This window comes from Petromyzon marinus, unplaced genomic scaffold, assembly GCF_048934315.1.
Source record: "Petromyzon marinus isolate PM22_M1 ecotype Great Lakes invasive population unplaced genomic scaffold, UKy_Petmar_22M1.pri1.0 PM_Scaffold_7, whole genome shotgun sequence".
In the NCBI taxonomy this organism is placed as follows: domain Eukaryota; kingdom Metazoa; phylum Chordata; class Hyperoartia; order Petromyzontiformes; family Petromyzontidae; genus Petromyzon; species Petromyzon marinus.
Window position 1 is genome coordinate 3,409,335 of NW_027423677.1, and position 65,342 is coordinate 3,474,676.

A 65,342-nucleotide genomic window follows, 5' to 3' on the forward strand; every position below is an offset into this window, starting at 1 on the left:
GCTGTGACCACGGCGTGCCTCCACGCGTGCCTGTCGACGGTCGTCCTCAAGACTGCCCGCATCGAACGCGAGCTCATCTCATTCATATGGCAATGCTTGCTTCCCGCAGAGCAGACTCTTGTCCACAACCTCTCTCGCATAGATGTAGCGTAATAAATGCACATCCTATACCGTCGGTATACTTACCTGCAGTTGCGGGCACAAGCCCATAGGGGGTGCCACCCTGAGCTGGGGAAGGACAGAGAGAGCCAGGCCCCAGGTGAGGGGTTGGGGGGTTCTTCCAGAGCCCCCTGGAAGGTTCTAGAGAGGGGGCGGCACCGGGGGCGGCACCGGGGGCGGAGAGCCCCCGAGAGGTGTATTAAAGGGGCACCTCTGGGACAGCTCGGGGCAGTGCTCCGAAGACGAAGAACAGAAGACCATCCTAGCTAGGACCCTGGGACCCGACATCCTTATAAGGGTCGGGGCCGAGCGCGGACCAGTGGTCAGGACCCGCACCTTGGCTGGGTCGGGTCAGAGTAGCCTCCCTAGCTAGGACCCTGGGACCTCGAGCCCAACGTCCTTGTAAGGGCCGCGCCGAGCTCGGACCAGTGGTCAGGACCCGTACCTTGGCTGGGTCGGGTCAGTTAGCCTCCCCTAGGGCACAGATAGCCAGAGGGCTGAGAGCCAGGTTTGATCAGTGCGAGGGCACGCTAGCCCGGAGGCTGTACCTCCCTAGATAGTGGGAGTTAAGGGGAGTTCTGTTCATAGTTACAAATAAACCGTGTTGCCTCTAAAGACGTCTCCAGTCTCCGTGGAACCCACTACATATGTGTATTTTTATATTTTTACCACTGTGATATACACGTTGCCTGCGTGCGGCGACGCTGGATGCTTTTCCCTCTTCCTTTTCCTCATCCCTTCACCACAGAATGAACACGGTAACGCGGTCATGCACCTCGGGGGGGGGGGGGGGGGGTCAGGGGTCAGACATTTGTGACGATGTGTGACGTGGGGGAGGGGGGGGGGTTGAGAAATGTGACGTCACATCAAAATGCGCAACTTTAAGTATAGAATTGTTATAACACTAATTGTTATAACACTCCTACATCAGTGCAGCGCCACGCACTACAATGGCAATAGTTGAAGCATGTTTTATTTTCAAAATGGAAATATGGTTTTGGGGGGGGGGGCAGAGCTTTGTGACGCCATATTTGAGGGGGGGGGTCTGCATTTTTGTGACGCCGAGTGACGAGGTCAAAAATTGCATGACGTCATTTATGGACGGCCCCTCAAGTGAATGGCAAAATTGGTTTCGATTTACGTTGTTTCACTTACTGTCGTGTTTTTCAATGTACTAAATCGAGAACTTCAGTGCTTGGTGGATTTTGGAGCTGGCTCACCGCCTGGGCTGCTGCTGCCTTCCCACTCGGCTGTGGTTGCTCGAACCTCCGAGTCGTTCATAGCTCGTGGCTTCTAATATCGGAAGGAAGCGGTGATCGTCTTTGTTCGATGGCCAAGAGCTGCTGCTGCGAGGATGACCGGAGTTTGCGTGATGACCGTTTATGCTCCTGGACACGAGATCAGCAAGGTGTGATGTTTCATTTGTGGGAGTTGCACCGCCTGTACGCGATCAACCGTCGACGCGCCCACCCGGGCCCCACGTTTGCCGTGAGGCACCATGAGGGCCTCCCCGACGGCCAGGGCCTCCGCTCGGTCGGAGTGGGCAGAGGCCGGCGTTCGACTGGTGGTTTGAAAAGAACACGGACAAACATTCGAGCTCACGCTTTTGCTTTGGCAACAATTTTCGTTAATTGGGCTCCGAGCGGCTCAACAAGCCTGGAAGCCGGCGCATTTAATCACCTCCGAGATCGAAATGTGGCAAATCGCATGCTAATCAGGAGCAAGTTGGCCCAGGGATTGTGAATCAAATTTGCATGTGAAACGGCGGTGCAGGACTCGATTCGAAGGCAAGTGAATACTTCGCGGTGGTGCATTGCAAGTGGACATTATTATCATCCAACAGTGACCAGCATGGTGAAGTATGGTCAAACTAAAGCTGGCATCCAACATCACGTGGCGAGATGTTCATCCAGCAGTGGAAAACGTAACTTAAAGTAACCAAAATAACAAGATGCATGGAAAATAAATCGGTTTAATTTTGTATATAAACGCGTATAACTCATGTGTACATGCTTGTAAATATACGATTCAGCTAAAAAATGTTAAACACATTTACACAAAGTCGCAAAGACATCAACTCGCTTAAATCTTTACCAGTACTCCAGGAGCTCAGAATTATTGCCCAAGTACTGTATATACGTGAGCAAAGTTATGACCATTTACGAAACAATTTGAAAACGTGTCAATATTTTGTCAGAAATTATCTTTGCACGTCTAAAGGACAAGAGAAGCTGTAACGAAATGCGCATTTGTAAACGATTAAACCTTAAAATTTTCTGACACCGACATTTTTTCCAAAAAACATTCCTTGTGTGATTGCACAGAGTCCGATGAGGGGTGGGGCAGCTGTGTAAAAAAAACCTGAGGTGAAATTCTCCGTTAAACCGACGATTTAAACAGCAACAGCTCGGGGAATTTTATACTATGTTCTATGCAGCTGACCGCTGCCCCTTCATACAGTAAATGGCATCCTCACAAGAATAAGTAACCTAACATCCCTTGCAGGGAATCCTCTCGCGATAAAAAATCTTCAATTTGCCATCCATCACGAGACCCCTGCGGGTATCACCGTGCACAATCATACTTCGAAGCTCTTGCTCGGATTCCCCAGAGCTTTGCCCTCCGAGTGGCCACCCTAATGGCCCACTCCGACAGGCCAAACCTGGCACAATTGTAGGTTTTCAACTATAATACACATTTTATGGGTTAGATCGTTTAAATATATACATGTGTTGTTAAACCCACCACCACCCGACAGCCAATTAGTAAGGTTTGTCACGTAAACAGAACATGTCAATTCGTTACTAGTACAGTCCACCAGTGTGTTGGAGAGCAAAGCCACACCATTTACAATCTAAGTACAACATTTCGCCAGCACTAACTAGCTTCATCAGGCGACAGCCATCACTTGTGAGCACTTCTTTCGCGAATTGGGAGGGGAATCAATGAATGCATATGACTATGGGTATCCATTGCCGATTGGGTTATTTATATGTTAATCAACACACATTATGCATGCGCATTAAGGGACGAGGATTCTCCACGAATCTGGCTGTCGCCTGATGAAGCTGGTTGTAATTACTGGTGAAACATTGTACTCAGATTGTAAATGTTGTGGCTTTGCTCTCCAAGACACCGGTGTGATGTTACTAGTACCGAATTGGCACGTTCTGTTAATGTGACAAACCTTTCGAATTGGCTGTGTCGGGTGGTGGCGGGTTTACCGACACATTTAAATATTTATTACGCGATCTAACCCAAAAAACCCGTGTTATGGATATTGGTCGCGAAAGCCTACATGTTAAACTGGTTTTCAACTGTTAGATCAGTGGTAGCCGATATGTGAATCGCGATCCATGGGTGGATGATCGCAAAAGATTTTGATTGTGGATCTCGGGACAAATAGGAATAAACACCTCTAATATAAAGCATTTATTGTTATAGCAGATGGCAAAAAAAATCCCCGACTAAGAATTAATGGATTAATAATATATATTTTAAACCAATAGATTGCACTAGCACTTGGCATGTCTACAGTGTTCTATTAGTCGGTTAAATCCATCCGGGTAACTGCTGGTCATATATTGCTGGTAGATCACGGAACATGTTGAGATATACCAGAATGGATCACAGTGCTTTGTGGGTTGGACGCTGTTGCGTTAGTCAATAAACACCACCGATTCAGTAACCAATATTTTTGTGAAATCACCTTCATCACAAGGGGGTCAGTGTCTTGGCTGGCAAAGAAGTTGGGCATAAGATATCCTAAACCTTTGATTTAAAGCTTTCGTGACTGCAGTAATTCATATTCTTAGTTCTTTCGGTAAAGTCACGTTGAAGGGAAACAATAAAGTAATAATGAAATATATATTTTATTATGTTATTGTTTCCCTTCAACGTAATAATAATAAAATATATATTATTTTATTGTTTCCCTTCAACGCGACTTTACCGAAAGAACTAAGAATATATCCTAAACCTTTCATACATCTTGATGCGTATACACCTTAATTGGTTGATTGTACTGGTTGGCAAGGTAAAAATTCTAAATAAAAAAAAATTGCGCTACCGTTTGAACCGCTGCGACAGGAGAACAAAGAACCGGTGACCTCTGGATTGCAAGTTCAGAGTGCAAACCGTCTGTTACTTCAGGGTAGCAATTCTCATAACCGCCACTGCTTTTTTCAATTGTTCACCTCTGCTTGCGAGCACAATGTACACTTAATTAACTCTGCAGATGTAAAACCCAGAGTGTGTGCCCACTCATGCACCTGCTCCGACATCTTGTTGACACCGCATCCACGATACACTAGTGCTGTCTGGGTTTCTTAGGCCGGGGAGAAGGCGAGCCCCATGGGGTAGACTCCGCAGGGTTGTAGCCTGGAATCTGTGACAGCGGACACACAAATGGCACAAACGTACAACGAAGATAGTCACCCAAATAAGCCTTTAACAGACTGTGCTGCTGTTAGACGGCATGGCCCACGAGGGGGTAAGTGGCCAACACCTCTCCCCAGTGCTGATGTTTACACACTGCACCAGGTACTCATTTAAGAAAGAGTTGACCTTGGGTAGGCAAAACAGCAGTTCAGATAATTCTCACTGGTGTTGGCGGTGAGTGGGAATTGGGTTGCCGGGTTCATAGCGCAGCGTGCTAACCACTACACCAATGCTCTCACACACACACATGCGGGTATTTCCAACACAAGTGATACGTTATTATTACACTTATTAACACTGAAAAACTTCGCCAAGTCTGAAGACTTTTTAGGAACAGGGGGAGAGAAGATGACAACTCCACACAGTAACACTCTAGTTGGGAATCAAACCCAGTTTTCTTGCTGCAAGACGCAAGGGTTTACCAATGTGCCACCCTGCCGCCCATGGCGATACGTAAACTACCTTAATACCAGTTTCAACGCATGCTTATTTTTAGATATGGGAGGAAACCAGAGAACCCGGAGGAAACCCATGCAGAACAGACTCATGGAGTTTTGTTAAGAAATCTGATATCTACCAAGGCTCCCACACCCTGACTTAGCTTGGTATCTTGAGAACTCGCATTCATCATTTAAATAGGTCACGTTTCAGATAATGGCCCTTCTTGTGCAATGAACTAGGGCCATAATAAAAATCTATTTTATACAGCACCTTGCATATCGAAACATCTCAAAAAAGCACTGGACATTAAAAAACTACTCAAGTATAGATACAAGCCAATACAAATAAAGTAAAAGCCGATAATAACAATGATAGTGATACTGACACTTTACACAGCATGCAAAATGCAATAAAAGCTAATTATAATGATTCCCCTCACAGTAATAACCAATCAGAATCCAGGAAAAGCCAATTAATAACGACGTTTTCAAGCTGGATTTAAACACACGGACAGTCACAACTGATATAGGTAGGGATAGTATCCCATAGTCTTTGGATATACAGTCTGTTCTATAATGCGGTAGTTGCGTACCTCAAGAACACCACGTTTTGGAAAAATCGTGTTATAATAAATAATATATTATATGGGGTAAAGCGCAGTCCGCAATAACGCGTGAGATGCGTAACACAGACTGAACAAAGACTAAGGAACGTGGGTAGCATCTAGAAGCATCCAGCAGCATCCCGCCTTGTGTGATGCTACGCCGAGGCAGCCGTTACGACCGCTTATTCCTACTCGCGCGACGTAGTTCCATTCATTCAACCGAGTTAAATCCAGTTCGGATCCGCGTTATACAAAAAATGCGTTCCTTCATACATTCATCATCGCGTTATATCCAATTTGCCAGTTACAGGAGGTATAGGACAACAGACTGCAGCTCAAAATGCTAGCTAAACATATATTTTTTCCATCCAAGACCGGAGTTTATATTTTATTCCTGTGTTATAAGGGTATTACGTTCAGGGGCTAAATGCCAATGTATGGGTCTGATAGCCACGGGAGAGCCTCAGGAGAGAGTTTGTGTCATCTTGCCACCCCCTCCATTGAAGGAGCGCAGACTACAGTGGTGTAAAATGTGGTCCATAGTTTGGGTTGCATGGCCACAATCGTACAGTAGCTTATTTTTAATGCACTGCTATGTATCTGTATGAGTCTCTATGAATCTCTAGGAATCATAATGGGTCTCTCTGTATCTCCTATGTATCTCTGTGTCTCTATGGGTTTACTATACGGTCCCACAGTTTGGGTTGCATGGCAACAAGCGCTATGCTGTGGCTTGTGTCATTAATTTTCGGCCCGCTGACGTTCCGATGCGGCGAGCGTTTGTTTTTTGTGCACTACTGCTGGCGCAGCAAGCAGCAACAGCAGCATGGTCACAATACAAATCGGTGGTATTCCGAGGTTGCGCGTCGCGCCGCACGGTGAGTACCTCCGGGCGGACGAGGTGCATGCGGATCCGCTGGTGCTGCAGGTTGGACGAATCCAGCGACACGCGCACGCACACGCGGTCGAACATGTTCAGCGCGATGCCCTCCACGCACAGCGTGGGGCCCTACACAAAACACAAAGACATATCTCCAATGTAGCCTTAACAGACTGTTGGGGCAAGTGCTGTTGGCGAGGAGGACAGATGAAGGCCGGCACGGCACACAAGGGGGTGGGTCGCCAGCACCATGCCCGGCCGCCTTTGTCTTCCCAGTGGCGATGTTTACACACCGCACCAGGCATTCAATTGAGTTCCGAGTCAACCTAGGGGAGGCCCAGGACCGGTTCAGATAATCATCACTGGTGTTGACCGTGCGAAGGAATTGAACCCAAGTCGCCGGGATCGTAGCGCAGAGCGCTAACCACTACACTACCGCTGACTGCTCTCTGCCAAGTGCCCTGCACACAAGCACGGATTGACGTAAACCCAACGTTATTATTCATACTATTACATGGGTCACTCAGAAAAGCCTCACTGATTCTCAAAACGTTTGCATTCAAGGTCACTGCTACGTCTTTGTAAAAGGAGGCGAACGATTGATATGTGCTCCCCAAATAAGTAATTTGCATGTAATTTGCCAACCTTGGACCATGATGCTGGCACACGAATAACGTTACAGGATCTTTTAACGTACACTGTTAAAGCTGATAGCCTGTAAATATTTTACGCTTAATACACACCACAGTATTAACCGGAGTGGCCACCGAGTTTGAAACGCAAACCTCCACAACACACAGCGAATGCAATACCGCTTGGGCCACCTCAGCGCGAGCTGAAAACCAGGCATGAGAAGCCCTTTTGAGCTTCTGGTCCAAATTAGGCTGTGTGCATTATCCGCGCAGAGTGACAATGTAATGCGGCATGCAAGGCATGCTGGAAAGGACCGGATCCACTGGTCACACATGTGCTTTTTGCCATCTAGAGATCACTTTTTGCATCAACTACTATTTCCCTCATTTGTTTTTATTCTACAAGTACTTTTCTGCCCTTTGAGTTTCTCATTGTTTACAGAAAGCATTAGATTTTCTCTATAATTCTTCCGGATCTGAGGGATTTTACTGTATTTTTAATCTGATGTCCTCTCCGTGACAATACGGGCTCCGTCATGGCAGTTATTTCCAAAGCATATTTAATTGTGACCGTTTTATAATTGAAACGCATTTACATCATTAAATTCAGTTTCAGTTTATTTTGGTATAGCCCTGTGAGCCATCCGGCTCTAATGTATCCACCGGTGTAACTTCCTCTGTAATAGTCCACACTGCCAAATGGCAAAAAAACGGAGCTTCGTATCTCACTGTGTTCTTCCACCTTAAACCAAGTGTCTGTGTGTCTGATAGAAACCTAATCGTAGAGAGATGGTCAGGGGGCTTGGGTCCCAGTGCATTAAGCCAGTCCTGGGTTTAAATGCAGAATTCAGCCGTTCGGGAAATGCCAATGCCTCCCGGTTAAGTGAACACATGCCCTACCTCCTCGTCGAAGGTAACGTTGAGCTTGAGATCTTTGGAGTCAAAGAAAACCGTCCCCTCCAAGCCGTACTTGGGAATGAGCACCACCACGGCGTTCTTGCGCACAAACAGCACGAAGCCCTCTTCGCTCACCACTCCCTTGCTCTTGAAGAACAACTAAGACCACAACAACAGCAGCCGTTAATCACCGCTACGTTGCCAAGAGCAGACACACGCGCATCACTTACCAGGCCCACAATTATTTAACAAAATTTAAGGTATTTTTCTGCATCCCCCCGCTAATTAATTCCAGTTGTGCTATTGGCATCATGTCATGGGGATTATTTTGAGTTCAATCGTGAAGGTACAATGTCAATTGTATTGACTATAATCCTCCATCACCTGACAGAGCCAATCAAATAAAGTTGTCACATCATGGGCAAATGTGCCAAGTAACCAGGTTTTTCAGCAAACACAGAAGAATGCTGAAAAGCAATGTCAAGTGTAGCCAACCAGTACAGCCACGGCACCACCACACGTAAGCGTGCGAATAGAAAACACTTGATTCTTACTACACGCACAATACGATGCCTGCTTTCGTGACCTTAAAAATGGTTTTCAAGAGACGAATGGACGCATTATCAGGTGCCTAAGCACACGCCGTGCAAGCTCCACGTGGCCCACACTTCCGCCTCCCACCTGCATGTGGAAAGCTACAGACGAGCGTTGGGCGTACTGCGCCATCTTGTGGCGGTAGTTGAGGTTGTTGCAGAGCTGCTGCTGCTTCTGCTTGTCGGTGAGCGCCGGGTACGTGGGGTCGGCGCCCACGCACACGGCCAGCAGCCGGTGCACAATCACATCCGAGTATCTGTAACGGTACAGGGAGACAACAACAACAACAATATTCACATTTGTTGTAGCCTCTATTTAATATGAAGATTAAATTTACAGTAGATACAGGCTGCGGTATGGCCACGAGATGCCAACGGAGCAGCGGTATTAATCCACCAAGCACCGCGATTCATTCTGGTGGATCTCAGCGGGTTTGACGATCCACCAGAAAGCTACGCAAACAATGACTCAGATGGATTTAACGCTGTGATAGAATACTGTACTCTGGCCATACCACGTTCTAGCACCATCTGCTGGTGGAAATTATCTTTGTTAATGTATGAATTAAATTCTTTGTTGAGGATTTTTTATTTGTCAACAGATGTAGCGCAAATTGCTGCCTGCTCATATCTGTGTTCTTATTTAAGATCCACAACAAAATCGTTAGCGATCCATGGCAGAATTGCAATTCACTTTTGGCCGCCGCTGCAACACGGCAATGGATTCTTGATTCTGCACGTGGAACACTGTCACCCTCCTTGTAGGCGTTGGTGTTCTCCGGATCCTATAGTTTTTCCCCAACACAAGCCAAACAACCATTTAAGGAATTGGCCAAACTTCCCGTTTATAGGACCTTTTAGAAAAATAACTCAAAATCTGAATCTTTATCCTGGAGAAATCCGATTCGCGATAAAAGCTCGTTTTGACAGATGTCCAGTAGGTATATGATAGGAGTGCTAAGAAGAGGAAAGGTAAACAAATCAGTAAAAGTAAATAATAGAAAAAAGATATACAAGTTGTATGTTAAACTTAATTCGCACCGTACGTAGCCAACCGTGCTAATTGGAGGTGTCCGTAATCACAAGTTAACATTGCATAAGTACATCAATTAATAAATAAATTCCTAAACTTGGGAAAGGCAGCACAGTTCCAGACCACACCAAGACAACAACATAGTCCCCTCAATAATCGCGAAGGTCGATTTCACGCGTGTGCCTGACGCCAGAGCACGTCACCGTCGAATGGGCAACGTGAAGTGGGTGTAGATGGCGGTGGCGAGCCCGTAGTGGTGGGTGTCGGGATCCATGCCGGAGCAGAAGTAGATGGCCTGCATCATGCAGCGCGTGGCCAGGATGCGCAGCAGAGTGTTGAGGTATGGTGGCGCTCCCGGCACCGCCGCCCGGTCCAGGGACTCGGCCAACGCCTTAGCCGAGTCCACCTGGATCTCGATGTTCTGCGCAAAAAAATCGGGCACACCGGCGTTTGTGAGGTGACTATCCCGCACGTGGCTTGTAGTTCAGTGCTGGGGAAGCAGCAAGGGTTGTGGTGTATTGGAAAGAAAACGTTATTCAGCGCACTTCCTGTGGGCATTCAGGTTTCCATAACCTGGCTTGCCAGGAGAAGGCAGTACAGCAAGTGGATTAATCTACATCTGGCACAGTGCCTGGCTGCCTTCCAGCGTTGTCTGTGGTTCGTCACACCTTTTGAGTTGTTCTGCCTCTAAGGGCGAGTGGAAACTATACGGCTACATCTCAAGATAAAGGTAAAAGGTGCAGCCCTGCAATTGCTCGCTCAGGCCAATACTGACATCGTTTCAAGACACCTCTGCTTCACAGTAGGGGGTAGCACATTCCCACCCATTTTGAGCATAATGTTCATCACAATAAGTCGACCTGATATTTCAACATTTCAGTGCTGGAATTTATCTAAAATTAAATACAGTACTACATTTATCGTGATGGTTTTTTGTTGCTTATTTCTGTGGAGTAGCTGGGAAACGAGCCGAGTCCTTCAACTCCCTACACTTGATAACACAGTATGTTCAATGTGGCTGCTGGATTTTGAAGCCAGGGTCCCAGCTGTAATCTCTGGGTCATAGGGTGACCCAGGTGACCCTTGCAAATGAGACTATTATGTTCTCTTGAGTTCTCACCCGGTTAAACCAAAAGACCTCAAACAAAAATTTGAGCCACCCGACGACCTCTGAATTCCTTGCGAGGAGGATGATATTGAAGGAAGGTTAACAGCAATCTAGAGACAGTAGAACCCCTCTTAAAGACGGTAATTGGTTCCACGAACACGAGCATTAAAGGATTTGGTCATTAAGCGAGTATAGGAAATACGTGTTAAAAGCTTAATTCGTTCCGATAGCATCGAAAGTTTCCCTTGTTCACCCAAAAAATGTACTTTATAATATTTAAACAATGGATATTAATACATAAAGATACTAACATTATAAACACATCATATTAAAATAAACACTGTTAATAAATGCATGAATTCATTTTGATTTAAAACTTTCGTGACTGCAGGGATTCATATTCTTGGTTCTTTCGGTAAATTCACGTAGAAGGGAAACAATAAAATAATAAAAATATACAACAATAAAATTCTCACGACGTTTCGACTGCAACACAAGCAATCATCATCAGGTGTGAAAACCACAACAAGAAAATTTGAAAAAAGTGGCGGTTATTTTAACGTTAGCACCACGGAGAGAGATTTGATAAGCCATTTCGGGTCTTAATTGATTGATCACGCTTAAGGTGGCTGTCAGAACGCATCCATTATTTTTTGTCTCCCCCCTCCTCTTTTCCGAACATAGATGGACTCGTCCATCTGAACAAACTGTCAAATCTCTCTCCGTGGTGCTAACGTTAATATATATGTAGCAACCATTGTTCGACTGCAAAAGCTTTGCAGTACCCTCCCGAAGTTATGAGATTCAGTGAGGCTTTCCATGGTTAAGGATCATAGTAGTAATAACACGTTTATGTTAGCGATGAGAGGAAACCTGATAACCTGGAGTCAACCCATGCTAAATAGGGGGAGAACATACAAAATCTACATGGAAAGGCAACCAAGTCGGGCATCAATCTTAGGCCATTCTTGCTGTGAGACATGTGTTACCATTGTGCCATCCTGGTTTGGCTGCTTATGTATGTACACATGCTTGTGTGGATCTGTACAATGACACTTAAACAGTGCCACGCATCATGGGATTACATGTGCACCTGGCAACAACGCACGTTAGCTGCTGAGTATGGGTTGCAATGTGCACACTCGCGAGTTCACAGTTGTTGGTGCATCTCACCGGTCGACGTTGGATCTCAAGGAACACAGGTTTGAGCTCAATAACTCTGGCACCATATCAATCCTCTGCAGGCGCACAAACACATAAACGCAACAACTTCTCTGTCAATAAACACAATCTGGCAAATACATATGCACCAACTCAACGAGTGTTTTGCAAGCAAACCCACACATGATTAAGTCACCTGCAGGTAACTGTTCAGCAAGGGGATGTTTTCGCGAATGCCAGTTAAGATTGTATGGGTTTTATTTAGAGGAAATCTGATGAATCCAGAGGAAACCCATTCACTAACAGGGGGGAGAACAAACAAAGCTGCAAGCAAAAAGGCACAAGAGTTGAGTAATCAAACCCAGCGTCTCCTTGCTGCAAGGCACGAGTGTTACCACTGCGCCGATAGCCTGCCGCTCATGATGTCACGGTACATCATATTATAAGAAATCCACAAAAATCACCTCGTTTAAAACATCATGAGAGATATTTAGCATTGTTGTTGCACATTTTTTAAATTCTAATTCATTTTTAAGTTATCGTTATTCATACGGGAAGTACTGAAAAGCACGCAAAAAAATGTGGTGAAAATGTCAAATACAATTACAAAGTTGTGGGGAAACTGGTACCGCGATGATCGTTACATCGTAATATTTTACATCATGTCGTAAAGTTAAGAATGAAAGGATGAAATCGGCGGGTCGTAAAACACTTGATATTGTGGCAAGAAGAAATCCACATCTCACCTTCTCACACAGGTAAACTGTGGTACCACGCAGAGATGCCTCCTCATCCAAGGCATTCCCCGGCCGGATAAAATAGCTCACATCGGCGATGTGTACCCCAACCTAGAACACACATTAACACACCGTCACCACCCTCACATGCATGGATGTGTAATGACAGGGTGATACCTGCCGGCCTGTAAGGGTAATTAAGGTTATAGCTGCATTACATAATGCCTTATTATGAAGGGGCGTATCTGGGGTAAAGGTCAACGGCGGAGTCAGTCGAGAAGCTCCGGGAACCATCCCGAAGGGCCTAGAAGGTTCTAGAAAGGGGGCGTGGCCAGAGGTGGAGCTTGGCCACTCCAGGCAGATATAAAGAGCACCGAATCAGAACTTCGGGGCTGTTAGCGTGGGGTCTGGGTCCTGGTTGCGTCGCTACGGTCGTCATCTCTTCGTCTCCGACCACGTGGCTGGTTCTTCTGCAAGAGCAGCTCTGTCTCCGCCGCTACGCTCGTCAACCAGCCAGCGTAGCTACGCAGGACGCAAATGGGCTGCGTGTTTGTACAGCCTAGGTGTAGCCGCGTTACGAAGTGTATCGCCCTGTGTGCTTTTAATAAATAAGACGCCTTCTACTAGACGTCTGGCGGAAGTCGCTCACTCCACATGCATGCATAACCTCCACCATAGCCACTCCAACCAAAGCACAATAATGTGAAATGAAATGCACACCCATTACTACCTGGTGCATTCATTGTGAACCAGGCATTCGGCCAGTGACGTGGACACTTAGGCCAGTGGGGTCTTAGCCATGGCTTGGCTCAGGCTTGGCTCTCGCGCAACATGCATTGAGATTATTTCTATTATTTTGGCTGCTATAAATGTCCAAATGATGGGCCACTTTGTTGAGCTATTCAGTTGTGGCCAGGTCACTAATCAAAAATAAATCAATACCTCAGTGGGCTTTTCCTGGTAAGATGGGGATGGTTTAGTTGTATTTGTTTGTGTTTGGGTTATTTGTTGATCTTTCTTGTACTTTGCACTACTATTATGTTTTTGTACTGTTTGCTGTTGTAACGTTCTTACCCGCCTCTACTGGACATGTGAAAAATAGCTTTATAGCTCATTGGATTCCTCCAGTATAAATATTCTGATTCTAATTCTCAATAAGCCACATCAAAGCAACGCTTAAACCCCAAGCTGCCTCTAAGCATGGTTCCAGCCCTGAGCCTCCGTGTCCCTTGTGCCTCCACGTATATCTCTGCATGCTCCCAGCCACGCTCAGAATTTCCGTGAGCTGAGCCTGAGCCAAGGCACAGCTGACCCACTCATACTTCTTTGGAGGCAACGGAGCAGATCAAGCCAGAACCAAGCCATGTTGAAGTCAGTCCTGAGCCGAGCAGAGACCAAGAATACGGGCACTAAGGCAACAATGTTTGGAAACTTAATAACAGGAATATTGTCCACCCCTTTGTCAATCCACTGCAGGATGAGGGCTTCTCCATGCCGTAATGGGTTGCGATTGTCATTTGACCTTGCTTTGTTACGATGGTCAATGCAGGTGGTGAAGGGGAGAACTTGGGCAGTTTTTTTTAGATATCACTCTGTACCGGTGTTAGCCATGACTGGAACTAAACCAGCTTGACAGGATGAATGTGCAGTGCACTTATCATTGTGCCACTTAAACTCCCCTTGTAACCTCCGCTAGCATTGACAAAACCATGAAAGGAATAGGCACGAATTACCGCGACCGTGACCACGATTACCACCACCAAATGAATACCTCGGTGTTCCCATTGTCGAGCGGTTTGCAGTGTAGGGCATCGTCGATGTCTGTGCAGCCTGGAGGATCCACACTGCAGATGGACAACGCACGAAGGTCCTCCCTGCCAGCCTGGTCCTTGTACGGGACACACACAGCACCAGGTTCAACAAAACGCTGACTTACAACAAACAAAACACAGGGTGAGCCATACATGGGTAAACCAACTTCATTCTAATGGCGTTCTATCTTCTCAATAGGCGACTGAATATTCTGAAAGTACAGTCCGTTCTCCTATAACTCTGCGTGTTTTCACATCGTGAATTAGATATAATGCGATGAATGCATTAGGGAACACATTTTTTCATAACATGGATGCGAATTGGATAAAAGGCGATCGAGTGAACAGAACTGCGTTGTGCGAGGCAGAATAAGCGGTTGTACGGTTGCCTCGGTGTAGCATCACACAAGGCGGGATGTTTCTGGATGCTTCTAGATGCTACTCACGTACCCGAAGTCTTTGTTAAGCCTGCGTACGCATCTCACGTGTTATCGCGGACTGTGCTTTACCCTATATTATTTATTATGCGATTTTTCCACAATTCGGTGTTCTTCAGGAACGCAAGTACAGCGTTATAGGAAAAAAGTCTGTAGTCCCCTTGCTCCATTCATTTATGTACTGGACCATCTCCACGGCTACTGCAAAGTCCTCCATATCCTGGCTCACCACTTTGATCCGCATCTCTCGAGGCCTGCCTCTCGGGTCTCCGCCCTGGTGCTTCCATAAGTCCATCGCCTTCATTCCTCCGATGTGAATTTCCTCTCTTCTTACGATGATGTGTCCGAGCCATCGACTTTCTTTCAGGTCGACGGCTTTTCTATATACGGTCTGCGGTAAAGGCGTAGAGCCCCGTGGCTTCTCGTTCATGACAGTGCAGCGGAAGGACCTCGACTGGAGGGAGAGCTCCAGAGAAGTCCTCTAGAAGGTATTCTACGCAGGCCAAACATCTTGAAACTATTGCGGTTTGACAGCACGATGATGATGATGGGGGGTGTTTTCGCATTTGTCTATTGTCGGGGGCCTATACGTCGGGGGCCACACGTCATGGGCCACACCAAAGGCCACCCAGGGGCCACCAGTGGCCCGTGGGCCTTGTAATAAAGAACATTGAAGTAAAGGATTCTCACATGCACGACCGAACACACCAACACACCGCAGGCGTAAGAATTGAACTCAATCGATGAATTGACATATCGTCACACGTCTCATGCGTACCTCCGCTGTGATGCTGAACGTGGGAGGGGGCAGGCATGCAAGTACGGCCTGGCTGAAGGGCTGGTGTGGCACGTCGTGCTCCAGCAGCAGCACCTCCGTCTCCGTCTCCTTATCCCCACATTTGCCCAGAGAGCGCACAAAATGGCCCTGCACAAGCACACGGACGATTAGCACGGTTGTCTACGTATGGTACGGAAGAAGTTCAACATGCATATGCACATACGTGGCCAATCGTCACCGGTATCCCTTTTCCACTGGTACATTGGAACCCAGACAGTGCAGATCTCTCGAAGTGTCTGTGGTCACCCACTGGCTTTTTGCCGTGTCGAACCAGAACCAAACCGTAGTATGCTGGCCCCACAAGGCATCCAAATATATCCGGGGGCCGAGCAGGGCCAGGGGCGGGGCTAGCGACACGTTAATTGTGTGACGGCAGTCAGTACACCGCGGGGACGTGGCACCACAGCGTCATCTGCACGTGCCTAGCCTTGTTCAAAGCATTGACCGTCCATGACATGGATCCGCTTTTGCAGTGGATAAACAACCTGCAGCCTACTAAACCGTGCCAGCCATGGTGTCGCTCGGTTGTGCAGTGGCAAATAGGTATGAAAAGCACAACCACAATGCCAACCTTGTACCTAACGTACATTATGTAGAATATTAACCGACATCTGTTTAAACAAAGATACAACCCAAAGAATACATCTTAACAATATATTTAACTTTTCACCAATTTTGTTTCTCATTGTGTTAATGGTATCGCACAAGACAAGCAATCTATACAAACCCTTCGTGGTCAAGGACGACCCACAGGAGCAGACATAACAGAGCTACTTCTAAGATCCATTGAAGTGAAATGCAGTCCAAATTGTAGGGGGGCAGTGCTTTTCCAACCACTCTGCCAATCAAAGTAATGTTCATCACATGGCAGTCAAACGCAGTAGTTTTCTCAGAGATGGAAATCAAACAATCGAAGTGCACGACCAAATTTAATATCGTTTTTGGTGCAGTTATTGGTGACTGGGCTGAGACTATCAACTTACAACACCTTAATAACCTAGGTTGAATCACAGGTGAGTTTGCCATGCTTTCAAACAAAAAAATATCACAGTGGTGCCACTTCAACCACCCTGACTTCCAATTCACCGTGTCACCGTTCGTGTTTTGGGTTCGACGGCTGTATTGCATACAGAGCCGCGTGGCCGCGCGTCAAGTGACAGAAGGATGAGCCCGACGATGCCGACCACGGGACAGACGGGTGAGGTGTCACGGCGTCCGGGGCGTCACGGTGCAGTCGTACGTTCGGGTAGCGGGAGTGTCGCAGCCAGCCATCGATGGCCACCACGATGCGGTGGGCCTGCAGGGACGCTGCTTGTCTTGTCTCCACCCGCACTCGTGGCATGCGGCGGTCCGCGGGCGTGAACAGGTGGCGGGTGGCCTGCAACACGCACAAAGAGCCCCCAGTAAGGCATTCAACAAACTGTTTGGGCAAGTGCCGTCAACACACACCTATTCAAGCTGGTACGGCAAACGACGGGGTGGGTACGGCCAGCACCATGCCCGACCGCCTTTGTCTCCACAGCGCTGATGTTTACATGCCACATCAGAGACTCATTTATGGCCGAGTCGACCTAGGGAAGGGCCCAAGACAGGTTCAGACATTTGGCGCTGTTTATTGGTTATGAGCGATAAATATAATCCAACTCGGGTCCCAGGATTCGTAGCGCAGCGCGCTAACCGCTACATTACCGCTCCCCACACGTACACACACACATGCAGATCAGCCCACCTCCTTGATTGGGCTGGGCATGAGCATGCCCATGCACAGCGGCCTCGAGTTCCGCTTGATGATGCCGACCACTTTGCCAGTGGGCCGACGCATCTTCCCACTTTCGGCTTTCAGCTGGAGACCAAAACAAAGGACAAACATCGTGTTGCGTAATCTAAGCAAGAGCGACGACAGCAGCAGCAGCTGGGATAGCACCGGGAGATGACAACGCAAACTCGAATGAGCACTCACCACAGTAGCGTCTCTCTCACACACTGAAATAATGAAATAACTATTTTTTTTACCAACTCACTGCATAACACAATACAATTTGGCTTGAAGGGGAAGGAGCAATCCAAAACAATAGCGCTTAACCTGTGGATGTGGTTTCATGCTGTGTCTCATCAATGTCAATAATGAGACTGACGCTTTGTTAAAATGACAAAAGATCACAGTGAGGAGTCCTCCGTAAATATTGATAAGTTAAAACAGTTCTGGCGATTGATAGAATCAACCGGAACACGCCCATCAGATACCACACGTTTAAAAAAAAACGCGTAAGCTTTTGCGACCAATATTATCTACAACAAAGGTTACCCTCCCATCTAATTCACAATTTGATGCTTAATCTCTCGATTCTTTATGATTTCACTGATTGACATTTTCTCTTACCTGCTTAGCACATCAGTCACCCTATATGTGTTTAATGTTTACGTAACGTTTTAATAAGTATAACTGTGCAATGATCAGCCTATAAATAATCTGCCCAAGCCAACTTGCACTACATGCGATTTAATATCTAACACTTGTTTATGTTTGTGCAATATTGTCGACTTTTCATAAACCACAGTTGTTTTCGTGCCAATTTCAATTAACTTCATTGCTGTACTTTATTATGTTTTGCATTTTGTCACTGTGGTATGTATGCATGTAGAACTTATTTCGCACCGTACACAGCCAACCATGCTAATCGGAGGTGCGCGGAAAGGACAACAATCTAAATACAAAAAGCAGTTCTAAAGAAATTAGTTTTCAATATAGAGGCCACCCTGTGACCCAGGTCACTCTCGCAAATGATACGTGTCCTGATCTCTTGAGTTCTAATTAAGTTAATTAAAATAAACATTAAAAAGGAGCTCAGACCGTGGAAGCGCCACCGTGTTGAGCCTGGATATGCATAACAGGTGGTATAGGCTCTGCGCCAAAATGGCAGGCAGCAGAGCGCAGTACAGCAAAATGAACTGTTGTCCTGTCCTTCTATGCTCCTGATCTATGCCCCCCCCCGTTCACCAACCCGCATCGAAGTATGGTCAAATAACCCCTACGTACATACAAAAATAGTATGAAATGATTAGCACTCCTGACTTGATTTTGAAGTAATGTAATGTAAAGTCATTTAATAAACGCAAAATCAAGCTAACAGCATCTCTAATGTGGATTGTTGTCTGGTCACACGGTGTTCATTATGTTTAAGGTCTCTCTTGAAGTGGTTGAGTTTTTGTTGTTATTCTTTGTTTAAACTATATTAAAACTATAATCTTAGTTTTTTTTTTTTCGGTAAAGTCACGTTGAAGGGAAACAACAAAATAATAATATATATATAAAACAATAAAAAATTCTCACGACGTTTCGAACATAACTCAAACGGTCGTCTTCAGGTGTGTTGGTTTGCATAAATTTATTTTTAAACGGTGCATTTATAGTTAGACGTTAACAAAGTCGTAATTAATCGCAGTAACAGTTCTATTTCCGATAGTCTGAAATCCGTTTTAGCTAAAGGTCTAAACTTTGCAGTCACACCTAAACACATACCAGTTAATGATATAATTGCCCAAGTAGACGTTGCTCTCAGGGGCCTGGGTCACATCGCTGCAGACGTAGCAAGATCTGAAATCGCTGCAACCCTCAAAAACGCTAAGATGCCAGCTAGCAACCTCAGCAAAGATGAGCGTTTTGAATTATATAAATTAAAAAAGAGGAATGATATTGTAGTCCTCTCAGCTGACAAAGGCAATGCTACTGTCATCATGGATAAAATAGAATACAACAACAACATTAAAGAATTACTCGACGATGGTAGTTATACAAAAATAAAAAGAGATCCCACCAACAGCCTCGTCACACAAACCAACAAAATAATTTCTGATTCAACCGCATTAATTGATCAATCTAAACAGTTTTCGTTGAAACCTTCTGCTGCCAGGCCACCAAGATTATACGGCTTACCAAAAATACATAAAGTAGATACACCCCTTCGTCCCATAGTCTCTACTATCGGCTCCCCCACCTACAAACTAGCTCGTTTTTTGTCTGAAATCCTGCGTCCTTTCACTGGAAAGACCACCTCTGTGGTACAAAATTCGACTCACCTGGTATCGACAATCAAGGGTATTTCCCTGTCCCCAGACGACCTGCTTATCAGTTTTGATGTAGTTTCCTTATTCACCAAGGTTCCTGTACCTGACACCATTGCAATCATTGAAGACTTGGTTCATCAAGGACTAAACACTGAGGTACCCCCCCTGGTGAGACACTGTTTAACCAATACATACTTCACTTGGAATGGAACTTTCTACAAACAAACTGAGGGTACCCCAATGGGCTCCCCCCTTTCTCCAGTTATAGCTAACATTTTCATGGAGAAATTTGAGACTGACGCCATCCAGACTGCCACTCTGCGCCCAACCTTATGGAAGAGGTACGTGGATGACACTTTTGTCATCTGGCCACATGGCCGGCTTGCTCTAGACCAATTCTTCGACCACATCAATTCCATACACCCAGCCATCAGATTTACCATGGAAGTCGAAATAGATGGCAAGATACCTTTTTTGGATGTCCTAATTAAAAAGAGACCTGATGGTTCAATGAGCCACTCTGTCTACAGGAAAGCTACCCATACAGATGCTTATCTGAAACCGGATTCCCACCACCATCCATCACAGAAGAATTATCTCATCAAGACTCTGTATCATAGAGCCCAATGCATATCCGACCAGGAACACATAAGCAGTGAACTCAAGCACGTACACCAAGCTCTTAGGGCTAATGGTTACTCCGACTATACAATCCGCAAAGCTATCACTCAAACCATGAAGAAGAACCCTCTTGAGGAGCCTTTCAAAACCATCACTTTACCCTACATTGCGGGGGTCACAAAAAAGATCTCCAAAATCCTGAATAAACACAAGATCCAGGTCCGTTTCAACACATTACATAAAATCCGTGATCTGGTTCCGTCTGTAAAAGATGTGATTCCGGACATACAATACCCTGGTGTCTACAAACTAAGTTGCCTCTGTGGTAGTAGTTACATTGGAGAAACCAAACGCCATGTCTCGGACCGCATTCGTGAACACAAAGCAGACCTTAAACACGGTAGGACCAACACCTCGGCCGTGGCAGATCATTGTTCTAATTCAGTAGGCTCACATGCCATTGACTTTTCCAAGACAGAGGTTCTTTGTAAGCCATCTGGCTTCCATGAGAGATTCGTTCATGAGGCTATCCACATATACAAGCACAGAGACAATTTCAACCGAGAAGATGGATTCTATCTTAGCAATCATTGGAAAGATTTGATAAACCATTTCAGGTCTTAATTTATTGTTTACGCTTACAGTGGCTTTCAGACAGCATACATTATAAAAAATTTCATCTCCCCCCTCCTCTTTTCAGAATATAGATGGGCTAGTCCTAAATAAACTGCCAAATCGTTGCGCGTGGCGCTAACGTTTTTATAAATAAATAAATGCGCCGTTTAAAAATAAATTTATGCAAACCAACACACCTGAAGACGACCGTTTGAGTTATGGTCGAAACGTCGTGAGAATTTTTTTATTGTTTTATATATTTTATTATTTTGTTGTTTCCCTTCAACGTGACTTTACCGAAAAAAAACTAAGAATATGAATTACTGCAGTCACGAAAGCTTTAAATCAAAATTTATATTAAAACTATTTAAAAACTATAAACTAAATAACTTTACCAGGTAAGGACCCTGAGAGCTCTATAGCTCTTTTTAAGTGACCTGGCCACAAATGATCGTTCAGTGAAGTATCTTATCACATTTGAAATTGATAGCAGCCACATACTCTAAGTGCATGTCAGATTGTAACTGTGGAGGGAAAAGCCGGAGGACCTGGAGAAAAATCCATGCGACCACGGGGAGAGAGACACGCACACTGCAGGTGTCTGGGTTTGATTTTGGTTCGGCAGTGTTCACGCTCCACTCACCACATCCTCTTCATTCTCTTCTGCAACGTCCCCTGCGACGCCCTCATCGTGCAGGACCAGCGAGGAGGGGGCAACCCAGCGCTCCTCGGGGAACATCTCCACGCACACGATGTCGTCGTGCATCGCGCGGTTTAAATGCTGCAGCCCCTGGATCAACACCTGCACGCAGACAAAAAAGATCCCCCGTATAGTCTTAACAGACCGCTGGGCCAAGTGCTGTTAGAGAGCAGCATATACAGTAAAACCTTGGATTGCGAATAACTTGGTCTGTGAGTGTTTTACAAGACAAGCAAAATTTTTAATAAATATTAATTTGATAAACGAGCGAGGGTCTTGCAATACGAGCAGCTTTGTACTGCCGAGCGTCACGTGATCACAACTGATATACGAGTGCTTTGATATACGAGTGCTTTGGATTACAAACACGTTTCCGGAACGAATTATGCTCGCAATCCAAGGTTTTACTGTACAAGAGTTTTAATACCACGAATAAACAATTTAAAATGTAGGACTATGAGCCCATGAATCTTCTGAAACCAATGTTTTTCAGTAACATATGTTCAAGTAGGGCAATTTCTAGATTGGGTTTTTTTTTCCAACAAAGGGCCAATGTACCTAATTGTTATTTAACGTTACATTTTGGAGGTGGAAATAGACCATTCATTTTGTTAACAAAGTAGTCACAACCATCATTAGACCTCCTTTGCCAGTACCAAAATATAATAGGGTTTTTCCCCTTTTTTCTGGCAACAAAACTGAAACCTCTTACAAGGAACCAGGTGTGCATTAACCACAATACTTGTGGTCAAAATGCAAACAAAAACACACTGATAATATTTGCAATATATGCGTACGCCTTTTGGCGTCCTCTGGTCTCGCACCAATTGGGTCGAGGCTCAAAAGAAAGCCGTCCCTGGTGTGAACCAATCAGTCTCAAGGACAATGCATATATTATCATAGTGTGTTTTTTGTTTGCATTTTGACCACAAGTATTGTGGTTAATGCACACATGATTCCTTGTAAAAGGTTTCAGTTTTGTTGCCAGAAAAAAAAGGGAAAAACCCTATTATTAAAGTAGTCACAATTAACGTATATACGTAGTTGTGGTGGCGTAGCTATCGAGTGTGCAGGCAGTGCAACTGCACCAAGACTCACAGGCCGGGGGGGCAGGAGCCAGGCTATGACACCTACGTAGGGTGCAAAAGACGTTCAAAATACAAATATTTTAGCCCAGTAGCTCTTAACCTTTACTGCAGCCTTGCAGTAAAGGTTAAGAGCTACTGCTCATGCCAAGAACGCTATGCCACTGCTTAATTATAAATTTGTTTTTAAAACTCACACAGATACGATCGGACAGCATTGTTCCTTCCAGACGCAGGCTTGTGAAACGTGTACCTCTTTATCACTGTCACCGTCCCCTCGCACCCTCAGAGTCCCCTCCAGGTAATTCTCACGACTCGCAAGGAAGGTTCCCTGGACAAACCGGCCGGAACGCACACCTTGCTGCAGCTGGGACAGCGGGAGATGTTCGGGGAAGATTACCCGGGACTCCACCACATCCTGCACACGTACACAGCACACGCACGGCACATGCAGGCGTCAACAACAATTTTGCAACCGCCATCACGTAACGAGACGAAGGATCCAGTCTGATTTATCTCAGAGCAGTACGGCCATCCGTGTTAGAGAACGTTCCACAAAAGCGGATATCATAGAGCTACCTCTAGAGTTTCACCCTTCCGTCTCTGCTTTTTGGTAAATATGCCACGTTATAAATCTAGGATTTATTTGATTGATTGACCATTGATGGTGAGGATGAGACGTTCTAAACGGGAGCTGTTTAACACGTGTTCTTTTGCGACCAATATTATCCATAATAAAGGTTTTTTGGGTAAGAGCGCGTAAATGTGCGTAGTTAACCCGGCACAGACAATTAGTAAGGTTTGTTACGTAAAACAAAACGTGTCAATTAGTTACTACTGCAGCACGCCAGTGTATTGGAGAGTAAACCCACAACACTTACAAATCGAGTATATCGTTTCCCTGGCGATTACAACCAGCGAAACGTCGTACTCAGCGCAAGGCAAGTGTCCCTTTCTTCAGTGAGGCAGCTGGATGCAACGCGGAAGTGAGGGGTCGGACAAGGGTACAGGCCCGCACCATAAATATGAGGGGGGGGCAGAGCTGATGCATGCATACGGAGTCTCACCTGCTCCGAGGCCAGTGCCAGACGGTCAATCAACTCAGGGTTGTCCAGCAAGCTGCGCACGTATTCCTCCACTGGGGGTACACAGACACGCGCAGATAAACGCAGAAATTATAATTGGCGACACGATTTACCGGACGATTTAGAGTGCCACCCAAAATGTAAATTTGTTACTTTTCAAGTCATGCCTGCTGGATTTATTAATTTTCCTGTTTAACTGAAGCACTGTTTAACAAGAGGCACTACAGACTTGATTCAAAGCTTTCGTGACTGCAGGAATTACTCTTTGTTTTTTTTCGGTAAAGTCACGTATAAATAAGAAATAATAAAATAACATAATAGCGTACGACGTTTCGGTTGCAACACAAGCAGCCATCATCAGGTACAGAAGAGCTAAATTTACGAGAGAGAGGAAACACATAACCCCAGATGTATATACAGACACCCAAGTAGGGGGGAACTAACACAGATACAACAGGGGACACAGAGACAGAAGCATACCAAACAAACAGGGTTTAGGAAAATTTGGAAACCATATAAAGCAACAGATGGTCGGTCAAAACACAATTAACGCATATTATTGGAAACAGACACATTTTGTGAACGTAACACTTAACATTTAAGGGTGAAAACGTATTCATTGCAAGTGTTCAGATCATCTCCCCATGTAAAGGGCCAGGAGTCAGTGCCAAGTCTTTTTTTTATTGCTGAGAGTGAGGGCCAGAAATGAAAGAGGCTTAATTTAAACAAGATAAGCAGCAGCAGTCAAGCAACAACATCTATTTTTTATCTGTATATATATTTTAAAATATATATTGGTAAATAAAGTCATGGTTTGTCAGTAGAGCAGAAAACAATAAGATCTATTTATATCTGCCAACCGTACACTCGTTGAGCACACGTTTGGCTGATTTATACACCAGTTCTCTTCATTGCAATTTAACTAAATCACCGAGGCGATACAAAATTTAGATAACAGCATATGAGGATCTATGCACTTGATGTTGCCCATTAAAGTGAATTGTTCTCGTCTTCAAATGAGCAATGAGTGTCAGCCTCCGATCAGTAGAACTACAGGTAGGCATCACCTCAACTGAGCATATCAACAAGATTATGGAGGAGTGTGATATCACCTGGCTATGGGGTCAGCCTACAGCTGCGTGCCAGCTCATCTGGCTGGACATCCACGTTTATATGGGGCATTGTTCCCGAGCATGTCCAGTCACATTATAATCGAGCTGAATTTGTTTCACCACAATGCCAAATGACACGTGTGTACGACACCATCTGGCCAGCCACAAATCTCTTACATGCTCTTCGTTGTGGTCGTGAGGTCATGGGTGTTTGCAAAGAGATAGCCCTCACCCTAATAGAGAGCGGGGATCACAACACCTTCACGTGGCCTTATCAAATGCACAGTCATTTATTCTAGGACTGTATATCGTTTCCCTGGCGATTACAACCAGCGATTTTGCTAAACCCTGTTTGTTTGGTATGCTTCTCTCTGTGTCCCCTGTTGTATCTGTGTTAGTTCCCCCCTACTTGGGTGTCTGTATATACATCTGGGGTTATGTGTTTCTTCTCTCTCGTAAATTTAGCTCTTCTGTACCTGATGATGGCTGCTTGTGTTGCAACCGAAACGTCGTACGTTATTATGTTATTTTATTATTTCTTATTTATACGTGACTTTACCGAAAAAAAACAAAGAGTAAGAGGCACTACATTTACCACTGTTAAAGAGAGGGATCCTTAAATGGGATCACGGCCCCGAGCCGTGGTATTCATTTAATCGTGAAGCTGGGGGGCAAATCGTTCTTTCCGAGGCTCCCATCTACTCGGATATTATCATCGTATTGTTGTCATGCCATTGGAGTATTATAAAGCAGCCTTTGGTAAAGTCGACCGCAGCAGATTGTTATAGGCTGTGGTGGGCAGCATATGGCGGTGAAGCAATGTCCATTGTTTTGTTCCGCGCTATCATCGTCACCAACCCGCACTGACCAAAGGTTGTGAGATACAGCAAGTCCTCGCTTAACACGGGGGTTGCGTTCCTGACAATTGCTAAGTGAAACTAATCTGCGTTCAGCGGGAGTAATGTTCCCATAACAAATAACGGTAAAGGTGGGGGTGCCGTTCCAGCCCGCAATTTAATTGTTTTTGATAGCACAGTACACTGTTTTACATGTTTATTTTAAAATGTGTTGTGTTTATATAGTATCTCTATCAATATGCTAAGTATGACACTCCTTTAATTAAATCTCAAGTGAGAGATATGGTGAGTGAAAAATATAATGGAGCAAGATGATGCTCCGCGCACAAAGATCCTGCTGGAACAAAGACCGAGGAAGAGGAAGGTACGCTGGGTATCACAGCATACATCAGTACTACAGCTTCTAGCATCATCCAACAACACTGCTAACACCGACGCCGCTCAGAAAAGTAGTCCGTGACCACGCGCTATACTTGCAATGTAGCGAGCGCGGTTGAGCGTTAAAATCTAGAAACTTTCCATAAAAAGGTAAAACCGTGTTAAAGCCAAAACGCGTAGTGTGAACGCGCATTCAACGGGGATCTACCGTACGGTCAAACAACCTTGCACAACCTCGCACAGAACGAGGCCCACACCCAGCAGTGGATTCAAAAAGAGGGCTGTTACATGTGAAAAGCAGTGTGACAAGATTTGAAGCTTTCGTGACTGCAAGGATTCATACTCTTTGGTTTTATTCGGTAAAGTCACGTAGATAAAATAAAAAATAAAAGAAAACAATTCAATCACGACGTTTTGGAGGCAACACAAGCTTCCGTCTTCAGGTGGAATAGTCAACGCAGAATATCGGATGGCTCGGTCGTTACGGTCATTGGAAGGATCCCCCTTCTTCTGCTCCACGTACGTGTCTCTGAGACACACGACAATCAAGTTACGGCGCTGTTAGACAATCACACTGGGCGTTGCTGTGTAATCACTTGCACGCGAGTCACAGTAACAAAGTTGTGGAGTTGAAATGGTGCTTAAGAGGTCGACTAGGAAATTTGTACCTCTTCTGGGGCAGTAAAATCAGCACAGCTCTGCGAGAAGTGTAAATCATGTAGTCCTGTGAGTTGTTAGGCATAATGTCAGAGGTTTCCCTCCGAGTGCTGCAAACGCCTTCAGGAATCCAGTTTTAATGACAAGAAATGTATTTAATAATCATGAATTACATTTATAAAACGCCTTTCTGCTCAGTAACTCAAGCCACGGGGGCGTTCAGTCCCACGAGCCGAATCAGATGCACAGTTTATTATCTCAACTGTACGTAGCACAGTTGGCTATGTACTGTGTGAAGGAAGTTCAACATACATACAATTCAAACCCCACCCCACAGAGTGCCAAAATTCAATAAAGGGAGTGCAATTAATTTCAGCCCTGGCGAAAAAATCAGCTACCAATCCTTGGCCATCTGGACAGGGGCAGCCTTATGCACAACGCCACTACGCCACCAACTCTGCTGGCCCTCATGGCACTGGGAAACAGTCCCAACGAGACTTTGCGCCACCAACCGCCACCGTGTGCCACAGTTCAGAAGTAAAGAGGCGTCAATTCGTGTGCCGTGCACACTGGATTGGCGAGATGGCTAGGACCGTTTGGAGAGCTGCGCCTACCGATGGTGCTCATTGGTGAAGGCGTAGAAGTGTTTCTGCGGAGTGGAGATGATGTCGCGAAGTCTCTTGTAGACAGGAGCGGAGCGATGGCGGATCTCCTGCAACACCGTCTATAGAATCACCACGTTAAGCAGGCACGGGTCCTCCAGCAGGTCAATCTGAGAAGCAAGCACACACGCAAACATACACACGAGGGGAGCATTCATTAGCCGGGCGGCGGTAGTGCACGCCTGTAATCCAGCACCGTTGAGGCGAGGATTCATGGATCACGCAAATGTTGCGAAACTTCTTTCCCGTGAGCATGCAGGAAGTGCCATACCCTGGATATGCCAAAAGGCAGCAGAGCAAAATGTGGACTAATATTATCTGTCCCTTGTGTATGGGATAAAGTGTTGCCCCCCCACGTGAATAAACACGCATACATTGGCTGGAATATATTGGTATATAGAGCTTGGGCAATTGTTGGTGCTGGCTCACCGCTTGGCTGCAGTGACATTGTTCATGCAATTTGCATGAACGGCGCTCCACCTAAAACGAAACATTATATCATATGATCGTAATGTGGGTATGTGTCTCAAGAGGTCTGAGCGCTGAGCTGGTACAGCTTTGCCTGTCAGTCGACACAACTCCCCACATTCGGCTTGCAGCTGAAGAAAACACTCAGCACTGCCATCCCCTGGTCACCTGACAGTCACACGTCTGTAGCTCAGGGCAAGCCCAGGCTTAACTCTGCTTAGCATCGGAGATCAGATGAGAACTAAGGTGATAAAGTTGTAGCAGGGGTATAACGCATTGTGGTGGGTCCACACACTAATCATAATAATAATAGGTAACAGTAGAAATGAGTAACACTGGTCAGGTATAGTGGCTGCTGTAATAGATGTGACCTTGGTAAATAAATAAAAAATACATTTTGATTTAAAGCTTTCGTGACTGCAGGGATTCATATTCTTGGTTCTTTCGGTAAAGTCATGTAGAAGCGATGATGATTGCTTGTGTTGCAGTCGAAACGTCGTGATAATTGTATTGTTTTATATTTTTATCATTTCCCTTCTTCTATTTTTAAATAAAAAATAGTTTAGTATTTTTTTTTATCATTGGTGTGGTCCCCTTATGCACCACAGGTCACACCTGATTGGGCTCTCACCTAGTTAAGGAGCAATGATTTTCCTACCTTATCAGTTGAGGTGAGGAAGGTGAAGTGAGAAGTAAAATTGCCCGACCTCACCTGGTAGAGGAGGACAAATCTGTCTCTCACCTGATTCAGGAACCCCTCATCCAAATGATGAAGTGGTGCTGGACACCTGTGAAAAAGAGCTTTATAGCTCATCGGATTGATCCAGGAAAAATATTCAGATTATGATGCTGCCATAATGTGACGGTTATCACACTGGGCTTGGCAACCCAAATGCCGCCGGTTCATCCTCCAAGCGCGGCAGGTGATTGAACCGTTTCTTAAATCCCCCCTCACTGGCCCTGCCGTTGTCCACTCAGCACTGTCAATGGGTAGTCCATCGGCAGGTCGTGTGTGGTGGGGTAAAATGTGGGTTACTCCCAACTCTTCCAAACGTCTGGCTCAACAACATATCCTCCAAAAGGGAGCTTGCAGTGGCGCGAGCCAATATATTTTCAGGGCTGCCTGCACCTTAACCTTCAACCTTTTAGAGTGAGATGGTGGTTTGAGTGAGATGGTGGTTTGAGTGAGATGGTGGTTTGAGTGAGATGGTGGTTTGAGTGAGTTTGGTGGTTTGAGTGAGTTGGTGGTTTGAGTGAGTTTGGTGGTTTGAGTGAGTTGGTGGTTTGAGTGAGATGGTGGTTTGAGTGAGATGGTGGTTTGAGTGAGATGGTGGTGGTTTGAGTGAGTTGGTGGTTTGAGTGAGTTGGTGGTTTGAGTGAGTTGGTGGTTTGAGAGAGTTGGTGGTTTGAGTGAGATGGTGGTTTGAGTGAGTTGGTGGTTTGAGTGAGTTGGTGATTTGAGTGAGATGGTGGTGGTTTGAGTGAAATGGTGGTTTGAGTGAGTTGGTGGTTTGAGTGAGATCGTGGTTTGAATGAGATGGTGGTTTGAGTGACATGGTGGTTTGAATGAGATGGTGGTTTGAGTGAGTTGGTGGTTTGAGTGAGTTGGTGGTTTGAGTGAGTTGGTGGTTTGAGTGAGATGGTGGTTTGAGTGAGTTGATGGTTTGAGTGAGATGGTGGTTTGAATGAGATGGTGGTTTGAGTGAGATGGTGGTTTGAGTGAGTTGGTGGTTTGAGTGAGATGGTGGTGGTTTGAGTGAGTTGGTGGTTTGAGTGAGTTGGTGGTTTGAGTGAGATGGTGGTGGTTTGAGTGAGATGGTGGTTTGAGTGAGTTGGTGGTTTGAGTGAGTTGGAGGTTTGAGTGAGATGGTGGTGGTTTGAGTGAGATGGTGGTTTGAGTGAGTTGGTGGTTTGAGTGAGTTGGAGGTTTGAGTGAGATGGTGGTGGTTTGAGTGAGATGGTGGTTTGAGTGAGTTGGTGGTTTGAGTGAGTTGGAGGTTTGAGTGAGATGGTGGTTGAGTGAGATGGTGGTTGAGTGAGATGGTGATTTGAGTGAGTTGGTGGTTTGAGTGAGATGGTGGTTTGAGTGAGTTGATGGTTCGAGTGAGATGGTGGTTTGAGTGAGATGGTGGTTTGAGTGAGATGGTGGTTGAGTGAGTTGGTGGTTTGAGTGAGTTGGTGGTTGAGTGAGTTGGTGGTTTGAGTGAGATGGTGGTTTGAGTGAGTTGGTGGTTTGAGTGAGTTGGTGGTTTGAGTGAGATGGTGGTTTGAGTGAGTTGGTGGTTTGAGTGAGTTGATGGTTTGAGTGAGTTCGTGGTTTGAGTGAGTTGGTGGTTTGAGTGAGATGGTGGTTTTAGTGAGTTGGTGGTTTGAGTGAGTTGATGGTTTGAGTGAGTTGGTGGTTTGAGTGAGTTGGTGGTTTGAGTGAGATGGTGGTTTGAGTGAGTTGGTGGTTTGAGTGAGATGGTGGTTTGAGTGAGTTGATGGTTTGAGTGAGTTGGTGGTTTCAGTGAGTTGATGGTTGAGTGAGATGGTGGTTTGAGTGAGTTGGTGGTTTGAGTGAGTTGGTGGTTTGAGTGAGATGGTGGGTTGAGTGAGTTGATGGTTGAGTGAGTTGGTGGTTTGAGTGAGAGTGAGTTGGTGGTTTGAGTGAGTTGGTAGTTTGAGTGAGTTGGTGGTTTGAGTGAGAGTGAGTTGGTGGTTTGAGTGAGTTGATGGTTTGAGTGAGATGGTGGTTTGAGTGAGATGGTGGTTTGAGTGAGATGGTGGTTTGAGTGAGATGGTGGTTTGAGTGAGATGGTGGTTTGAGTGAGATGGTGGTTTGAGTGAGTTGGTGGTTTGAGTGAGATGGTGGTTTGAGTGAGTTGATGGTTTGAGTGAGATGGTGGTTTGAATGAGATGGTGGTTTGAGTGAGATGGTGGTTTGAGTGAGTTGGTGGTTTGAGTGAGATGGTGGTGGTTTGAGTGAGTTGGTGGTTTGAGTGAGTTGGTGGTTTGAGTGAGATGGTGGTGGTTTGAGTGAGATGGTGGTTTGAGTGAGTTGGTGGTTTGAGTGAGTTGGAGGTTTGAGTGAGATGGTGGTGGTTTGAGTGAGATGGTGGTTTGAGTGAGTTGGTGGTTTGAGTGAGTTGGAGGTTTGAGTGAGATGGTGGTTGAGTGAGATGGTGGTTGAGTGAGATGGTGATTTGAGTGAGTTGGTGGTTTGAGTGAGATGGTGGTTTGAGTGAGTTGATGGTTCGAGTGAGATGGTGGTTTGAGTGAGATGGTGGTTTGAGTGAGATGGTGGTTGAGTGAGTTGGTGGTTTGAGTGAGTTGGTGGTTGAGTGAGTTGGTGGTTTGAGTGAGATGGTGGTTTGAGTGAGTTGGTGGTTTGAGTGAGTTGGTGGTTTGAGTGAGTTGGTGGTTTGAGTGAGTTGGTGGTTTGAGTGAGTTGATGGTTTGAGTGAGTTCGTGGTTTGAGTGAGTTGGTGGTTTGAGTGAGATGGTGGTTTTAGTGAGTTGGTGGTTTGAGTGAGATGGTGGTTTGAGTGAGTTGGTGGTTTGAGTGAGATGGTGGTTTGAGTGAGTTGATGGTTTGAGTGAGTTGGTGGTTTGAGTGAGTTGGTGGTTTGAGTGAGATGGTGGTTTGAGTGAGTTGGTGGTTTGAGTGAGATGGTGGTTTGAGTGAGTTGGTGGTTTGAGTGAGATGGTGGTTTGAGTGAGTTGATGGTTTGAGTGAGTTGGTGTTTTCAGTGAGTTGATGGTTGAGTGAGATGGTGGTTTGAGTGAGTTGGTGGTTTGAGTGAGTTGGTGGTTTGAGTGAGATGGTGGGTTGAGTGAGTTGATGGTTGAGTGAGTTGGTGGTTTGAGTGAGTTGGTGGTTTGAGTGAGTTGGTAGTTTGAGTGAGTTGGTGGTTTGAGTGAGAGTGAGTTGGTGGTTTGAGTGAGTTGATGGTTTGAGTGAGATGGTGGTTTGAGTGAGATGGTGGTTTGAGTGAGATGGTGGTTTGAGTGAGATGGTGGTTTGAGTGAGATGGTGGTTTGAGTGAGATGGTGGTTTGAGTGAGTTGGTGGTTTGAGTGAGATGGTGGTTTGAGTGAGATGGTGGTTTGAGTGAGTTGGTGGTTTGAGTGAGATGGTGGTTTGAGTGAGTTGTTGGTTTGAGTGAGATGGTGGTTTGAGTGAGTTGATGGTTCGAGTGAGATGGTGGTTTGAGTGAAATGGTGGTTTGAGTGAGTTGGTGGCTTGAGTGAGTTGGTGGTTGAGTGAGTTGGTGGTTTGAGTGAGTTGGAGGTTTGAGTGAGATGGTGGTTGAGTGAGATGGTGGTTGAGTGAGATGGTGATTTGAGTGAGTTGGTGGTTTGAGTGAGATGGTGGTTTGAGTGAGTTGATGGTTCGAGTGAGATGGTGGTTTGAGTGAGATGGTGGTTTCAGTGAGTTGGTGGTTTGAGTGAGTTGGTGGTTTGAGTGAGTTGATGGTTCGAGTGAGATGGTGGTTTGAGTGAGATGGTGGTTTGAGTGAGTTGGTGGTTTGAGTGAGTTGGTGGTTTGAGTGAGTTGATGGTTTGAGTGAGTTCGTGGTTTGAGTGAGTTGGTGGTTTGAGTGAGATGGTGGTTTTAGTGAGTTGGTGGTTTGAGTGAGATGGTGGTTTGAGTGAGTTGGTGGTTTGAGTGAGATGGTGGTTTGAGTGAGTTGATGGTTTGAGTGAGTTGGTGGTTTGAGTGAGTTGGTGGTTTGAGTGAGATGGTGGTTTGAGTGAGTTGGTGGTTTGAGTGAGATGGTGGTTTGAGTGAGTTGATGGTTTGAGTGAGTTGGTGGTTTCAGTGAGTTGATGGTTGAGTGAGATGGTGGTTTGAGTGAGTTGGTGGTTTGAGTGAGTTGGTGGTTTGAGTGAGATGGTGGGTTGAGTGAGTTGATGGTTGAGTGAGTTGGTGGTTTGAGTGAGAGTGAGTTGGTGGTTTGAGTGAGTTGGTAGTTTGAGTGAGTTGGTGGTTTGAGTGAGAGTGGGTTGGTGGTTTGAGTGAGTTGATGGTTTGAGTGAGATGGTGGTTTGAGTGAGATGGTGGTTTGAGTGAGATGGTGGTTTGAATGAGATGGTGGTTTGAGTGAGATGGTGGTTTGAGTGAGATGGTGGTTTGAGTGAGTTGGTGGTTTGAGTGAGATGGTGGTTTGAGTGAGATGGTGGTTTGAGTGAGTTGGTGGTTTGAGTGAGATGGTGGTTTGAGTGAGTTGTTGGTTTGAGTGAGATGGTGGTTTGAGTGAGTTGATGGTTCGAGTGAGATGTGGTTTGAGTGAGATGGTGGTTTGAGTGAGTTGGTGGCTTGAGTGAGTTGGTGGTTGAGTGAGTTGGTGGTTTGAGTGAGTTGGAGGTTTGAGTGAGATGGTGGTTGAGTGAGATGGTGGTTGAGTGAGATGGTGATTTGAGTGAGTTGGTGGTTTGAGTGAGATGGTGGTTTGAGTGAGTTGATGGTTCGAGTGAGATGGTGGTTTGAGTGAGATGGTGGCTTGAGTGAGTTGGTGGTTTGAGTGAGTTGGTGGTTTGAGTGAGTTGATGGTTCGAGTGAGATGGTGGTTTGAGTGAGATGGTGGTTTGAGTGAGATGGTGGTTGAGTGAGTTGGTGGTTTGAGTGAGTTGGTGGTTGAGTGAGTTGGTGGTTTGAGTGAGATGGTGGTTTGAGTGAGTTGGTGGTTTGAGTGAGTTGGTGGTTTGAGTGAGATGGTGGTTTGAGTGAGTTGGTGGTTTGAGTGAGTTGATGGTTTGAGTGAGTTCGTGGTTTGAGTGAGTTGGTGGTTTGAGTGAGATGGTGGTTTTAGTGAGTTGGTGGTTTGAGTGAGTTGATGGTTTGAGTGAGTTGGTGGTTTGAGTGAGTTGGTGGTTTGAGTGAGTTGATGGTTTGAGTGAGTTGGTGGTTTCAGTGAGTTGATGGTTGAGTGAGATGGTGGTTTGAGTGAGTTGGTGGTTTGAGTGAGTTGGTGGTTTGAGTGAGATGGTGGGTTGAGTGAGTTGATGGTTGAGTGAGTTGGTGGTTTGAGTGAGAGTGAGTTGGTGGTTTGAGTGAGTTGGTAGTTTGAGTGAGTTGGTGGTTTGAGTGAGAGTGAGTTGGTGGTTTGAGTGAGTTGATGGTTTGAGTGAGATGGTGGTTTGAGTGAGTTGGTGGTTTGAGTGAGATGATGGTTTGAGTGAGATGGTGGTTTGAGTGAGATGGTGGTTTGAGTGAGATGGTGGTTTGAGTGAGATGTTGGTTTGAGTGAGATGGTGGTTTGAGTGAGTTGGTGGTTTGAGTGAGATGGTGGTTTGAGTGAGATGGTGGTTTGAGTGAGTTGGTGGTTTGAGTGAGATGGTGGTTTGAGTGAGTTGTTGGTTTGAGTGAGATGGTGGTTTGAGTGAGTTGATGGTTCGAGTGAGATGATGGTTTGAGTGAGATGGTGGTTTGAGTGAGATGGTGGTTTGAGTGAGTTGGTGGCTTGAGTGAGTTGGTGGTTGAGTGAGTTGGTGGTTTGAGTGAGATGGTGGTTTGAGTGAGTTGGTGGTTTGAGTGAGTTGGTGGTTTGAGTGAGATGGTGGTTTGAGTGAGTTGGTGGTTTGAGTGAGTTGATGGTTTGAGTGAGTTGGTGGTTTGAGTGAGTTGGTGGTTTGAGTGAGTTGGTGGTTTGAGTGAGTTGGAGGTTTGAGTGAGATGGTGGTGGTTTGAGTGAGATGGTGGTTTGAGTGAGTTGGTGGTTTGAGTGAGTTGGTGGTTTGAGTGAGATGGTGGTGGTTTGAGTGAGATGGTGGTTTGAGTGAGTTGGTGGTTTGAGTGAGTTGGAGGTTTGAGTGAGATGGTGGTGGTTTGAGTGAGATGGTGGTTTGAGTGAGTTGGTGGTTTGAGTGAGATGGTGGTTTGAGTGAGTTGTTGGTTTGAGTGAGATGGTGGTTTGAGTGAGTTGATGGTTCGAGTGAGATGGTGGTTTGAGTGAGATGGTGGTTTGAGTGAGTTGGTGGCTTGAGTGAGTTGGTGGTTGAGTGAGTTGGTGGTTTGAGTGAGTTGGAGGTTTGAGTGAGATGGTGGTTGAGTGAGATGGTGGTTGAGTGAGATGGTGATTTGAGTGAGTTGGTGGTTTGAGTGAGATGGTGGTTTGAGTGAGTTGATGGTTCGAGTGAGATGGTGGTTTGAGTGAGATGGTGGTTTGAGTGAGTTGGTGGTTTGAGTGAGTTGGTGGTTTGAGTGAGTTGATGGTTCGAGTGAGATGGTGGTTTGAGTGAGATGGTGGTTTGAGTGAGATGGTGGTTGAGTGAGTTGGTGGTTTGAGTGAGTTGGTGGTTGAGTGAGTTGGTGGTTTGAGTGAGATGGTGGTTTGAGTGAGTTGGTGGTTTGAGTGAGTTGGTGGTTTGAGTGAGATGGTGGTTTGAGTGAGTTGGTGGTTTGAGTGAGTTGATGGTTTGAGTGAGTTCGTGGTTTGAGTGAGTTGGTGGTTTTAGTGAGTTGGTGGTTTGAGTGAGTTGATGGTTTGAGTGAGTTGGTGGTTTGAGTGAGTTGGTGGTTTGAGTGAGATGGTGGTTTGAGTGAGTTGGTGGTTTGAGTGAGATGGTGGTTTGAGTGAGTTGATGGTTTGAGTGAGTTGGTGGTTTCAGTGAGTTGATGGTTGAGTGAGATGGTGGTTTGAGTGAGTTGGTGGTTTGAGTGAGTTGGTGGTTTGAGTGAGATGGTGGGTTGAGTGAGTTGATGGTTGAGTGAGTTGGTGGTTTGAGTGAGAGTGAGTTGGTGGTTTGAGTGAGTTGGTAGTTTGAGTGAGTTGGTGGTTTGAGTGAGAGTGAGTTGGTGGTTTGAGTGAGCTGATGGTTTGAGTGAGATGGTGGTTTGAGTGAGTTGGTGGTTTGAGTGAGATGATGGTTTGAGTGAGATGGTGGTTTGAGTGAGATGGTGGTTTGAGTGAGATGGTGGTTTGAGTGAGATGGTGGTTTGAGTGAGATGGTGGTTTGAGTGAGATGGTGGTTTGAGTGAGATGGTGGTTTGAGTGAGATGGTGGTTTGAGTGAGTTGGTGGTTTGAGTGAGATGGTGGTTTGAGTGAGTTGTTGGTTTGAGTGAGATGGTGGTTTGAGTGAGTTGATGGTTCGAGTGAGATGGTGGTTTGAGTGAGATGGTGGTTTGAGTGAGTTGGTGGCTTGAATGAGTTGGTGGTTGAGTGAGTTGGTGGTTTGAGTGAGATGGTGGTTTGAGTGAGTTGGTGGTTTGAGTGATTTGGTGGTTTGAGTGAGATGGTGGTTTGAGTGAGTTGGTGGTTTGAGTGAGTTGATGGTTTGAGTGAGTTGGTGGTTTGAGTGAGTTGGTGGTTTGAGTAAGTTGGTGGTTTGAGTGAGTTGGAGGTTTGAGTGAGATGGTGGTGGTTTGAGTGAGATGGTGGTTTGAGTGAGTTGGTAGTTTGAGTGAGTTGGTGGTTTGAGTGAGATGGTGGTGGTTTGAGTGAGATGGTGGTTTGAGTGAGTTGGTGGTTTGAGTGAGTTGGAGGTTTGAGTGAGATGGTGGTGGTTTGAGTGAGATGGTGGTTTGAGTGAGTTGGTGGTTTGAGTGAGTTGGTGGTTTGAGTGAGTTGGTGGTTTGAGTGAGATGGTGGGTTGAGTGAGTTGATGGTTGAGTGAGTTGGTGGTTTGAGTGAGAGTGAGTTGGTGGTTTGAGTGAGTTGGTAGTTTGAGTGAGTTGGTGGTTTGAGTGAGAGTGAGTTGGTGGTTTGAGTGAGTTGATGGTTTGAGTGAGATGGTGGTTTGAGTGAGATGGTGGTTTGAGTGAGATGGTGGTTTGAGTGAGATGGTGGTTTGAGTGAGATGGTGGTTTGAGTGAGATGGTGGTTTGAGTGAGTTGGTGGTTTGAGTGAGATGGTGGTTTGAGTGAGATGGTGGTTTGAGTGAGTTGGTGGTTTGAGTGAGATGGTGGTTTGAGTGAGTTGTTGGTTTGAGTGAGATGGTGGTTTGAGTGAGTTGATGGTTCGAGTGAGATGGTGGTTTGAGTGAAATGGTGGTTTGAGTGAGTTGGTGGCTTGAGTGAGTTGGTGGTTGAGTGAGTTGGTGGTTTGAGTGAGTTGGAGGTTTGAGTGAGATGGTGGTTGAGTGAGATGGTGGTTGAGTGAGATGGTGATTTGAGTGAGTTGGTGGTTTGAGTGAGATGGTGGTTTGAGTGAGTTGATGGTTCGAGTGAGATGGTGGTTTGAGTGAGATGGTGGTTTGAGTGAGATGGTGGCTTGAGTGAGTTGGTGGTTTGAGTGAGATGGTGGTTTGAGTGAGTTGATGGTTTGAGTGAGTTGGTGGTTTCAGTGAGTTGATGGTTGAGTGAGATGGTGGTTTGAGTGAGTTGGTGGTTTGAGTGAGTTGGTGGTTTGAGTGAGATGGTGGGTTGAGTGAGTTGATGGTTGAGTGAGTTGGTGGTTTGAGTGAGTTGGTGGTTTGAGTGAGTTGGTAGTTTGAGTGAGTTGGTGGTTTGAGTGAGAGTGAGTTGGTGGTTTGAGTGAGTTGATGGTTTGAGTGAGATGGTGGTTTGAGTGAGATGGTGGTTTGAGTGAGATGGTGGTTTGAGTGAGATGGTGGTTTGAGTGAGATGGTGGTTTGAGTGAGATGGTGGTTTGAGTGAGATGGTGGTTTGAGTGAGTTGGTGGTTTGAGTGAGATGGTGGTTTGAGTGTAGATGGTGTTTGAGTGAGTTGTTGGTTTGAGTGAGATGGTGGTTTGAGTGAGTTGATGGATCGAGTGAGATGGTGGTTTGAGTGAGATGGTGGTTTGAGTGAGTTGGTGGCTTGAGTGAGTTGGTGGTTGAGTGAGTTGGTGGTTTGAGTGAGTTGGAGGTTTGAGTGAGATGGTGGTTGAGTGAGATGGTGGTTGAGTGAGATGGTGATTTGAGTGAGTTGGTGGTTTGAGTGAGATGGTGGTTTGAGTGAGTTGATGGTTCGAGTGAGATGGTGGTTTGAGTGAGATGGTGGTTTGAGTGAGTTGGTGGTTTGAGTGAGTTGGTGGTTTGAGTGAGTTGATGGTTCGAGTGAGATGGTGGTTTGAGTGAGATGGTGGTTTGAGTGAGATGGTGGTTGAGTGAGTTGGTGGTTTGAGTGAGTTGGTGGTTGAGTGAGTTGGTGGTTTGAGTGAGATGGTGGTTTGAGTGAGTTGGTGGTTTGAGTGAGTTGGTGGTTTGAGTGAGATGGTGGTTTGAGTGAGTTGGTGGTTTGAGTGAGTTGATGGTTTGAGTGAGTTCGTGGTTTGAGTGAGTTGGTGGTTTGAGTGAGATGGTGGTTTTAGTGAGTTGGTGGTTTGAGTGAGTTGATGGTTTGAGTGAGTTGGTGGTTTGAGTGAGTTGGTGGTTTGAGTGAGATGGTGGTTTGAGTGAGTTGGTGGTTTGAGTGAGATGGTGGTTTGAGTGAGTTGATGGTTTGAGTGAGTTGGTGGTTTCAGTGAGTTGATGGTTGAGTGAGATGGTGGTTTGAGTGAGTTGGTGGTTTGAGTGAGTTGGTGGTTTGAGTGAGATGGTGGGTTGAGTGAGTTGATGGTTGAGTGAGTTGGTGGTTTGAGTGAGAGTGAGTTGGTGGTTTGAGTGAGTTGGTAGTTTGAGTGAGTTGGTGGTTTGAGTGAGAGTGAGTTGGTGGTTTGAGTGAGTTGATGGTTTGAGTGAGATGGTGGTTTGAGTGAGTTGGTGGTTTGAGTGAGATGATGGTTTGAGTGAGATGGTGGTTTGAGTGAGATGGTGGTTTGAGTGAGATGGTGGTTTGAGTGAGATGTTGGTTTTGAGTGAGATGGTGGTTTGAGTGAGTTGGTGGTTTGAGTGAGATGGTGGTTTGAGTGAGATGGTGGTTTGAGTGAGTTGGTGTTTGAGTGAGATGGTGGTTTGAGTGAGTTGTTGGTCTTGAGTGAGATGGTGGTTTGAGTGAGTTGATGGTTCGAGTGAGATGGTGGTTTGAGTGAGATGGTGGTTTGAGTGAGTGGTGGCTTGAGTGAGTTGGTGGTTGAGTGAGTTGGTGGTTTGAGTGAGATGGTGGTTTGAGTGAGTTGGTGGTTTGAGTGGAGTTGGTGGTTTGAGTGAGGTGGTGGTTGAGTGAGTTGGTGGTTTGAGTGAGTTGATGGTTTGAGTGAGTTGGTGGTTTGAGTGAGTTGGTGGTTTGAGTGAGTTGGTGGTTTGAGTGAGTTGGAGGTTTGAGTGAGTTGGTGGTTTGAGTGAGATGGTGGTTTGAGTGAGTTGGTGGTTTGAGTGAGATGGTGGTTTGAGTGAGTTGATGGTTTGAGTGAGTTGGTGGTTCGAGTGAGATGGTGGTTTGAGTGAGATGGTGGTTTGAGTGAGATGGTGGTGAGTGGTTGGTGGTTTGAGTGAGTTGGTGGTTGAGTGAGTTGGTGGTTTGAGTGAGATGGTGGTTTGAGTGAGTTGGTGGTTTGAGTGAGTTGGTGGTTTGAGTGAGATGTGGTTTGAGTGAGTTGGTGTTTGAGTGAGTTGATGGTTTGAGTGAGTTCGTGGTTTGAGTGAGTTGGTGGTTTGAGTGAGATGGTGGTTTGAGTGAGTTGGTGGTTTGAGTGAGTTGGTGGTTTGAGTGAGATGGTGGTTTGAGTGAGTTGGTGGTTTGAGTGAGTTGATGGTTTGAGTGAGTTCGTGGTTTGAGTGAGATGGTGGTTTGAGTGAGTGATGGTTTGAGTGAGTTGGTGGTTTCAGTGAGTTGATGGTTGAGTGAGATGGTGGTTTGAGTGAGTTGGTGGTTTGAGTGAGTTGGTGGTTTGAGTGAGATGGTGGGTTGAGTGAGTTGATGGTTGAGTAGTTGGTGGTTTGAGTGAGAGTGAGTTGGTGGTTTGAGTGAGTTGGTAGTTTGAGTGAGTTGGTGGTTTGAGTGAGAGTGAGTTGGTGGTTTGAGTGAGTTGATGGTTTGAGTGAGATGGTGGTTTGAGTGAGTTGGGGTTTGAGTGAGATGATGGTTTGAGTGAGATGGTGGTGGTCTGAGTGAGATGGTGGTTTGAGTGAGATGGTGGTTTGAGTGAGATGGTGGTTTGAGTGAGATGGTGGTTTGAGTGAGTTGTGGTTTGAGTGAGATGGTGGTTGAGTGAGATGGTGTTTGAGTGAGTTGGTGGTTTGAGTGAGTGGTGGTTTGAGTGAGATGGTGGGTTGAGTGAGTTGATGGTTGAGTGAGTTGGTGGTTTGAGTGAGTGGTGGTTTGAGTGAGTTGGTAGTTTGAGTGAGTTGGTGGTTTGAGTGAGAGTGAGTTGGTTGGTTTGAGTGAGTTGATGGTTTGAGTGAGATGGTGGTTTGAGTGAGATGGTGGTTTGAGTGAGATGGTGGTTTGAGTGAGTTGGTGGTTTGAGTGAGATGGTGGTTTGAGTGAGTTGGTGGTTTGAGTGAGTTGATGGTTTGAGTGAGTGGTGGTTTGAGTGAGTTGGTGGTTTGAGTGAGTTGGTGGTTTGAGTGAGTTGGAGGTTTGAGTGAGATGGTGGTGGTTTGAGTGAGATGGTGGTTTGAGTGAGTTGGTGGTTTGAGTGAGTTGGTGGTTTGAGTGAGAAGGTGGTGGTTTGAGTGAGATGGTGGTTTGAGTGAGTTGGTGGTTTGAGTGAGTTGGAGGTTTGAGTGAGATGGTGGTGGTTTGAGTGAGATGGTGGTTTGAGTGAGTTGGTGGTTTGAGTGAGATGGTGGTTTGAGTGAGTTGTTGGTTTGAGTGAGATGGTGGTTTGAGTGAGTTGATGGTTCGAGTGAGATGGTGGTTTGAGTGAGATGGTGGTTTGAGTGAGTTGGTGGCTTGAGTGAGTTGGTGGTTGAGTGAGTTGGTGGTTTGAGTGAGTTGGAGGTTTGAGTGAGATGGTGGTTGAGTGAGATGGTGGTTGAGTGAGATGGTGATTTGAGTGATTGGTGGTTTGAGTGAGATGGTGGTTTGAGTGAGTTGATGGTTTGAGTGAGATGGTGGTTTGAGTGAGATGGTGGTTGAGTGAGTTGGTGGTTGAGTGAGTTGGTGGTTTGAGTGAGTTGATGGTTCGAGTGAGATGGTGGTTTGAGTGAGATGGTGGTTTGAGTGAGATGGTGTGTGTGAGTGGTGGTTTGAGGTGAGTTGGTGGTTGAGTGAGTTGGTGGTTTGAGTGAGATGGTGGTTTGAGTGAGTTGGTGGTTTGAGTGAGTTGGTGGTTTGAGTGAGATGGTGGTTTGAGTGAGTTGGTGGTTTGAGTGAGTTGATGGTTTGAGTGAGTTCGTGGTTTGAGTGAGTGGTGGTTTGAGTGAGATGGTGTTTAGTGAGTTGGTGGTTTGAGTGAGTTGATGGTTTGAGTGAGTTGGTGGTTGAGTGAGTTGGTGGTTTGAGTGAGATGGTGGTTTGAGTGAGTTGGTGGTTTGAGTGAGATGGTGGTTTGAGTGAGTTGATGGTTTGAGTGAGTTGGTGGTTTCAGTGAGTTGATGGTTGAGTGAGATGGTGGTTTGAGTGAGTTGGTGGTTTGAGTGAGTTGGTGGTTTGAGTGAGATGGTGGGTTGAGTGAGTTGATGGTTGAGTGAGTTGGTGGTTTGAGTGAGAGTGAGTTGGTGGTTTGAGTGAGTTGGTAGTTTGAGTGAGTTGGTGGTTTGAGTGAGAGTGAGTTGGTGGTTTGAGTGAGCTGATGGTTTGAGTGAGATGGTGGTTTGAGTGAGTTGGTGGTTTGAGTGAGATGATGGTTTGAGTGAGATGGTGGTTTGAGTGAGATGGTGGTTTGAGTGAGATGGTGGTTTGAGTGAGATGGTGGTTTGAGTGAGATGGTGGTTTGAGTGAGATGGTGGTTTGAGTGAGATGGTGGTTTGAGTGAGATGGTGGTTTGAGTGAGTTGGTGGTTTGAGTGAGATGGTGGTTTGAAGTGAGTTGTTGGTTTGAGTGAGATGGTGGTTTTGAGTGAGTTGATGGTTCGAGTGAGATGGTGGTTGAGTGAGATGGTGGTTTGAGTGAGTTGGTGGCTTGAGTGAGTTGGTGGTTGAGTGAGTTGGTGGTTTGAGTGAGATGGTGGTTTGAGTGAGTTGGTGGTTTGAGTGATTTGGTGGTTTGAGTGAGATGGTGGTTTGAGTGAGTTGGTGGTTTGAGTGAGTTGATGGTTTGAGTGAGTTGGTGGTTTGAGTGAGTTGGTGGTTTGAGTAAGTTGGTGGTTTGAGTGAGTTGGAGGTTTGAGTGAGATGGTGGTGGTTTGAGTGAGATGGTGGTTTGAGTGAGTTGGTAGTTTGAGTGAGTTGGTGGTTTGAGTGAGATGGTGGTGGTTTGAGTGAGATGGTGGTTTGAGTGAGTTGGTGGTTTGAGTGAGTTGGAGGTTTGAGTGAGATGGTGGTGGTTTGAGTGAGATGGTGGTTTGAGTGAGTTGGTGGTTTGAGTGAGTTGGTGGTTTGAGTGAGATGGTGGTTTGAGTGAGTTGGTGGTTTGAGTGAGATGGTGGTTTGAGTGAGATGGTGGTTTGAGTGAGTTGGTGGTTTGAGTGAGATGGTGGTTTGAGTGAGTTGTTGGTTTGAGTGAGATGGTGGTTTGAGTGAGTTGATGGATCGAGTGAGATTGGTGGTTTGAGTGAGATGGTGGTTTGAGTGAGTTGGTGGCTTGAGTGAGTTGGTGGTTGAGTGAGTTGGTGGTTTGAGTGAGTTGGAGGTTTGAGTGAGATGGTGGTGTGAGCTGAGATGGTGGTTGAGTGAGATGGTGATTTGAGTGAGTTGGTGGTCTGAGTGAGATGGTGGTTTGAGTGAGTTGATGGTTCGAGTGAGATGGTGGTTTGAGTGAGATGGTGGTTTGAGTGAGTTGGTGGTTTGAGTGAGTTGGTGGTTTGAGTGAGTTGATGGTTCGAGTGAGATGGTGGTTTGAGTGAGATGGTGGTTTGAGTGAGATGGTGGTTGAGTGAGTTGGTGGTTTGAGTGAGTTGGTGGTTGAGTGAGTTGGTGGTTTGAGTGAGATGGTGGTTTGAGTGAGTTGGTGGTTTGAGTGAGTTGGTGGTTTGAGTGAGATGGTGGTTTGAGTGAGTTGGTGGTTTGAGTGAGTTGATGGTTTGAGTGAGTTCGTGGTTTGAGTGAGTTGGTGGTTTGAGTGAGATGGTGGTTTTAGTGAGTTGGTGGTTTGAGTGAGTTGATGGTTTGAGTGAGTTGGTGGTTTGAGTGAGTTGGTGGTTTGAGTGAGATGGTGGTTTGAGTGAGTTGGTGGTTTGAGTGAGATGGTGGTTTGAGTGAGTTGATGGTTTGAGTGAGTTGGTGGTTTCAGTGAGTTGATGGTTGAGTGAGATGGTGGTTTGAGTGAGTTGGTGGTTTGAGTGAGTTGGTGGTTTGAGTGAGATGGTGGGTTGAGTGAGTTGATGGTTGAGTGAGTTGGTGGTTTGAGTGAGAGTGAGTTGGTGGTTTGAGTGAGTTGGTAGTTTGAGTGAGTTGGTGGTTTGAGTGAGAGTGAGTTGGTGGTTTGAGTGAGTTGATGGTTTGAGTGAGATGGTGGTTTGAGTGAGTTGGTGGTTTGAGTGAGATGATGGTTTGAGTGAGATGGTGGTTTGAGTGAGATGGTGGTTTGAGTGAGATGGTGGTTTGAGTGAGATGTTGGTTTGAGTGAGATGGTGGTTTGAGTGAGTTGGTGGTTTGAGTGAGATGGTGGTTTGAGTGAGATGGTGGTTTGAGTGAGTTGGTGGTTTGAGTGAGATGGTGGTTTGAGTGAGTTGTTGGTTTGAGTGAGATGGTGGTTTGAGTGAGTTGATGGTTCGAGTGAGATGGTGGTTTGAGTGAGATGGTGGTTTGAGTGAGTTGGTGGCTTGAGTGAGTTGGTGGTTGAGTGAGTTGGTGGTTTGAGTGAGATGGTGGTTTGAGTGAGTTGGTGGTTTGAGTGAGTTGGTGGTTTGAGTGAGGTGGTGGTTTGAGTGAGTTGGTGGTTTGAGTGAGTTGATGGTTTGAGTGAGTTGGTGGTTTGAGTGAGTTGGTGGTTTGAGTGAGTTGGTGGTTTGAGTGAGTTGGAGGTTTGAGTGAGTTGGTGGTTTGAGTGAGATGGTGGTTTGAGTGAGTTGGTGGTTTGAGTGAGATGGTGGTTTGAGTGAGTTGATGGTTTGAGTGAGTTGGTGGTTCGAGTGAGATGGTGGTTTGAGTGAGATGGTGGTTTGAGTGAGATGGTGGTTGAGTGAGTTGGTGGTTTGAGTGAGTTGGTGGTTGAGTGAGTTGGTGGTTTGAGTGAGATGGTGGTTTGAGTGAGTTGGTGGTTTGAGTGAGTTGGTGGTTTGAGTGAGATAGTGGTTTGAGTGAGTTGGTGGTTTGAGTGAGTTGATGGTTTGAGTGAGTTCGTGGTTTGAGTGAGTTGGTGGTTTGAGTGAGATGGTGGTTTGAGTGAGTTGGTGGTTTGAGTGAGTTGGTGGTTTGAGTGAGATGGTGGTTTGAGTGAGTTGGTGGTTTGAGTGAGTTGATGGTTTGAGTGAGTTCGTGGTTTGAGTGAGATGGTGGTTTGAGTGAGTTGATGGTTTGAGTGAGTTGGTGGTTTCAGTGAGTTGATGGTTGAGTGAGATGGTGGTTTGAGTGAGTTGGTGGTTTGAGTGAGTTGGTGGTTTGAGTGAGATGGTGGGTTGAGTGAGTTGATGGTTGAGTGAGTTGGTGGTTTGAGTGAGAGTGAGTTGGTGGTTTGAGTGAGTTGGTAGTTTGAGTGAGTTGGTGGTTTGAGTGAGAGTGAGTTGGTGGTTTGAGTGAGTTGATGGTTTGAGTGAGATGGTGGTTTGAGTGAGTTGGTGGTTTGAGTGAGATGATGGTTTGAGTGAGATGGTGGTTTGAGTGAGATGGTGGTTTGAGTGAGATGGTGGTTTGAGTGAGATGGTGGTTTGAGTGAGATGGTGGTTTGAGTGAGTTGGTGGTTTGAGTGAGATGGTGGTTTGAGTGAGATGGTGGTTTGAGTGAGTTGGTGGTTTGAGTGAGATGGTGGTTTGAGTGAGTTGTTGGTTTGAGTGAGATGGTGGTTTGAGTGAGTTGATGGTTCGAGTGAGATGGTGGTTTGAGTGAGATGGTGGTTTGAGTGAGTTGGTGGCTTGAGTGAGTTGGTGGTTGAGTGAGTTGGAGGTTTGAGTGAGATGGTGGTTTGAGTGAGTTGGTGGTTTGAGTGAGTTGGTGGTTTGAGTGAGATGGTGGTTTGAGTGAGTTGGTGGTTTGAGTGAGTTGATGGTTTGAGTGAGTTGGTGGTTTGAGTGAGTTGGTGGTTTGAGTGAGTTGGTGGTTTGAGTGAGTTGGAGGTTTGAGTGAGATGGTGGTGGTTTGAGTGAGATGGTGGCTTGAGTGAGTTGGTGGTTTGAGTGAGTTGGTGGTTTGAGTGAGATGGTGGTGGTTTGAGTGAGATGGTGGTTTGAGTGAGTTGGTGGTTTGAGTGAGTTGGAGGTTTGAGTGAGATGGTGGTGGTTTGAGTGAGATGGTGGTTTGAGTGAGTTGGTGGTTTGAGTGAGTTGGAGGTTTGAGTGAGATGGTGGTTGAGTGAGATGGTGGTTGAGTGAGATGGTGATTTGAGTGAGTTGGTGGTTTGAGTGAGATGGTGGTTTGAGTGAGTTGATGGTTGAGTGAGATGGTGGTTTGAGTGAGTTGGTGGTTTGAGTGAGTTGGTGGTTTGAGTGAGATGGTGGGTTGAGTGAGTTGATGGTTGAGTGAGTTGGTGGTTTGAGTGAGAGTGAGTTGGTGGTTTGAGTGAGTTGGTAGTTTGAGTGAGTTGGTGGTTTGAGTGAGAGTGAGTTGGTGGTTTGAGTGAGTTGATGGTTTGAGTGAGATGGTGGTTTGAGTGAGATGGTGGTTTGAGTGAGATGGTGGTTTGAGTGAGATGGTGGTTTGAGTGAGATGGTGGTTTGAGTGAGATGGTGGTTTGAGTGAGTTGGTGGTTTGAGTGAGTTGGTGGTTTGAGTGAGTTGGTGGTTTGAGTGAGTTGGAGGTTTGAGTGAGTTGGTGGTTTGAGTGAGATGGTGGTTTGAGTGAGTTGGTGGTTTGAGTGAGATGGTGGTTTGAGTGAGTTGATGGTTTGAGTGAGTTGGTGGTTCGAGTGAGATGGTGGTTTGAGTGAGATGGTGGTTTGAGTGAGATGGTGGTTGAGTGAGTTGGTGGTTTGAGTGAGTTGGTGGTTGAGTGAGTTGGTGGTTTGAGTGAGATGGTGGTTTGAGTGAGTTGGTGGTTTGAGTGAGTTGGTGGTTTGAGTGAGATGGTGGTTTGAGTGAGCTGGTGGTTTGAGTGAGTTGATGGTTTGAGTGAGTTCGTGGTTTGAGTGAGTTGGTGGTTTGAGTGAGATGGTGGTTTGAGTGAGTTGGTGGTTTGAGTGAGTTGGTGGTTTGAGTGAGATGGTGGTTTGAGTGAGTTGGTGGTTTGAGTGAGTTGATGGTTTGAGTGAGTTCGTGGTTTGAGTGAGATGGTGGTTTGAGTGAGTTGATGGTTTGAGTGAGTTGGTGGTTTCAGTGAGTTGATGGTTGAGTGAGATGGTGGTTTGAGTGAGTTGGTGGTTTGAGTGAGTTGGTGGTTTGAGTGAGATGGTGGGTTGAGTGAGTTGATGGTTGAGTGAGTTGGTGGTTTGAGTGAGAGTGAGTTGGTGGTTTGAGTGAGTTGGTAGTTTGAGTGAGTTGGTGGTTTGAGTGAGAGTGAGTTGGTGGTTTGAGTGAGTTGATGGTTTGAGTGAGATGGTGGTTTGAGTGAGTTGGTGGTTTGAGTGAGATGATGGTTTGAGTGAGATGGTGGTTTGAGTGAGATGGTGGTTTGAGTGAGATGGTGGTTTGAGTGAGATGGTGGTTTGAGTGAGATGGTGGTTTGAGTGAGTTGGTGGTTTGAGTGAGATGGTGGTTTGAGTGAGATGGTGGTTTGAGTGAGTTGGTGGTTTGAGTGAGATGGTGGTTTGAGTGAGTTGTTGGTTTGAGTGAGATGGTGGTTTGAGTGAGTTGATGGTTCGAGTGAGATGGTGGTTTGAGTGAGATGGTGGTTTGAGTGAGTTGGTGGCTTGAGTGAGTTGGTGGTTGAGTGAGTTGGAGGTTTGAGTGAGATGGTGGTTTGAGTGAGTTGGTGGTTTGAGTGAGTTGGTGGTTTGAGTGAGATGATGGTTTGAGTGAGTTGGTGGTTTGAGTGAGTTGGTGGTTTGAGTGAGTTGGTGGTTTGAGTGAGTTGGAGGTTTGAGTGAGATGGTGGTGGTTTGAGTGAGATGGTGGCTTGAGTGAGTTGGTGGTTTGAGTGAGTTGGTGGTTTGAGTGAGATGATGGTTTGAGTGAGTTGGTGGTTTGAGTGAGTTGGTGGTTTGAGTGAGTTGGTGGTTTGAGTGAGTTGGAGGTTTGAGTGAGATGGTGGTGGTTTGAGTGAGATGGTGGCTTGAGTGAGTTGGTGGTTTGAGTGAGTTGGTGGTTTGAGTGAGATGGTGGTGGTTTGAGTGAGATGGTGGTTTGAGTGAGTTGGTGGTTTGAGTGAGTTGGAGGTTTGAGTGAGATGGTGGTGGTTTGAGTGAGATGGTGGTTTGAGTGAGTTGGTGGTTTGAGTGAGTTGGAGGTTTGAGTGAGATGGTGGTTGAGTGAGATGGTGGTTGAGTGAGATGGTGATTTGAGTGAGTTAGTGGTTTGAGTGAGATGGTGGTTTGAGTGAGTTGATGGTTGAGTGAGATGGTGGTTTGAGTGAGTTGGTGGTTTGAGTGAGTTGGTGGTTTGAGTGAGATGGTGGGTTGAGTGAGTTGATGGTTGAGTGAGTTGGTGGTTTGAGTGAGAGTGAGTTGGTGGTTTGAGTGAGTTGGTAGTTTGAGTGAGTTGGTGGTTTGAGTGAGAGTGAGTTGGTGGTGTGAGTGAGTTGATGGTTTGAGTGAGATGGTGGTTTGAGTGAGATGGTGGTTTGAGTGAGATGGTGGTTTGAGTGAGATGGTGGTTTGAGTGAGATGGTGGTTTGAGTGAGATGGTGGTTTGAGTGAGTTGGTGGTTTGAGTGAGATGGTGGTTTGAGTGAGATGGTGGTTTGAGTGAGTTGGTGGTTTGAGTGAGATGATGGTTTGAGTGAGTTGTTGGTTTGAGTGAGATGGTGGTTTTAGTGAGTTGATGGTTCGAGTGAGATGGTGGTTTGAGTGAAATGGTGGTTTGAGTGAGTTGGTGGCTTGAGTGAGTTGGTGGTTGAGTGAGTTGGTGGTTTGAGTGAGTTGGAGGTTTGAGTGAGATGGTGGTTGAGTGAGATGGTGGTTGAGTGAGATGGTGATTTGAGTGAGTTGGTGGTTTGAGTGAGATGGTGGTTTGAGTGAGTTGATGGTTCGAGTGAGATGGTGGTTTGAGTGAGATGGTGGTTTGAGTGAGATGGTGGTTTGAGTGAGTTGGTGGTTTGAGTGAGATGGTGGTTTGAGTGAGTTGATGGTTTGAGTGAGTTGGTGGTTTCAGTGAGTTGATGGTTGAGTGAGATGGTGGTTTGAGTGAGTTGGTGGTTTGAGTGAGTTGGTGGTTTGAGTGAGATGGTGGGTTGAGTGAGTTGATGGTTGAGTGAGTTGGTGGTTTGAGTGAGAGTGAGTTGGTGGTTTGAGTGAGTTGGTAGTTTGAGTGAGTTGGTGGTTTGAGTGAGAGTGAGTTGGTGGTTTGAGTGAGTTGATGGTTTGAGTGAGATGGTGGTTTGAGTGAGATGGTGGTTTGAGTGAGATGGTGGTTTGAGTGAGTTGATGGTTTGAGTGAGTTCGTGGTTTGAGTCAGTTGGTGGTTTGAGTGAGATGGTGGTTTGAGTGAGTTGGTGGTTTGAGTGAGATGGTGGTTTGAGTGAGATGGTGGTTTGAGTGAGTTGGTGGTTTGAGTGAGATGGTGGTTTGAGTGAGTTGTTGGTTTGAGTGAGATGGTGGTTTGAGTGAGTTGATGGTTCGAGTGAGATGGTGGTTTGAGTGAGATGGTGGTTTGAGTGAGTTGGTGGCTTGAGTGAGTTGGTGGTTGAGTGAGTTGGTGGTTTGAGTGAGTTGGAGGTTTGAGTGAGATGGTGGTTGAGTGAGATGGTGGTTGAGTGAGATGGTGATTTGAGTGAGTTGGTGGTTTGAGTGAGATGGTGGTTTGAGTGAGTTGATGGTTCGAGTGAGATGGTGGTTTGAGTGAGATGGTGGTTTGAGTGAGTTGGTGGTTTGAGTGAGTTGGTGGTTTGAGTGAGTTGATGGTTCGAGTGAGATGGTGGTTTGAGTGAGATGGTGGTTTGAGTGAGATGGTGGTTGAGTGAGTTGGTGGTTTGAGTGAGTTGGTGGTTGAGTGAGTTGGTGGTTTGAGTGAGATGGTGGTTTGAGTGAGTTGGTGGTTTGAGTGAGTTGGTGGTTTGAGTGAGATGGTGGTTTGAGTGAGAGTGAGTTGGTGGTTTGAGTGAGTTGATGGTTTGAGTGAGATGGTGGTTTGAGTGAGATGGTGGTTTGAGTGAGATGGTGGTTTGAGTGAGTTGATGGTTTGAGTGAGTTCGTGGTTTGAGTGAGTTGGTGGTTTGAGTGAGATGGTGGTTTGAGTGAGTTGGTGGTTTGAGTGAGATGGTGGTTTGAGTGAGATGGTGGTTTGAGTGAGTTGGTGGTTTGAGTGAGATGGTGGTTTGAGTGAGTTGTTGGTTTGAGTGAGATGGTGGTTTGAGTGAGTTGATGGTTCGAGTGAGATGGTGGTTTGAGTGAGATGGTGGTTTGAGTGAGTTGGTGGCTTGAGTGAGTTGGTGGTTGAGTGAGTTGGTGGTTTGAGTGAGTTGGAGGTTTGAGTGAGATGGTGGTTGAGTGAGATGGTGGTTGAGTGAGATGGTGATTTGAGTGAGTTGGTGGTTTGAGTGAGATGGTGGTTTGAGTGAGTTGATGGTTCGAGTGAGATGGTGGTTTGAGTGAGATGGTGGTTTGAGTGAGTTGGTGGTTTGAGTGAGTTGGTGGTTTGAGTGAGTTGATGGTTCGAGTGAGATGGTGGTTTGAGTGAGATGGTGGTTTGAGTGAGATGGTGGTTGAGTGAGTTGGTGGTTTGAGTGAGTTGGTGGTTGAGTGAGTTGGTGGTTTGAGTGAGATGGTGGTTTGAGTGAGTTGGTGGTTTGAGTGAGTTGGTGGTTTGAGTGAGATGGTGGTTTGAGTGAGTTGGTGGTTTGAGTGAGTTGATGGTTTGAGTGAGTTCGTGGTTTGAGTGAGTTGGTGGTTTGAGTGAGATGGTGGTTTTAGTGAGTTGGTGGTTTGAGTGAGTTGATGGTTTGAGTGAGTTGGTGGTTTGAGTGAGTTGGTGGTTTGAGTGAGATGGTGGTTTGAGTGAGTTGGTGGTTTGAGTGAGATGGTGGTTTGAGTGAGTTGATGGTTTGAGTGAGTTGGTGGTTTCAGTGAGTTGATGGTTGAGTGAGATGGTGGTTTGAGTGAGTTGGTGGTTTGAGTGAGTTGGTGGTTTGAGTGAGGTGGTGGGTTGAGTGAGTTGATGGTTGAGTGAGTTGGTGGTTTGAGTGAGAGTGAGTTGGTGGTTTGAGTGAGTTGGTAGTTTGAGTGAGTTGGTGGTTTGAGTGAGAGTGAGTTGGTGGTTTGAGTGAGTTGATGGTTTGAGTGAGATGGTGGTTTGAGTGAGTTGGTGGTTTGAGTGAGATGGTGGTTTGAGTGAGATGGTGGTTTGAGTGAGTTGGTGGCTTGAGTGAGTTGGTGGTTGAGTGAGTTGGTGGTTTGAGTGAGTTGGAGGTTTGAGTGAGATGGTGGTTGAGTGAGATGGTGGTTGAGTGAGATGGTGATTTGAGTGAGTTGGTGGTTTGAGTGAGATGGTGGTTTGAGTGAGTTGATGGTTCGAGTGAGATGGTGGTTTGAGTGAGATGGTGGTTTGAGTGAGTTGGTGGTTTGAGTGAGTTGGTGGTTTGAGTGAGTTGATGGTTCGAGTGAGATGGTGGTTTGAGTGAGATGGTGGTTTGAGTGAGATGGTGGTTGAGTGAGTTGGTGGTTTGAGTGAGTTGGTGGTTGAGTGAGTTGGTGGTTTGAGTGAGATGGTGGTTTGAGTGAGTTGGTGGTTTGAGTGAGTTGGTGGTTTGAGTGAGATGGTGGTTTGAGTGAGAGTGAGTTGGTGGTTTGAGTGAGTTGATGGTTTGAGTGAGATGGTGGTTTGAGTGAGATGGTGGTTTGAGTGAGATGGTGGTTTGAGTGAGTTGATGGTTTGAGTGAGTTCGTGGTTTGAGTGAGTTGGTGGTTTGAGTGAGATGGTGGTTTGAGTGAGTTGGTGGTTTGAGTGAGATGGTGGTTTGAGTGAGATGGTGGTTTGAGTGAGTTGGTGGTTTGAGTGAGATGGTGGTTTGAGTGAGTTGTTGGTTTGAGTGAGATGGTGGTTTGAGTGAGTTGATGGTTCGAGTGAGATGGTGGTTTGAGTGAGATGGTGGTTTGAGTGAGTTGGTGGCTTGAGTGAGTTGGTGGTTGAGTGAGTTGGTGGTTTGAGTGAGTTGGAGGGTTGAGTGAGATGGTGGTTGAGTGAGATGGTGGTTGAGTGAGATGGTGATTTGAGTGAGTTGGTGGTTTGAGTGAGATGGTGGTTTGAGTGAGTTGATGGTTCGAGTGAGATGGTGGTTTGAGTGAGATGGTGGTTTGAGTGAGTTGGTGGTTTGAGTGAGTTGGTGGTTTGAGTGAGTTGATGGTTCGAGTGAGATGGTGGTTTGAGTGAGATGGTGGTTTGAGTGAGATGGTGGTTGAGTGAGTTGGTGGTTTGAGTGAGTTGGTGGTTGAGTGAGTTGGTGGTTTGAGTGAGATGGTGGTTTGAGTGAGTTGGTGGTTTGAGTGAGTTGGTGGTTTGAGTGAGATGGTGGTTTGAGTGAGTTGGTGGTTTGAGTGAGTTGATGGTTTGAGTGAGTTCGTGGTTTGAGTGAGTTGGTGGTTTGAGTGAGATGGTGGTTTTAGTGAGTTGGTGGTTTGAGTGAGTTGATGGTTTGAGTGAGTTGGTGGTTTGAGTGAGTTGGTGGTTTGAGTGAGATGGTGGTTTGAGTGAGTTGGTGGTTTGAGTGAGATGGTGGTTTGAGTGAGTTGATGGTTTGAGTGAGTTGGTGGTTTCAGTGAGTTGATGGTTGAGTGAGATGGTGGTTTGAGTGAGTTGGTGGTTTGAGTGAGTTGGTGGTTTGAGTGAGGTGGTGGGTTGAGTGAGTTGATGGTTGAGTGAGTTGGTGGTTTGAGTGAGAGTGAGTTGGTGGTTTGAGTGAGTTGGTAGTTTGAGTGAGTTGGTGGTTTGAGTGAGAGTGAGTTGGTGGTTTGAGTGAGTTGATGGTTTGAGTGAGATGGTGGTTTGAGTGAGTTGGTGGTTTGAGTGAGATGATGGTTTGAGTGAGATGGTGGTTTGAGTGAGATGGTGGTTTGAGTGAGATGGTGGTTTGAGTGAGATGGTGGTTTGAGTGAGATGGTGGTTTGAGTGAGTTGGTGGTTTGAGTGAGATGGTGGTTTGAGTGAGATGGTGGTTTGAGTGAGTTGGTGGTTTGAGTGAGTTGGTAGTTTGAGTGAGTTGTTGGTTTGAGTGAGATGGTGGTTTGAGTGAGTTGATGGTTCGAGTGAGATGGTGGTTTGAGTGAGATGGTGGTTTGAGTGAGTTGGTGGCTTGAGTGAGTTGGTGGTTGAGTGAGTTGGTGGTTTGAGTGAGATGGTGGTTTGAGTGAGTTGGTGGTTTGAGTGAGTTGGTGGTTTGTGTGAGATGGTGATTTGAGTGAGTTGGTGGTTTGAGTGAGTTGATGGTTTGAGTGAGTTGGTGGTTTGAGTGAGTTGGAGGTTTGAGTTAGTTGGTGGTTTGAGTGAGTTGGAGGTTTGAGTGAGATGGTGGTGGTTTGAGTAAGATGGAGGTTTGAGTGAGTTGGTGGTTTGAGTGAGTTGGTGGTTTGAGTGAGATGGTGGTGGTTTGAGTGAGATGGTGGTTTGAGTGAGTTGGTGGTTTGAGTGAGTTGGTGGTTTGAGTGAGATGGTGGTTTGAGTGAGATGGTGGTTTGAGTGAGTTGGTGGTTTGAGTGAGATGGTGGTTTGAGTGAGTTGTTGGTTTGAGTGAGATGGTGGTTTGAGTGAGATGGTGGTTGAGTGAGATGGTGATTTGAGTGAGTTGGTGGTTTGAGTGAGATGGTGGTTTGAGTGAGTTGATGGTTCGAGTGAGATGGTGGTTTGAGTGAGATGGTGGTTTGAGTGAGTTGGTGGTTTGAGTGAGTTGGTGGTTGAGTGAGTTGGTGGTTTGAGTGAGATGGTGGTTTGAGTGAGTTGGTGGTTTGAGTGAGTTGGTGGTTTGAGTGAGATGGTGGTTTGAGTGAGTTGGTGGTTTGAGTGAGTTGATGGTTTGAGTGAGTTCGTGGTTTGAGTGAGTTGGTGGTTTGAGTGAGATGGTGGTTTTAGTGAGTTGGTGGTTTGAGTGAGTTGATGGTTTGAGTGAGTTGGTGGTTTGAGTGAGTTGGTGGTTTGAGTGAGATGGTGGTTTGAGTGAGTTGGTGGTTTGAGTGAGATGGTGGTTTGAGTGAGTTGATGGTTTGAGTGAGTTGGTGGTTTCAGTGAGTTGATGGTTGAGTGAGATGGTGGTTTGAGTGAGTTGGTGGTTTGAGTGAGTTGGTGGTTTGAGTGAGGTGGTGGGTTGAGTGAGTTGATGGTTGAGTGAGTTGGTGGTTTGAGTGAGAGTGAGTTGGTGGTTTGAGTGAGTTGGTAGTTTGAGTGAGTTGGTGGTTTGAGTGAGAGTGAGTTGGTGGTTTGAGTGAGTTGATGGTTTGAGTGAGATGGTGGTTTGAGTGAGATGGTGGTTTGAGTGAGATGGTGGTTTGAGTGAGATGGTGGTTTGAGTGAGATGGTGGTTTGAGTGAGTTGGTGGTTTGAGTGAGATGGTGGTTTGAGTGAGATGGTGGTTTGAGTGAGATGGTGGTTTGAGTGAGTTGGTGGTTTGAGTGAGTTGGTGGTTTGAGTGAGTTGTTGGTTTGAGTGAGATGGTGGTTTGAGTGAGTTGATGGTTCGAGTGAGATGGTGGTTTGAGTGAGATGGTGGTTTGAGTGAGTTGGTGGCTTGAGTGAGTTGGTGGTTGAGTGAGTTGGTGGTTTGAGTGAGATGGTGGTTTGAGTGAGTTGGTGGTTTGAGTGAGTTGGTGGTTTGTGTGAGATGGTGATTTGAGTGAGTTGGTGGTTTGAGTGAGTTGATGGTTTGAGTGAGTTGGTGGTTTGAGTGAGTTGGTGGTTTGAGTGAGTTGGTGGTTTGAGTGAGTTGGAGGTTTGAGTGAGATGGTGGTGGTTTGAGTAAGATGGTGGTTTGAGTGAGTTGGTGGTTTGAGTGAGTTGCTGGTTTGAGTGAGATGGTGGTGGTTTGAGTGAGATGGTGGTTTGAGTGAGTTGGTGGTTTGAGTGAGTTGGAGGTTTGAGTGAGATGGTGGTGGTTTGAGTGAGATGGTGGTTTGAGTGAGTTGATGGTTTGAGTGAGTTGGTGGTTTCAGTGAGTTGATGGTTGAGTGAGATGGTGGTTTGAGTGAGTTGGTGGTTTGAGTGAGTTGGTGGTTTGAGTGAGTTGGTGGTTTGAGTGAGATGGTGGGTTGAGTGAGTTGATGGTTGAGTGAGTTGGTGGTTTGAGTGAGAGTGAGTTGGTGGTTTGAGTGAGTTGGTAGTTTGAGTGAGTTGGTGGTTTGAGTGAGAGTGAGTTGGTGGTTTGAGTGAGTTGATGGTTTGAGTGAGATGGTGGTTTGAGTGAGTTGGTGGTTTGAGTGAGATGATGGTTTGAGTGAGATGGTGGTTTGAGTGAGATGGTGGTTTGAGTGAGATGGTGGTTTGAGTGAGATGGTGGTTTGAGTGAGATGGTGGTTTGAGTGAGTTGGTGGTTTGAGTGAGATGGTGGTTTGAGTGAGATGGTGGTTTGAGTGAGTTGGTGGTTTGAGTGAGTTGGTGGTTTGAGTGAGTTGTTGGTTTGAGTGAGATGGTGGTTTGAGTGAGTTGATGGTTCGAGTGAGATGGTGGTTTGAGTGAGATGGTGGTTTGAGTGAGTTGGTGGCTTGAGTGAGTTGGTGGTTGAGTGAGTTGGTGGTTTGAGTGAGATGGTGGTTTGAGTGAGTTGGTGGTTTGAGTGAGTTGGTGGTTTGTGTGAGATGGTGGTTTGAGTGAGTTGGTGGTTTGAGTGAGTTGATGGTTTGAGTGAGTTGGTGGTTTGAGTGAGTTGGTGGTTTGAGTGAGTTGGTGATTTGAGTGAGTTGGAGGTTTGAGTGAGATGGTGGTGGTTTGAGTGAGATGGTGGTTTGAGTGAGTTGGTGGTTTGAGTGAGTTGGTGGTTTGAGTGAGATGGTGGTGGTTTGAGTGAGATGGTGGTTTGAGTGAGTTGGTGGTTTGAGTGAGTTGGAGGTTTGAGTGAGATGGTGGTGGTTTGAGTGAGATGGTGGTTTGAGTGAGTTGGTGGTTTGAGTGAGTTGGAGGTTTGAGTGAGATGGTGGTTGAGTGAGATGGTGGTTGAGTGAGATGGTGATTTGAGTGAGTTGGTGGTTTGAGTGAGATGGTGGTTTGAGTGAGTTGATGGTTCGAGTGAAATGGTGGTTTGAGTGAGATGGTGGTTTGAGTGAGATGGTGGTTGAGTGAGTTGGTGGTTTGAGTGAGTTGGTGGTTGAGTGAGTTGGTGGTTTGAGTGAGATGGTGGTTTGAGTGAGTTGGTGGTTTGAGTGAGTTGGTGGTTTGAGTGAGTTGGTGGTTTGAGTGAGTTGGTGGTTTGAGTGAGTTGATGGTTTGAGTGAGTTCGTGGTTTGAGTGAGTTGGTGGTTTGAGTGAGATGGTGGTTTTAGTGAGTTGGTGGTTTGAGTGAGATGGTGGTTTGAGTGAGTTGGTGGTTTGAGTGAGATGGTGGTTTGAGTGAGTTGATGGTTTGAGTGAGTTGGTGGTTTGAGTGAGTTGGTGGTTTGAGTGAGATGGTGGTTTGAGTGAGTTGGTGGTTTGAGTGAGATGGTGGTTTGAGTGAGTTGATGGTTTGAGTGAGTTGGTGGTTTCAGTGAGTTGATGGTTGAGTGAGATGGTGGTTTGAGTGAGTTGGTGGTTTGAGTGAGTTGGTGGTTTGAGTGAGATGGTGGGTTGAGTGAGTTGATGGTTGAGTGAGTTGGTGGTTTGAGTGAGAGTGAGTTGGTGGTTTGAGTGAGTTGGTAGTTTGAGTGAGTTGGTGGTTTGAGTGAGAGTGAGTTGGTGGTTTGAGTGAGTTGATGGTTTGAGTGAGATGGTGGTTTGAGTGAGATGGTGGTTTGAGTGAGATGGTGGTTTGAGTGAGATGGTGGTTTGAGTGAGATGGTGGTTTGAGTGAGATGGTGGTTTGAGTGAGTTGGTGGTTTGAGTGAGATGGTGGTTTGAGTGAGATGGTGGTTTGAGTGAGTTGGTGGTTTGAGTGAGATGGTGGTTTGAGCGAGTTGTTGGTTTGAGTGAGATGGTGGTTTGAGTGAGTTGATGGTTCGAGTGAGATGGTGGTTTGAGTGAAATGGTGGTTTGAGTGAGTTGGTGGCTTGAGTGAGTTGGTGGTTGAGTGAGTTGGTGGTTTGAGTGAGTTGGAGGTTTGAGTGAGATGGTGGTTGAGTGAGATGGTGGTTGAGTGAGATGGTGATTTGAGTGAGTTGGTGGTTTGAGTGAGATGGTGGTTTGAGTGAGTTGATGGTTCGAGTGAGATGGTGGTTTGAGTGAGATGGTGGTTTGAGTGAGTTGGTGGTTTGAGTGAGTTGGTGGTTTGAGTGAGTTGATGGTTCGAGTGAGATGGTGGTTTGAGTGAGATGGTGGTTTGAGTGAGTTGGTGGTTTGAGTGAGTTGGTGGTTTGAGTGAGTTGATGGTTTGAGTGAGTTCGTGGTTTGAGTGAGTTGGTGGTTTGAGTGAGATGGTGGTTTTAGTGAGTTGGTGGTTTGAGTGAGATGGTGGTTTGAGTGAGTTGGTGGTTTGAGTGAGATGGTGGTTTGAGTGAGTTGATGGTTTGAGTGAGTTGGTGGTTTGAGTGAGTTGGTGGTTTGAGTGAGATGGTGGTTTGAGTGAGTTGGTGGTTTGAGTGAGATGGTGGTTTGAGTGAGTTGATGGTTTGAGTGAGTTGGTGGTTTCAGTGAGTTGATGGTTGAGTGAGATGGTGGTTTGAGTGAGTTGGTGGTTTGAGTGAGTTGGTGGTTTGAGTGAGATGGTGGGTTGAGTGAGTTGATGGTTGAGTGAGTTGGTGGTTTGAGTGAGAGTGAGTTGGTGGTTTGAGTGAGTTGGTAGTTTGAGTGAGTTGGTGGTTTGAGTGAGAGTGAGTTGGTGGTTTGAGTGAGTTGATGGTTTGAGTGAGATGGTGGTTTGAGTGAGATGGTGGTTTGAGTGAGATGGTGGTTTGAGTGAGATGGTGGTTTGAGTGAGATGGTGGTTTGAGTGAGATGGTGGTTTGAGTGAGTTGGTGGTTTGAGTGAGATGGTGGTTTGAGTGAGATGGTGGTTTGAGTGAGTTGGTGGTTTGAGTGAGATGGTGGTTTGAGTGAGTTGTTGGTTTGAGTGAGATGGTGGTTTGAGTGAGTTGATGGTTCGAGTGAGATGGTGGTTTGAGTGAGATGGTGGTTTGAGTGAGTTGGTGGCTTGAGTGAGTTGGTGGTTGAGTGAGTTGGTGGTTTGAGTGAGTTGGAGGTTTGAGTGAGATGGTGGTTGAGTGAGATGGTGGTTGAGTGAGATGGTGATTTGAGTGAGTTGGTGGTTTGAGTGAGATGGTGGTTTGAGTGAGTTGATGGTTCGAGTGAGATGGTGGTTTGAGTGAGATGGTGGTTTGAGTGAGTTGGTGGTTTGAGTGAGTTGGTGGTTTGAGTGAGTTGATGGTTCGAGTGAGATGGTGGTTGAGTGAGTTGGTGGTTTGAGTGAGTTGGTGGTTGAGTGAGTTGGTGGTTTGAGTGAGATGGTGGTTTGAGTGAGTTGGTGGTTTGAGTGAGATGGTGGTTTGAGTGAGATGGTGGTTGAGTGAGTTGGTGGTTTGAGTGAGTTGGTGGTTGAGTGAGTTGGTGGTTTGAGTGAGATGGTGGTTTGAGTGAGTTGGTGGTTTGAGTGAGTTGGTGGTTTGAGTGAGATGGTGGTTTGAGTGAGTTGGTGGTTTGAGTGAGTTGATGGTTTGAGTGAGTTCGTGGTTTGAGTGAGTTGGTGGTTTGAGTGAGATGGTGGTTTTAGTGAGTTGGTGGTTTGAGTGAGTTGATGGTTTGAGTGAGTTGGTGGTTTGAGTGAGTTGGTGGTTTGAGTGAGATGGTGGTTTGAGTGAGTTGGTGGTTTGAGTGAGATGGTGGTTTGAGTGAGTTGGTGGTTTGAGTGAGATGGTGGGTTGAGTGAGTTGATGGTTGAGTGAGTTGGTGGTTTGAGTGAGAGTGAGTTGGTGGTTTGAGTGAGTTGGTAGTTTGAGTGAGTTGGTGGTTTGAGTGAGAGTGAGTTGGTGGTTTGAGTGAGTTGATGGTTTGAGTGAGATGGTGGTTTGAGTGAGATGGTGGTTTGAGTGAGATGGTGGTTTGAGTGAGATGGTGGTTTGAGTGAGATGGTGGTTTGAGTGAGATGGTGGTTTGAGTGAGTTGGTGGTTTGAGTGAGATGGTGGTTTGAGTGAGATGGTGGTTTGAGTGAGTTGGTGGTTTGAGTGAGATGGTGGTTTGAGTGAGTTGTTGGTTTGAGTGAGATGGTGGTTTGAGTGAGTTGATGGTTCGAGTGAGATGGTGGTTTGAGTGAGATGGTGGTTTGAGTGAGTTGGTGGCTTGAGTGAGTTGGTGGTTGAGTGAGTTGGTGGTTTGAGTGAGTTGGTGGCTTGAGTGAGTTGGTGGTTGAGTGAGTTGGTGGTTTGAGTGAGTTGGAGGTTTGAGTGAGATGGTGGTTTGAGTGAGATGGTGGTTTGAGTGAGTTGATGGTTCGAGTGAGATGGTGGTTTGAGTGAGATGGTGGTTTGAGTGAGTTGGTGGTTTGAGTGAGTTGGTGGTTTGAGTGAGTTGATGGTTCGAGTGAGTTGGTGGTTTGAGTGAGTTGGTGGTTTGAGTGAGTTGATGGTTCGAGTGAGATGGTGGTTTGAGTGAGATGGTGGTTTGAGTGAGATGGTGGTTGAGTGAGTTGGTGGTTTGAGTGAGTTGGTGGTTGAGTGAGTTGGTGGTTTGAGTGAGATGGTGGTTTGAGTGAGTTGGTGGTTTGAGTGAGTTGGTGGTTTGAGTGAGATGGTGGTTTGAGTGAGTTGGTGGTTTGAGTGAGATGGTGGTTTGAGTGAGTTGGTGGTTTGATTGAGTTGGTGGTTTGAGTGAGATGGTGGTTTGAGTGAGTTGGTGGTTTGAGTGAGATGGTGGTTTGAGTGAGTTGGTGGTTTGAGTGAGATGGTGGTTTGAGTGAGTTGATGGTTTGAGTGAGTTGGTGGTTTCAGTGAGTTGATGGTTGAGTGAGATGGTGGTTTGAGTGAGTTGGTGGTTTGAGTGAGTTGGTGGTTTGAGTGAGATGGTGGGTTGAGTGAGTTGATGGTTGAGTGAGTTGGTGGTTTGAGTGAGAGTGAGTTGGTGGTTTGAGTGAGTTGGTAGTTTGAGTGAGTTGGTGGTTTGAGTGAGAGTGAGTTGGTGGTTTGAGTGAGTTGATGGTTTGAGTGAGATGGTGGTTTGAGTGAGTTGGTGGTTTGAGTGAGATGGTGGTTTGAGTGAGATGGTGGTTTGAGTGAGATGGTGGTTTGAGTGAGATGGTGGTTTGAGTGAGATGGTGGTTTGAGTGAGATGGTGGTTTGAGTGAGTTGGTGGTTTGAGTGAGATGGTGGTTTGAGTGAGATAGGGTTTGAGTGAGTTGGTGGTTTGAGTGAGATGGTGGTTTGAGTGAGTTGTTGGTTTGAGTGAGATGGTGGTTTGAGTGAGTTGATGGTTCGAGTGAGATGGTGGTTTGAGTGAGATGGTGGTTTGAGTGAGTTGGTGGCTTGAGTGAGTTGGTGGTTGAGTGAGTTGGTGGTTTGAGTGAGATGGTGGTTTGAGTGAGTTGGTGGTTTGAGTGAGTTGGTGGTTTGAGTGAGATGGTGGTTTGAGTGAGTTGGTGGTTTGAGTGAGTTGATGGTTTGAGTGAGTTGGTGGTTTGAGTGAGTTGGTGGTTTGAGTGAGATGGTGGTTTGAGTGAGTTGGTGGTTTGAGTGAGATGGTGGTTTGAGTGAGTTGATGGTTTGAGTGAGTTGATGGTTTGAGGGAGATTGTGGTTTGAGTGAGTTGGTGGTTTGAGTGAGATGGTGGTTTGAGTGAGTTGATGGTTTGAGTGAGTTGGTGGTTGAGTGAGTTGGTGGTTTGAGTGAGTTGGTGGTTGAGTGAGTTGGTGGTTTGAGTGAGATGGTGGTTTGAGTGAGATGGTGGGTTGAGTGAGTTGATGATTGAGTGAGTTGGTGATTTGAGTGAGAGTGAGTTGGTGGTTTGAGTGAGATTGAGTTGGTGGTTGAGTGCGTGAACGGGTGAGTTGGTGAGCATAAGATGTCCTAAACTATTCATACATAGTGACGCTTATACACCTCACCTGGCTGTTTGTACTGTTTGGCAAGGTAAAAATTGTAAATTTAAGAAAATTGCGCCACTGTTTCAAACGCTGCGATGGGAAAACGAACCAGTAATTTCTGGATTGCAAGTTAAGAGTGCAAACCGCCCATTACTTCAGGGTAGCGTTTCTCAAAACCGCCACTGATTTTTTTTATTGTTCACCTCTGCTTGCGAGCACACTGTACACTTAACTAACTCTGCAGATGTAAAACCCAGAGTGTGTGCCCACTCATGCACCTCTTACCTCTTGTTGACACCGCATGCATGATGCACGAGTACTGTCTGGGTTTTTTAGAACGGGGAGAAGGGGAGCCCATTGGGGTGGACTCCGGAGGGTTGTAGCCTGGAATCTGTGACAGCGGACATACAAGATGGCACAAGCGTACAACAAAGATGAAGATCACCCAAATAAGCCTTAACAGACTGTGCTGCTGTTAGGCGGCATGGCCCACGAGGAGGTGGGTGGCCAGCACCACGCGCATGCAGCCACCTCTGTCTCCCCAGTGCTCATGTCTACACACTGCACCAGGTACTCATTTAAGACAGAGTTTACCTAGGATAGGCACAACACCGGTTCAGATAAGGCAGACTGTCTGCCTCAGCAGCTGTCCCCCTCTCTTTTTTTCTTCCTGATGACGAAGGCTTGTGTTGCGATCGAAACGTCGTAGTTTTTTGTTATTTTTGGTTATTTCATTTGAACCTATCTACGTGACGTTACCAAAAGACCCAAAGAATATGTCTTCCTGCAGTCACAAAAGCTTTAAGTCAAGATTTATTATTACATTTGTTTACTGTGCAAAAACTCAAGACTTCTTCATGAGGGTCCTGCGAAGTTTTTGCCGTCACTGTGTAGTCCCAATTGAGTAATTTGCAGGTGATTTTTCAGTATTGGGATGTTTTGCCCAATGCCAGACTCGTTGTATTGGGTATTTTTTACTATGGGAGGAAACGCGAGAACGCGGAGGAGAACATACAATCTTCACACACTCACACATTCACGCTAACTCACTCGCTCACATACTCACTCAAACACTCCATTGCACTTACACACTCTGACGAACAGGGGGAGAGAAGATGACAACTCCACGCCGAAACGCGCCCAAGTCGGGAATCAAACCCAGCTTTCTTGCTGCAAGACGCAAGGGTTACTTACCCATGTGCCACCTTGCCGCCCATGGCGATTCGTAAACTACATCAATACCAGTTTCCATGGACTGGGGGCAGCTGCCCCTTTGCAGCCACAGCCTTGCAAGCGGGCTTTACCCTGCCAAGTGGGTTTGTGATGTTATTAGGCAGCTTCCCCGATGGAATAATTCGCGAGTAAATTTCTCAAATTTGGATAATTACACCACACAACACTTGGCCGACTCTCTTTTTCGAATCATGTACGTGTTCTCTCTAACTGTGTCTACTGCGAAGTAGACCGTGGTATTAACCAGAGCGACCACCGACTTGATTTCAGTGTTAAATATTATAGACGATACATTATACACCTCATACAACTTAAAAAATGACAATACTGCACGTATATACATCACTCCATTCAGAGTCTTCGAGATTGGATTGGTAAGCACGGTACAGTAAATACCGTTACATTTTACAGTAGGATATTTTTTCGTGTATTTGTATGTCTATTCATACCAATTTCCCATATTAAACTAATTTTAAACACAAAAAAACATTCACAACATTAAAAAACATAATGCTATGCAAGAATGTGCAAAAAAATATCTATTTAAAATTATTATGTTGTGAATATCCGGCGATGTTAAAAAAAATTCGGCGTCCCCTTCTCCCCCCCCCCCCCTGAAGCCACCGAATAATCGATGATCTACTATAGATACTCTATAGTTAGGGCATTTCTGAGTCGTCCGGGCTTCCTTGTGCGCCGCAGGCTGGGACGCGTCGTCGTCGGAGAGAGAAGCGATCGCGAGCGACTCTACTCCATCCGGGGTGGACAACCTTCCTCGCTCACAAGAACATAAGTCGTGAGAGGAGTGGCTCAGCAGTCAGTCTTTCTCCTGGGTTAAACGAGTGGTGGAACAATGATAATACGTGATGATTTTAACCTGTCTCTGTCTCTCGGTATGTGTCTCCGTGCCTGTCTGCCTCTATCCCTACAGGGCCTTGACCATCTTTAAGAACCTCCGGAAATTCACCTCTGTGTTTCAATTTGACCATGTGTGACTGCGCGTGTTTAACTGTCTTGCTTTGAAGCCCTCGTCGAGGAGGCCGCTCTCCGATCTTACATTTACATGCTAATTTCTCACATTAACATCACTAGCCCCGCCCACTTCTTTATGACCCTTGGGCTACACCCATTTCAAACCTTTTAAAACAGTCTGCCTCAGCAGCAGATCATGCTTTCCCACCTGATGAGGGACCGTTGTGTTGCGCCCGAAACATCGTGATTTGTTATATTTTATACCTACGTTATTTTACCGAAAGAACCAAAGAGTATAAATTTCGATTTAAAGCTTTCGTGACTGCAATGATTCATCTTCTTTGGTTCTTTCGGTAAAGTCACGTAGAATGAGAATAAAATAATAAATTGATAAAATAAAATAACACAATAATATTCTCACGACGTTTCGGCCACAACACAAGCGGCCTTCATCAGGTGAAGGGACCACTCCAGCGCTGTCCTACCAGACAGTCTCGCTCCCTTCACCTGATGAAGGCCGCTTGTGTTGTGGCCGAAACGTCGTGAGAATATTATTGTGTTATTTTATTTTATCAATTTATTATTTTATTCTCATTCTACGTGACTTTACCGAAAGAACCAAAGAAGATGAACCAAAGAGTATGTTTAACTGTCCCTGTGACTGTGCATGTTTAACTGTGTCTTTGTAAGTGACTGTGTCTGTGGTGCACGTCTTTGTTGCCCTTAATATGTCTGTCTGGGTGGCGAGTGGTCGCTCAGTGGTTAGTTCACTGTGCTACGAACCCAATGGCCAGAGTTCTATTCCCGCTCACGGCCAACACCAGTGACATGTATCTGAACCGGTCTTGGGCCTCCCCAGGTGGACTCAGTCTCAAATGAGTACCTGGTGCAGTGTGTAAACATCTACACTGGGGAGACAAAGGCGGCCGAGCGTGGTGCTGGGCACCCACCCCGCCGTGTACCGTGGCCGACCTTCACAGAAGTTGCCCCAAGTTTGTTGAAGGCCACAAAGGGAATTTTTTTCTTTTTTTTAGTGCATCCACTGCGACCTGGCTGCGAGGAAATTGCTGGTAACGCATGGACACATCGCCAAGATTTGCGACTTTGGGCTGGCACGGGACGTCCAGACTGACCCCAACTACGTGGTGAAGGGCAATGTGAGTCCTGAACCTTACTTAGCATCATCAACATCATTATCAGTATCGCCAATGTCATCACCATCATCGGGATAGAAGGCCCATCACTTTAATTGTACTCAATGTTTTTATTTTATTTTGCACAGCCCCTAAGAAAAAAAAGAGTGGGGGGTGCTGCCACACACGGTGGTGCAATGGCCCCCCCACCCTAGACTTGCAATCCAGAGGTCGGTAATTGGATTCAATCTCTCTGCTCTGCCGACAGTTTAAAATATGGGGCAATTTCACAAATCGCCATCCTCCTCCCCCCCCCACCATGTGGTACACGGTTAACTCTGGCCCAGAATAACCTGTGGTGGTGACCACCAGGCTAACTACACTAATTACAACATGACTAGCTACGACAGACCGGGACCACAGCTCGGGTCCAGGTCCACGTGTTGGAGACTCGGTAGAACGTAGACGCAGACAAAGGTTTCTTCAAGGTGAACAACAACGCCAGTCCCTCTGGGGGACCCGGCTTATATTCTCTGTGGTGTGGCTGGCTCCGCCCTTGGCCACGACCACCTTCTAGAATCCTCGAGCAGCAGGATCTGGACCCCGACCACGTGACCACCCCTAGCCCCCACTTGGGGCCCCTTTGTAGACTTAACCGGTCACGTGTTCTCTCGGGTCAACCAGAGTGCCATGGCCTTTAGTAACCCCTTTCCTACGGCCGGCATTCCCACACCCTATCCTGTCGGGCTGGCACTGCACGCCAAGCGTGATGCCATCCAGCTGATCAATCAGCGCTGACCGAGCCCCTCTAGGGCCGGTACTACGCATTGACATCCCGTGATGTCATTACACATTTAACCCTTCAGGGTAGTGGAGGGCTAGATGACGCTAAGTTGGCCAGATGAATATGTGGCCTCACGCAAAAAACGTATGACGAATCGCGAAGCATCGCCCTGAACTGAATTTACTGAACGTATTGTTGTTGTGCTTGTGGCCATGCGGTCATGTCCGTTAGGTGCCTCTGCCTGTAAAGTGGATGTCTCCAAAAAGCATGTTCCATGGGCTCTACAAGGTGCAGAGCGACGTGTGGTCATACGGCGTGCTACTGTTAGAAATCTTATATTTTGCTGAGACAAACTTTCACTTGCCACAAACATTTGGGGCACTGAGTACAGAACATACTCACAGCAGACAACAATTATAGTCTTAGCTTACACTATTAGTTTTAATTGCATAAAGTTGTTGCGTGCGTGGACTCCAGATGCCGAAATTACCTTTTAAAAAACGGCTACCAGTCTCATCAGATCTCAGAAGCTAAGCTTGCAGCGCCCAGCCCTGATGGCAACCAGGGGATACAAATTAATGTGGAGAAACAAATGTTCGCTTGTGACGACCAAGAATACGCCTGTCCTCGCAAGGACAGGCCTCACTGATTCCAAAGACTTTTTTTTTCAGGAGGGTCCTGCCGAGTTTTTTGCAGTAGGGAGGCGATGTTGTGCTGTACAGTGCCGGAGAGTAAGCTCATGTAGCCGGTCCACCCTGTCCTCTCTCCTCCCGTTGGGACAGGATGGTCGCAATAGCGATCAGAAACACCCTCCACATCACAACACAATTCAATTTCTCAATCTGGAGGTCAGCTCAAATCTGTATTGTGGGCGTTCCCTTGTACTCTACTGTGTACGTGGGGCTCTGGGTCCAATCCCCTGATCACCATTGCATTCACTTA

The 65,342-nt window shown here is 46.2% G+C and overlaps 1 protein-coding gene and 1 long non-coding RNA gene across 2 annotated transcripts; both read right to left on the reverse strand.

The window, feature by feature from the left end:
• Nucleotides 1-14,326: 14,326 nt before the first annotated feature.
• On the reverse strand, nucleotides 14,327-17,688 carry LOC142923798 (exosome complex exonuclease RRP44-like). Its single transcript, XM_076064772.1, has 4 exons — nucleotides 17,501-17,688; nucleotides 17,012-17,149; nucleotides 15,712-15,858; nucleotides 14,327-14,573 (listed from the first exon to the last, which is right to left on the reverse strand). Exons 1-4 carry the CDS (start codon nucleotides 17,639-17,641, stop codon nucleotides 14,436-14,438), a joined length of 564 nt encoding a protein of 187 aa, XP_075920887.1. The 5' UTR covers nucleotides 17,642-17,688; the 3' UTR covers nucleotides 14,327-14,435.
• Nucleotides 17,689-26,620: 8,932 nt separating this feature from the next.
• LOC142923775 (uncharacterized) lies at nucleotides 26,621-60,665 on the reverse strand. Its single transcript, XR_012940831.1, has 2 exons — nucleotides 60,564-60,665; nucleotides 26,621-27,718 (listed from the first exon to the last, which is right to left on the reverse strand). It is a non-coding gene; the product is annotated as an uncharacterized LOC142923775 (long non-coding RNA).
• Nucleotides 60,666-65,342: the final 4,677 nt, after the last annotated feature.

Excerpts from the sequence above, each read along its gene's own strand:
- LOC142923798 (XM_076064772.1), bottom strand. The coding sequence starts at position 17,641 with ATGTTTGTCCTTTGTTTTGGTCTCCAGCTGAAAGCCGAAAGTGGGAAG. Across the intron at positions 17,150-17,500 it reads TGCCCAGCCCAATCAAGGAG|GCCACCCGCCACCTGTTCAC; the intron begins GTGGGCTGATCT and ends TGCGTGTTGCAG. Across the intron at positions 14,574-15,711 it reads CGTTCAGCATCACAGCGGAG|GACCAGGCTGGCAGGGAGGA; the intron begins GTACGCATGAGA and ends GTCCCGTACAAG.